General features: G+C 36.8%; 4 protein-coding genes, 2 long non-coding RNA genes and 1 pseudogene across 10 annotated transcripts; 3 read left to right on the plus strand and 4 right to left on the minus strand.

Annotated features, from left to right (window-relative positions):
* The first annotated feature begins 8,707 nt into the window (after positions 1-8,707).
* On the plus strand, positions 8,708-11,372 carry LOC113277205. The gene is made up of 4 exons (XR_003324781.1): positions 8,708-8,871; positions 10,435-10,688; positions 10,779-10,842; positions 11,101-11,372. It is a non-coding gene; the product is annotated as an uncharacterized LOC113277205 (long non-coding RNA).
* Positions 11,373-15,536: 4,164 nt separating this feature from the next.
* On the minus strand, positions 15,537-21,164 carry LOC113280861. The gene is made up of 13 exons (XM_026529434.1): positions 20,995-21,164; positions 20,662-20,780; positions 20,209-20,582; positions 19,989-20,036; positions 19,828-19,911; positions 19,680-19,745; positions 18,859-19,006; positions 17,936-18,081; positions 17,548-17,649; positions 17,064-17,363; positions 16,611-16,685; positions 15,909-15,975; positions 15,537-15,785 (listed from the first exon to the last, which is right to left on the minus strand). The coding sequence occupies exons 2-13, from the start codon at positions 20,738-20,740 to the stop codon at positions 15,754-15,756; spliced, it is 1,521 nt and encodes a 506-aa protein (XP_026385219.1). The 5' UTR covers positions 20,741-20,780; positions 20,995-21,164; the 3' UTR covers positions 15,537-15,753.
* Positions 21,165-25,937: 4,773 nt separating this feature from the next.
* Positions 25,938-26,960, minus strand: LOC113277167 (annotated as a pseudogene).
* Positions 26,961-26,969: 9 nt separating this feature from the next.
* LOC113277206 lies at positions 26,970-28,731 on the minus strand. 3 transcript variants are annotated; one of them, XM_026526360.1, is made up of 3 exons: positions 28,214-28,731; positions 27,726-27,785; positions 26,970-27,627 (listed from the first exon to the last, which is right to left on the minus strand). In XM_026526360.1, exons 2-3 carry the CDS (start codon positions 27,737-27,739, stop codon positions 27,108-27,110), a joined length of 534 nt encoding a protein of 177 aa, XP_026382145.1. In that variant the 5' UTR covers positions 27,740-27,785; positions 28,214-28,731; the 3' UTR covers positions 26,970-27,107. The 3 variants fall into 3 exon arrangements, with proteins under 3 accessions (XP_026382145.1, XP_026382146.1, XP_026382144.1); XM_026526361.1 differs by having other exon boundaries at positions 26,970-27,606; positions 27,726-28,035; XM_026526359.1 differs by having other exon boundaries at positions 27,726-28,035.
* A 578-nt stretch (positions 28,732-29,309) lies between these two features.
* On the plus strand, positions 29,310-35,305 carry LOC113280862. 3 transcript variants are annotated; one of them, XR_003325831.1, is made up of 3 exons: positions 29,310-29,802; positions 29,894-30,230; positions 32,859-32,935. XR_003325831.1 is itself a non-coding variant. In XM_026529435.1 (3 exons), the coding sequence occupies exon 3, from the start codon at positions 33,773-33,775 to the stop codon at positions 34,805-34,807; it is 1,035 nt and encodes a 344-aa protein (XP_026385220.1). In that variant the 5' UTR covers positions 29,310-29,802; positions 29,894-30,230; positions 33,529-33,772; the 3' UTR covers positions 34,808-35,305. The 3 variants fall into 3 exon arrangements, 2 of the variants coding, with proteins under 2 accessions (XP_026385220.1, XP_026385222.1); XM_026529435.1 differs by lacking the exon at positions 32,859-32,935 and adding an exon at positions 33,529-35,305; XM_026529437.1 differs by lacking the exons at positions 29,310-29,802; positions 29,894-30,230 and adding exons at positions 31,248-32,047; positions 33,529-35,305 and having other exon boundaries at positions 32,859-32,975.
* A 5,016-nt stretch (positions 35,306-40,321) lies between these two features.
* Positions 40,322-41,702, plus strand: LOC113280863. Its single transcript, XR_003325832.1, has 3 exons — positions 40,322-40,472; positions 40,791-41,047; positions 41,649-41,702. It is a non-coding gene; the product is annotated as an uncharacterized LOC113280863 (long non-coding RNA).
* A 23,232-nt stretch (positions 41,703-64,934) lies between these two features.
* LOC113277168 (histone H3.2-like) lies at positions 64,935-65,336 on the minus strand. Its single transcript, XM_026526327.1, has one exon. The coding sequence runs from the start codon at positions 65,334-65,336 to the stop codon at positions 64,935-64,937; it is 402 nt and encodes a 133-aa protein (XP_026382112.1).
* Between the last annotated feature and the right edge of the window lie 6,753 nt (positions 65,337-72,089).

Below are 72,089 nucleotides of genomic sequence, written 5' to 3' on the forward strand. Positions count from 1 at the left end.
CAATTAATCGAGTTTGCAAAAGTTCGGTGTTAGGGTTTTTCTGTAAAAGTAGTGCTGTAACAATTATATTTGTTACAAATTCACAGCTTTATACATTTTCACTCTTTTAATCAACTTTTGAGCAACAAACATGTATTTTGAGCAAGTGATTAATATGAGGAGCTAAACCCCTTACCTAAGGCGACGGAGGAAGCCGTTTTTCCAATTATTATGTGGTAATTTATATTTTTAATGATTTTTGCAATTTCTTTTATGATTATTTACCTTGAATTAAAATTGTTTTATGGATTAATAATTGAGCAGTTGTGATTTTTTTTGATAGAGCATGGGTGCTTGATGTTCTATGTTTCGGATATACAATTTTCACTTTGAAAATCTAGCTTTGTAACATATTAAAATCACTTTAAAACGAAAAGAATTGCATGAATATTAATTATTTTTAATCACTGATAATTGGTTAATGGTGAAATCCTGAGTCTCAGTTCTTTTTATAATCTTGGTAACAACTTCTTAAGTTTTCTGTTGAGTTTGAATCTAAAATCGAATCTTCACGAGTCTCAGTGAACGACATCTTTCTTACCACTTTACAACAATTTTTAAAAAATACATCAATTTTTGGCGCCGCCGACGCGGACGTGTTTTTAGGTTAGGTTTTAAATTTATTTTTTAGGTTTTATTTTTTTCGTTTTTTCTACATTTTCTTGGGTATGTATCTTTTGGTTACAAGTTTTGGATCTCGAATCGAAAAGAAAGTTGAGCCAAAGATTTTGGTGATTAATTAAAGACTTGGATTCAAATATAAAGAGAAAAGAAACGAGGAAGAGAAAAACAATTTTGTTTTTATTTTTATTTTTTAGGGTTTTTCGAAAACTGTATTAGGTTTATTATTTTGCAATTTTTCTTTTGTTTTTGGACTCTTTGGATTTTTGGATTTTATTTTTATTATTATTATATGGAAGGGTTCTTTTAAATATAAACTGTTTGCAAAGAAGGAGGACGATTACGATATTGTCTATGCACCTTGGATTCATACACTGACATTGGAGTCAGTGTCCCGAGTCTACTACAACCGATTCATCCCCCGTCTAGAACGGCAGGTAAGATTCTAAACACTCGCGAATCCTCTGACAACGAGTTACTGGATTCATTTGTATGCATATATGTTGAGGACTGAATACGGACATTTATTTTTCTAGTAAAGGGCAATGCCTGGCCATACAAGATAAGGGTTCAGATTTCATCATCGTTCTCTTCTTTCCCGACTTAGGAAAACGTAACCTATGCGAACCTAAGCCTTAAAATTTTGACTAGAACGAGACTAATAAGTTAACTAACGTATCTGAAAGTCGTTCAAAAGGCTCGAATTGGGTATTTTGTTAGCCTATCTCAAAGTTCAGGAAGATTACTGGAAGTCGATTAGAGCCGTCTTGTAACCCAGTGAAGTGTTTGCCACATAGGTGGGGGTATCAAAGCTCCTCAGAGCTTCTCTCACTTATCTTCGACTTACTTTATTCGTATCTTCCTACGAGTTTTGCTAAAATTTTACCTAGTTGCCTCTTGGAAGAGTAGAAGATGGTCTAGAAACAATCTAAGTTGGGCCATCATGCTTTTTGTTTGCTAGAAATCAATAGGTTTGATTTGGTCGGCCTTGATTGTGATTACTTACCCTTCCAATTTAGGAAATTCTTTTGTATGCATGAATGTAGAAGAGACCCTCTAGGTCAATTTATTAGTTCTAAGAATCTCGATTATCTTAATTTAGAAAGTCCGATTTTTGAAAAATCCAGTTTTGATTGTCCGTCTTTTACTAAGGAGAGAATGAGAAAGGGAAACTTTGAAAGCTTTGTTGAATCCGACTAGGACTACTCGTCCCTCGTGTATCAGGATAGCTGAAACGGAAGCAAATTATGAACTTAGACCTGGGACCCTACAGATGCTCCCAATCTTTTTAGGGAAGGAAAATGAAAACCCTTATTTCCATGTTTGGGATTTTGAGGCAATTTGTAGTACCCTAAAATTTAGAAACCTTGATGATAATACTTTGAAACTTAGGTTATTCCCTTTTTCCCTAAAATAGCATCTTAGCTCTGTTCTACACTAACTGGGTGAAATAACACAAAAAAGGGATCAACAAACATAAAAATGAAACCCAACTGTAAATCTACCAAAATACACAAACAAAATACATGACTAATCGATTTAATCAAAAATACACACAACCGTAACTATCAATCTGCCAAAATACAAAAAAAAAAAAGAGAAAAAAAAGACATCATTAAACGATTTAAGAAAAATACACAAAACCCGAACTTTCAATCTAACAAACCCTAATAATAATAGCATCAATTGATTTAAATAAAGAAAAACCAAGCCCTAATCATCGTCCATACCTAGCTTCCTCTAGTTTCACTTGGCGGAGAGTTTAATGGCGGGGAGAGATTTTCTTCTTCAGATTTGTCTGAAGCAAGAGAGATAGAGAACGAGCGGATGTAAATGAAATGAAATGTATTTTTCTGAAGGATAAAACGAGTCTGCACACGCGAAATTCGCATACCCGAAAAAAAATATTTGCAGGTGTTTCCTACCACAGCGTAACTGGCATGCATGGAAAAAACAGTTGAGAATAGCAACTGAGACACGGCGGTTGCGAAATTCGCAACAGCGAAGGATGTTGCAAATATTTAGCAACAGAATTTCGCAACCGAAAATTAGAAGCAACTATATTTCTGTTGTGAATCTGAGTTGCTAAACCCCATATTTGGTGTAGTGTCGTCATCAAATTTAGGATTCTTAAACTCACCTTCTTCTCCATAGGGAGCTGACTGTTCTAGCTCACCATTATTGATCCCATTTGTTGAATACCCCGAACCATAAAAACCACCTACAAATCTAGATCTTTTACCATCAAATTCAGTGAATTTTTGTTTCCAGATCTTTTACCATTAAATCCAATTCAGTAAACAACTTCTTTTTCCGAAACCCCCAAGTTCCTTTCATGTTAAAATATGGGCATCCAACTCAAAATTAATTGGAAATGCGTGGAGAGGCCCTAAGGGTTACAAATCACATGATCATAAATAACCCACACAATGTGGGATTAATAATATCAACACGCCCCCTCACGTGTAGCCTCGTTGGATCTAACATGTGGACAATAAGTTGGATGACGTGGAGCAAAGACGCGGTCAATGAGAGACTCGTCGCAAATAGCCTACTCTGATACCATGTTAGAATATGGGCATCTAACTTAAAACCAATTGGCCAATTGGCAATGAGTGGACAAGTCTTTAGGATTGTAAACCCCGGGATCTTAGATTTCCCAGACAATGTGGAGATAATAATCTCAATACGCCCCTTCACGTGTATCCTTGTTGGTTGGGTCTAACACGTGGACATGGACAATAAATCGGGTGACGCGGAGTAAAGATGCGGTCAAATGATTCATTAAAAATAGCCTACCCAGATACCATGTTAGAATATGTTATAAACTGCAGGATCTTAGATTGCCCAAACAATGTGGGACTAATAATCTCAACACGCCCTCTCACGTGTAGCCTCTTTGGGTCTAACAAGTGGACAATTAAAACATGGTATCAGAGCAGGATATTTGTGTCGAGTCATTTCACCGCATCTTTACTCTGCGTCACCCGATATAATATCCACGGTATCAGAGAAGGATATTTGTGTCGAGTCATTTCACCGCACCTTTACTCCGCGTCACCTGATATATTATCCACGTGTTAGACCTACACGTGAGGGGGCGTGTTGAGATTATTAGTCCTAGTCCCACATTGTATGGGTTATCTGAGATCCCGTGGTTTATAATTATATGGGACACTCCACTCATGGACAATTGGTTTTGAGTAGGATGCCCATATTCTAACATGGTATCAGAACATGCTATTTGTGTCAAGTCATTTGACCGCACCTTTACTCCGCGTCACCCGATTTATTGTCCATGTCCACGTGTTAGACACAACCAACGAGGTTACACGTGAGGAGGAGTGTTGAGATTATTAGTCCCACATTATCTACGCAATCTAAGATCATGTGCAGCTTACAGTCTAAAGGTCTCTCCACTCATTTCCAATTGGTTTTGAATTGGATGCCCATATTCTAACATAATATCAGAGCAGGCTATCTGCGACGAGTCATTAGACCGCGCCTTTACTCCGTGTCACCCGATTTAATATTCCAAGTGTTAGACCCAACGAGACTATACGTGAGGGCACGTGTTGAAATTATAAATCCCACATTTTTTGGGAAATCTAAGATCACGCGGTTTATAATCGTTAAGGCCAATCCACTCGCTGCCAATTGATTTTGAGTTGGATGCCATGTTGTAACATTTCATCTTTAAACTTTTGCTTCTCATTCAAATTAGTTAACATTGTTAAGCTCGGTTTTATTGGTCATTTTCCTGATTAAAATAAATTCGGATTCAAGATCGACCTACAATTGATTGAAGAAATTCGCTTTCTTTTATTTTCAGAAATCGAACAGAACCACAACCAAAATACCTGTGAGAACAACCCATTAGTTTCTGCTTTATTTTATCAATTTCATCTTTACCAGGTGTTATGCTCGATCCTAGATGTTTTGCAGAGAAAAAAAATTGTGAAAGCAACTGAGAGACGGATCGTTAGAACCTGACTATGAATTGGTTCGTCAGAATAAACAGAGAAAACTATTCTTGATGTGAAATAGAGAAGAACTGGGTGGGATTTTAGGGGTAGGCTAGGTTGTGTAGGTTTAAGAAACATGTAGTACCCGGGTCGAAAATACTAAAATTGATGGTGGGAAAAAACCAGAGCTTCCAATGGTCTAAGGTTGGGTTTGGTAATGCTTTTATTTTTCCAAAAACACTTTCAAAACCTATATATGTCAATTTGAAATTGTTGTTTGGTAAAAAAAAATCAAAGTTCTTTTTACCACAAGCACTTCCCAAATTCCTTAATTTTCAAAAGTTGGGGATGAGGAGTTTTTAAAAGCTACAAAAGCATAAGCTTTGGTCCCACCAAAATTTAATGCTTGATTTATCCTTTTTGTCCCTATTTTATTCTGTAAATGATAAAAATTACCCTTAAATATATATATAATAATTTTTTTATTTTTTATATTTTATTCTTTAAATATTATTATATTTTGTTTTTAAATTATTTTATGATACCATGTCAAAAATAAAATAAAAGAAAATATTAAATAAATAATTAATTTTAGTTTGATTTTTTATTTGATATATATATATATAATTTTTCATGTGAAACTAAAGAACAAGACGTAGCATCAATGTCAAGCATTCCTGAAGATATCTATCCTGAGATTCTCGCAAGGCTATCAATTAAATCCACGTATGTATGTAAGTGTGTTAGCAAATCTAGGTTTCAAATAATTTCTAATCCTAATTTTGTTCGGATGCACCTTATATTATTAAAAAAGTGGTTAAGTTAAATAATTTTTTAGCAATTAAAATAATAGTACCAATTAATAAATCTAATATTTAATAGTAAAAAAAAGTATTCTTATACTCAATAAAATTAAATAAATCTATTTTCAGAGATATGTCTATTTTTGTCATTTGCCACAACAACAATATTTTACCAAACGCACTTTGATTGCTTATTTATTCAACTTTAACTTTAATTAATATTTTACCAAACGTCTAACTGCTTTTTCTCACAACACAACACAACAACGCATATTAGAAAAGTGCTTTATAGAAATAACAACAATACCAAACTAAGCCTAAATATTCACAAGTGGGGCCAGAAACTCTAGGAAGAGAGCTTTATTCAGCTTTTAACCACAACAAAGGAAATTCACCTGAAATCATATTAATAATTAATTAATATTTTACCAAACGTCTAACTGCTTTTTTCTCATAGCACATCGCACATCAGAAAAATGCTTTTATAAAAACAACAACAATACCAAACTAAACCTAGATATTCATAAGTGGGACCAGAAATTCTAAGAAAAGAGATTTATTCAGCTTTTAACCACAGTAAAAAAAATTCACTTGAAATCATATTATTAATTAGGTGTACGTCCTTGCTTGGCAGGGCTGATATTTATACCGAACGCAAGCAAATTAAGTATGATGCCTCTTTAAGTATTTTATATCTAGAATCGAGAGGTGATTCGTTAATTAATTCTTATTTCAAAAAAAATTGCTTTGCATTTCCAATTTCAAAAAAATTGCATCGAATTTAAGTATGAGGCCTCTTTATTATCTTAGTCTTTAGTGTCTTTTCCATCTCGGACTGTTGCTCATGGGAGAATTCTTGAATCCAAAAATAGTTGACATTCAAATCTAAGCTATCTTTCTTTGTTGGTACTTTTTCTACTAAACTGGAGCACACAAGATGAAAATATAGAAAGTCAAAATAATATCATGAGCTGCAGGGATAAAGAGAGAAGACTATGGCCAAGCAACTAAATGTGCATATATTAACCTTAAAACCATAATGGTATTAAAGAAAAGAGTAAATAGAAGGACACGCTAATCGGCTAGCAAGTGTATAAAAGCATCTGGAAGTGAATCTGGTTGTATGTTAACTGTCTTCTCTTCTCTTCACCTAAAGCTCCGCAGACCTGCGCACCTTAGATAATTCCGTTGCATGGATTAAAGGAATACTTCAAATAGCTCAGAAGTCTCCTAATTGGTTAGTCATAATTCTATTATAGAGTAGATGGCTGGAATCACATTTCCTGCGGTAGTATGTTAACTGTCTAGCATCAATTGCAGTATTAGTTCCCTTTGTCATATGGTTTTCATCAGCATCTTATGTAAATTTAATTACTAAAACTCAACTTCCCATGTTTCTTCAATAGTGATCAGATTTTGGAGGCACGGTGTTTCATAAATAAAATCAAAATAGATTTAGTACTGATATATGAGCACCTTCTGACAATGGCATTATAAATGGTTATTATAGGTAACTGATATAATGAATGAACATTGTGAATTCACAAAGTCATGAACTACTTACTTCACATCGATAAAACTTACATACGATTGGATTGAGAAAACTTGTATACATGGAGTTTGAGTACTTCGTTGCTTAGCGTGGTACCTCTTGTTCGGTCAGCTCATGTTATATAAGCTGCAGAGCTAGCCCACATTGATTCACAGAACCTTAACATCATGTTTTCAGTTCTGGCGAGAACCATTTTTTCCATCAAAAATTTGACAGATTTTATACGAAGTGACAGTAAGGTATGAATACAATTGTGTATACTTTATAATTCATAGATGATATAGTTAAATACTTAACTATAGTATTTTTCATTTCAGATTAAGCCCATTAATTTATTAGCTCAATATCATCTATGGAAAAATGGTAAAGGTAGTTAACCATCATTCAATTAAAAACAAAGGTAACTCACCATTGTTCCATGCATTCATCGAGATAATATTTCTGTTACGCTCGACTTTGCATGGTCCAGGTTCCATCATTGTTCTTTTTCCCCATGATGAACAATCTAGTTCTACATATCAAATGATACATATAAAAAATTCAATCAGTAATGATCAGAATTTTCAAAAATTATTTAAGCTTATTAAGTACTTTTATCATCAAGTAACCCTCACGCGTGCTTATTTAGCAGCAAAAACCACGTATATATGTACCATCTTAGATAGATATCGATATTTGTCGTGTATGAACTTGCGTTGACCTCTACTGCAAGTCTGCAAACCATGGTGGTAATAGAGGTTCAACGGAAAGATGAATACATGAGATGCGAATGTTTAAGAATGTCCCCATGATCCACCCCCTGTATATTGAGCCGAATAGAGCCCATGTTCAAATTATTGAGAATTCTAAACAGTAACAATATAATATTAAGCCTAAACAGTAACAATATAAGATGGATGGATAATTGTCATTCATGTCTGATAAGGGTTGATTCGATTAATTCAACTTCATAAGCAATGGAGGTTATCAGAGTTTAGGTTTTAGTGTATAATAGCGCAAGTAAAAACCCTCATCTGCAAAAAATCGAAAATCAACACAAATCGAATTGGAGAATACAATAAAAAACCCGCTAGATATATCCATTGTATTGTTACCTGAAATTTTTATATTTCCTCTTTGATTCTTTTTCCCACGTCTCTGCACATCAATGTATTGTTACCTACAATATCAAACAACCAAGAGAACATGAATGGAGCGAGGAATTTCATGTAGGAAGGGTTAATAGATAAAAATATATATTTAGAAGAGTTTATTAAGAGATTTTGATTTTAATTTATAAAAAATTTGAAGGATAACTAATGAATTAAGCAAAAATATAGAGGCGTGGACCACCCTAAACTCTACATAGCTCCGTCCCAATAAGAAAAAATAAATATCGCAAGTACTATATCAGAAGAAAAAGAAGTGGGGATGAAAATACAAAAAGATATTGTGGTGTGAAATAACGAATGATTCTGGATATAAATAAAACCACCTTAAATCATATTATTATTAATTAATTAATTTCACAAACACAAGAGATAAAAAAAAGGAAACAACCCTAGTTTTTTTTTTTGTGAAAGACTAAGTAGCCCCTCCGGGTTTTTCTGTCTCCTGCCTATTTTTCGTTAATATACAACACATGAGGGGTAAAATATAAGCAAAATATCAGGGGTAAAATAGAAACTTCTGCTTTCTGGTCTATAAATCTTCATCACCGTATCGAACAACAAAACTCATCCCAAAATCTAACCTAACTTTGCATCGATTTCATGCTACTTCGATCTTTTCATCAAACAGCTTACTTTATCACCTTTAACTATTTGTAGAAGTTGCAGAGATTTGAAGTTTATTCGAGTTGTTCTGCTACCTTGATGCTCATATATTCTAGATTGTTGGGAAACTAATACAGGTACTGCTTTCTTGATTGATTTATTGTCTTTTGCTACATTATGGTTTATTGTTCTTTACATTAGTCAGACTTTAGTTGTTTCAATCGCATGAAATGGAATTTTGAATGGGTTTGGATTTAATGGTTTTTTTATGAAATACAACTGTGTAAAATGCAACCTATTTTTATGACTTCAACTAACTTGCGAAAACCCCAGTGAGAAACTTCAAACTAAAACTATTAACTATTTAGGGGTAGAAAGTTCATTGAAACTGAACTGGTTGATAATATTGGAAGATGAAGTTGCAAAAGTGCAAGCCTATTTGGGGTTACTGTTCAATTGAAATTGAACTTTGCAGGCCTCTAAAGATGATCTAGCATCATTGGATAAAGTCCAGTTGGATGAACAACTTCTACAGGAGATTTTATTATCATTATGTTTTCCCGTGTATCGGTTTATGAACTAAATAAGTCACAGAAGTGTTACACAATCCTGAATTTCTGAAACAATTTAAGGGAAACTCCCTTTTTGTGGCAGAAACAGACAATTAGAAGAAATGAGTGTCAATTTTTATTTTTATTTTGAAGTGTCAATTTGTGTTTGACAAATGCCTGAATAAAATAAAGCTACTTGCAATTGTATGATTTCTGCATGTAACACATTATGACGGATGAATATGAAGGTTGTGAATTGAATGTCTTTAATTTCATCTATGCCGTATGCATTACTGATACTAGATTTTTGTGGTAATGTTGTTGCTGATGATGTTTATTGTGTTAGTACAAAGGTTGTAACGGCTGATGTTACCCGAGCTGATGGAAATTAGCATTAGGTAGACTTGGAGGACTTTGTGAACAGGTGTGATTGAGTATCAGTTTCTATAGTCTTCTTAAGTTTTTATCCTCCAGTTCTTAGGTTGTAACCTTGCTATTTTTTCACAGATTTGATATGATTTTGAGAGAGAGTAGTAGTACATTGGGAATGTCATAATTTTGATGAAACACTGATATGAGTATTATTTATTTTCGGACTAATGTCTATCTATATAGATTGTGTCAAAGTACAACTGTTTTTTCAACTCGTTTCACATTGCTTTCAAAAGTAGGTATCCACATATGCTTATATCATAGATTGTGTATATAAGTTACTTTAGTTGTCGCATTTTCTGTCGCAGTAATTATGTAAGCAGTATTTCCTTAAGTAGGCCTATGTGGAAGCATTCAATGCAGTGGGATTGACAAGAGTCAAAGTTTTTGAGTTTCGGTATCCATTTTAGCACATTTCCTTGAGTACTTTTCTTACGATAACATGCCTCCCCCCAAATGCTAAGAGCCTGCATATGTTAGTAGCTATGAAGACCATGTTCGCTGGCATGCATGATGATCTCTGATGTTAGATACTGATTCTGGATCAGTATTTGTTTTTGTTTGCTTCTGAGGTTGTCTTTTGTCAAAATGTTTTATCTTTGGGGTTTGCTGAATATTTTTCACTTATAAATAGTGTAGTTTAAACTTTTAATTCAAGACAGATTCTTCATAGATTAAAGAAATTAATGGATTATGCTTTGTTATAACAAAATGCAGGCTTTTCCTCCACTTCTTTGTCACCCTGCACTCATCTTCACCATGGCTGAATACGTAGTCCTTGTCCGTATGAAAGATGTATCAACGACAAACATTCGAGGACTAAATCTTGGAAGTTTGTTCGGCCGTCAATATTATCGTTCTTATCGTGGTTTCTACGTTCCTCCTACTTCTTTGAATCCTTAGGGATGATTTTGCTCATGTGTTCTTCGGAAAATTGGCCGATGCTAGAAAAGCCGAATCCTATTATTCTAGTAAGTGAGATTTCTGTAAAGCTTCATCAATATCTATAAAAAAGGATTTATTAATTAATTTATTTAATTTTCTTATCATGTTGTTTGCAGGAAATCCAGCTGAATCCTACACTGTCAAGGTTTTAGACTTCTCCGCATCTGGCGTATGGACAGGGTAAGAAGTATTTCTATTTGACTTTTCTTATTTCTGTGATGATAAAAGCAATATATATATATAATTTTGTTTTTTTGATAAAAAGAATGAATATATACAAAACTAAGCAGAATAGTATATACTTGTTTTTACAAAATCTACTTTATCTAACCAAGCTTTCTTATTGGTCAAAACTAGAGATATTCCTAAGGGTTTAAATCACTGCATATTTATTTCTGTGAAAATTGGTTTTAAGATTATTTTGTATTTTTTATATAGACCTCCCATTGTTGTTCCTCCTGCTCGAAGCGCACCTAGCCCTGTATCTCTTGTTCCCCATGCTCCAAGCGCACCTAGCCCTGTATCTCTTGTTCCCCATGCTCCAAGCGCTCCCACCTCCGGATCCTCGGTTGAAGTTGAAGGTACTGCTTCCTTTGCCTCTCTCACCTCTCTCTTTTGGGATTACACTTATTAGAAGTCGAAGAGAAAGTGTGCAGAAGAAACCACAAAGGGCAACTTAGTCAAAGTAATGTGAAAGAGAATTTAATTAACATATGATTTCTGTTTTCTTTTTCCTTCTTTTTTCTATTTACTGCAGTTAATTATGAATTTCACCTTTTACGGCGTCTGAAATATGATTGTTTACATTTTTTTTTTTGTTTGATCAGTGATTGTTTACATCTTCAAATCGGTTGTTTAGTTAAATTCTTGCATTTTAATGTGCTCTTATTAGATTTAACGTTATTAAAGATTTTTGTTACGGGGAAAAGGGGAAAAGTTAGTATTATTAGATCTATGTAGGGGGGAATAATAACTGAATTTGACTGCCATATATATTACCAATTTACACTCTGATCAAACCCATATCACGATCATGTAATAGTCGACGAAAAAACACAGTATTCTTCTCATGTTCTTTGATGACTTAAATTCTATTTTATGTTACCAACAAATCGTATGACGCTCTAGCTCTTTCCTGGTGCACTCTAATATTTTAATCAACCTAAAGTCTGCAAACCAGTAGAGTCTCGACTATAATCTTTAGTTTCTCTGATTGTTAGTTTGTAATTCCTGAAAATGAGACTTGAGTAATGAATATGGTGAACCAATCTCAGACTTGTATTAGGTCTGTATTCCACAAATCCAGAATACTTTGTATAAGGTTTGACCCATCTTTTATTCAGTTTTTGAATCAATTTAGTTATTTGCATTATTCCATCCTTTATCCAGCCGGTATCTTCTTCACTTATGTTGGTTTTAGTAATAAGAAAAAAATGATAGGGTTTAATCAAAAAATTGGTTTAAAGATAAACACGCTTAGGATTAGTTTAGGACTGAGGACCAAAAGGTAAATTTCGGTGTTTTGTTAAGGGGAAAGACAATTTTTTACTCCTCCCCTTCAATGAGACAAAGTCATAACAAATATACCGTGGTCAGACATTTTTAACTTCCCCCTAAACAAACCAGCTTTCCCTATAACTAGTACAACCGTTGCCACGGTGGGAGGCTCAATCTAATAATCTGAAGATGGAGTTTGTCTGCGATTATTGTCACCCCGTTTCAGAAAAAGTGATATTTTTGTCTTGTTTCAGAAAAAGTGATACTTTCCTTAAGGCATAGTTGAAATAACTCATGCTCTCCCACTCTAGACATCCGTGTCTTCTTGATGAGAACCATATCTTCTGTTGTTACTTCACTAGGAATTAAGTATTGCACAACCGATAATAATGGCGACTCATTTCCCTCGTCAAATTACGAAGGTTCAAAAAGCTTAAGATTCTCAGCATTTTCCTGTAGATGGGGCAAAGCGATTTGCTGGTTTTTACGGAATGGAGGAGACGACCGTACGGAGGAGACTCTTTGAACCGAGTGAAATGTTCAACCTCACACAGATGCACTGCAAGAAGGGAGTGCTTTGAATTCGAGAGATCAATCTGTAGTACTCCGGCCTAAACCAAGACAATAGTCGCTACAGAGTAAATGCGGTCACAAGAGAGGATGTGATGATCTGTAGGAGGGAAGCTGGGAAATGTGTGGAATCAATGGTAATCAAAGATTGTATGTGTGTTGTATGTTCTGAATAAAATAAGTTCTGAATGATTAAAATTATTCGATTCAGAGTAGTTGCTCAATTAATGAGTTGTTGATCTCGTGTTGTCTGTGAGACGTGAGATTTTTGTTCTTTCAATCATGATTCAGAGACTTATTTATATTGCTGGAATTGCAGACACCATGATCCCATAAAGTGTGACAGTTGATGGAATCAAAGAGTGGGGGAAATGGAAATCGTGTTTGAAACCAGTTGCTCATCGTGCGGAGACTTGATTGATTTTCCATCCACTACTTTGTTAATTCCTTCAACTGATTGCACGACTTGCTTACATTCAAACGTGTGTTCATACCGTAGACCGCCAGACCAAAAACCTAGTTGATATCCCCCCAAGTGACCCGATTGATGTCTCGTGAACATGGAGTCTGCAGGGCAGACGTGTATTTAGTTAGTCAGTTGCTGACTTCATGGGACGATGAGTCCATGTATTTGCTGAATTGAACATGATTCTGCAAAATGTTATGAGACTCATGAATTTTACGTGTCCGTTGAGACAGAGGTATAATTCTCACGTTGAGGTGAGCGAGTATTTCTCATTCGATGAATTGTTGAATATTGATAGTTGGACCAATATTTCTTGATTTGAGCAAATGTTGCTCATCTGATGAATTATTGGTAGCGTGACCAAATAAATATTAATTAAGATACTGGTAGTTTAACCGAGCATAATTAATAAATATTGATCATGATATCGTCGCAAAATTATTAGTGTTCGAATATGGAATTATGATCCTTGGACTCAGAAACCCTAATTTGATCAATTGATGATACGTTGATGGTTAATTGAAAATTTACCATGGAATGAAAGAGGTACTGGCTACATGGGACCGTGTATCAACCAGCTCCCCCCCAGCTGAGAGATTTGACTCGCGAGCCGACTGCGGAGGTCATTACGACCTTTCACCTTTACCAGTAGCTCTTTCAACCAGATTACTAGGAAATTAACATTAAGCGCAGATTGCACAACAACCTCCCACCCACACAATGCAGCCGCGTCAACAAGATCGTCCCCTACGCGCGTGAGATGGTCCGTGATCTCCAGCAGGTTCCTGGTCATGTAACACAAAATATGAACGGCCAAAAGACCCTCCTTTGCCATATGACCACCCCCACGCTCAACGATGTCTTTATAAGTTGCACCAAAAACAGAAGGGACCCAAAAATCATGGACAAGGGTGTGGGTAGCGGGATCCGCTCCAACCTCTTCAGCGCTCACTACCAAAGGGAAGAGAAATCGCGCGTCCTCAGACTCGCCTGGAGGAACAGGAGCGCCCCGTTCAGAAGGAGGGAGGACGTTAGCTGATGGTTTTTCAAGTGTTATAGTGATAGTGGTAAGAAGGGATTCTTTTCAGACTTGTGAAGGAAATTGATTTTTAGATTTAAATAAATATTGCAAATAAAACAAATTTAATTCAAAGAGTGATGTCAAGATTTTAAATGGACCAAGACTCCGGATTTACTATTACTTCAACTCGATTGGTTACAAAGATATTTCAGAAATTATTATTAAGCTCTTTTTTCCAGTAAATCACTTATTATTCTATACACCTCGTAAAAGGGTTGATGCTCTTACAATAACTCAACAAACTAACAAGAATTTGGTTATTACAAGATACAAGGATCTTATTGATAATTCGGAAATTTCAGGTAAGAGTTCTAATTATATCTCTTATTTTGATGACAGGAATTTCTATGATCATTTTTCATGTTCAAAAAGGAAGAACAAAAGCAACGCAATTCTTATGGTGATAATACAACTCACCCTTGTGCAAACTAAGCACGAGTCTTGGAACCTTATCCATAAAATCTTGTTGGATAAGAATTGTTGTGTCCCAGGTGCATTATTTGTCGCAAGCGGTACTTGTAAATGATAAGCTATAGTCCTTTTCAATAAAGCAATCTTCCTTGACAAGCTCAAGCGGAGAGAAAAAGAAGAAAATGAAGTGGTCCATCTATGGATAGACGAGCAAAAACATAACATTTGTTTTTTCACTTATGAAAACAAGTTTTTTTTGTTTTTTTTGACATACCCAAATAAGGAACTTGCTTATCTTTTAAAAACGAGTATCATATTCTCAATGCTCAACCAGCGGACGGCCTTTATATCAGCACTCAATATCAAACGTCATTTAATATCACCAGACTAAAAATTTAGTCTTCTCCCATTGCCCTTGACCTGTGAAATAGCATTTTTCTCAAGGTGTTTGGTCTGGTATTTTGTCAGCTCCATCTAGACGCTCTAAGTGATATATTATGGTCCTCATGAATGTTGAATGTCGATAGCTACAGATGCGATCATGTTACCTTCAATTTTCCTTACTTGATACAACTAAATTGTAATCTGGATTACTTGACATGATATAGTTGCAACATATACAAAAAATGAGTTGGGGTCCATACACCGTGGAGAGATCCAAGACCATGGGTCAATTTGGTACCGGTGGATATGAATAGTCTCTCCCTAATTTTATCCTTGGCCTGTTATGTATAATGTTTGTCCTTGGCCCGGGATGTATATGAATAGTCTCTCCCTAACTTTGTGCTTTAGCTACTCACCCCTTGAGCAAACACAAGGGACCATGAGCAGTAAAATGAAGAAACAAGATAACCTTACAGACAGTTGTACTGAAAAGAGTATCATTAACGTCAATACACTAAGTTTCCAACAAAACATGTATATCATCATCACAGGCTACAGATTCTGAAAATACAAGGGCCTAGCCGATCCTCTATCTTTGGTTCGAAACACAGGCAGAAGCATACAAAATTAATTGAGATTATGAAAACCTGCTCTGCTCAAAATCCCCCTGGTCTGTCTCTCTTTAGCTATGGAGAATCGTCTGCCATACAGGTCCTGTTAAATTACACAAATTTATCATCACAGGCTACAGATTCTCATCTTTGGTTCGAGCCAATCCTTTATCTTTGGTTCGAAACACAGGCAGAAGTATACAAAATTAATGGAGAGTGTGAAAACCTGTTCCGTTCAAAAGCTCCTTGGTCTGTCTGTCTTTAGCCACGGAGAAACGTCTGTCATACAGGTCCTGTTAATTTACACAAATTTATGTAAGCTAATCGCCCAACTGTAGGACATGAAGTTATTGAAACAACACTTTCTATAGCACAAACACCAAAAAAAATCTACATCAATAAATTCTGTAGTGGCTTATACAAGAAGTTCAAGAAAGAAACATCAACTAGAGATCAGGCTCGGTAATTCGAGACTTAGTCACACACCACCAGAGTAGATAAAGAAGCCCCACCATAACATTCCTAAATTACAATGCTGTCATTTGTCTACATGAAAAAATGCAGGTAATTACATTGTTATATAATTAAAAAGATTGATACCTAACAATATAAATTTTATGCATTTTCTTGGTACAAGGCTTATTTTGTACTTGGCCCGGCGCTTTAGTAATCCTAACTCGTAAAGGTCCCACTCACCACAAGGGACCATGTCAGATCCAGTGAGAAGTAAAATGAAGAAACGAGATAACCTTACAAACAGTTGTACTAAAGAGAATATCATTCAAGTCAATACACCGATTTCCCAACGAAACATGTATCATCACAGGCTACACTGTAGATTCTGAAAATACAAGGACCTAGGGAATACTCTTATCTTTTGTTTGAATCACATGCAGAAGTATACAAAATAAATGGATAGTGTGAAAACCTGCTCAATGCTCAAAAGCGCCTTTGTCCGTCCCTCTTTAGCCATAGAGACTCCAATTCGTCTGCCATACACGACCTGTTATTTTACACAAATTGATGTAAGCTAATCACCCAACCGTAGGACATGAAGCTATCGAACAACACTTTCTATAGCTCAATGCTCACACACCACCGGAGGTGATAAAGAAGCCCCATTATGGCATTCCTATAGTTAGAATGCTGTTATTTGTCTACATGAAAAAAAATGCAGGTATTTACATTGTTATGATTAAAATAATAGGTACCTGCAAAAGATATCTATATGCACATCAGCAGTGAATACGACAAAATTCGGGTGAAATAAACTACAGAGGATAGGAGGCATGGGTGCAAAACAATTCCAAGATCTTCAATTTAGCAAGACTAAAACAATAACTAAACAAACAATTGGAAGAGGTTGTTATATAATACGTACAGCGCCATTTAAGGATGAAAGTGCGTTCTTGAAATCCTCGGTTGAGCCGTAAGTGACAAATCCGAAACCCCTCGACCTACCAGTCTTCGTGTCATGCATAACTCTAGCCTCCAATACTTTTCCCTGCTTACTGAATAAAGACCCAAGTGCAGTATCGTCAACATTGAATGGAAGGTTACGCACGTATAACCTTTTATAGGTATCAGAACAACCTCCACCACCTCGAGATCCTCCAAACTCAAATCTTTCCTCAAGTGGAGGTGGTCCATAGTTCACTCTGATAGTTCTATCACCAATTATCTGTCATCATCAATTCTCATTTTAGAAACCAAGTAACTTCAACAACAAGGAAAGAAACTATTTCACTCCATTAAGAATTCACCAAACAACATTATGAATATCAACCACAAATTCAAGCAACTCACAAACATGAAACGAAGGATACCATACAACTCAAAATTACAAAGCGAGAGAAAGAGCTTACCAAGCCATTCAATTTCTGTGTTGCAGCTTGAGCTTCCTCAGCAGAGGACATGGTAACAAACCCAAACCCACTGCTTCTCAGAGTTAAATTGTCATAGAAAAACTGGTCACAAGAAGTCAATCAGCATGATCAAATTTTAAAACAGAAACTCAACAAACGAGGATGAATAATCAAATTATGGGGTGGGGCTGACAATTTACTCTAGCCCACGAACCCTTTCTAATCAAGGAGGATAAGATGGGGGGAAATTGCAAAAAAGAAAGAATGAAAATAAACGCAGAAGTGTTGTTAAAACCCTTGAAAACCCCAGACCTTATCTCAAATTTCAAACACAAAAATCTTCAAGAAAATAAATAGAAAAGAAATGAAATTTTAAGAGAAAACCCACCCTAACAATCTGAACATTTCCAACTGTTTGAAGCAATGCAACAACTTCAGAAACATCGATAGTGAATGGAAGGTTATCAACAAAAAGTCTCGAATCCCAAGATAAATTCTGCTCAACAGCTTCTTGTTCGCCAAATTCTGAGGTAACTGCAACCGAAGGTACAACAAACGGGAGCTCTTGATTACTTTCTCAACAAAGTTCTTGTCAGTGATAACTGATAAGTAACCTACTAAAAAATTTTATCTTTAAGAAAGATTTTTACTTATTAGTACACCTTCTTTGCACCTCAACATGGGACCCAAGATGAAAAAAATCTGGTTTTATCAGGTAGGCCTTCAAAAGATCGTGAAAATATCGATTCAAGGCCCATCTCTAAAATTGGGATGCCCTAATATTTAGATGTGCACAGGTATTAGGGTTCTGGTGAGGCAGTGGACGTATCTCCAATAGCACAATATACATACCAGTCAAAGAATGAGGAACAGTCTTTTAACTAGCAAGCGGAATAGTCAAAGAATCAGAATGAGGAACACTGGCTGCATAACCATGATTCTAAAGCCTATTTCCACAATGTAAATACGTCAATGTGGGTTCAGTTCACTGGTCCTATATAAAATATTTCAGAACTGCAGATAAGAGGGTTCTTGTTGTTTGACAACTCCGTGTCTGGATTATGTTATGTCGGACTCAACAGTCATTTTGATCTGATTAGACAACGATATGGCTAAGAATCACATGTAAATTGTGCATGAATTAACACTACCATTCCATAAAAACTGCTTAATCATGTGCGGCTAAGAAAGAATTTAATTAAACAACACATATGAAGATGCAAACAATCATAATGCATATAACTTACAGACGAAGCTAAATATTTAGACTAAACAATCTATTTTGAACAACTTAAAGACGGAGAGCAATACCTACGACGGGCTCCTCTAGGTTTTCAAAGCAGAGTCTCAAAGCCTCGATGTAATGGCTGACTATTTCAAGCAATTTCAGACAGCTGCTAATCCGTTCTCGATGCATTGTAATGTTCAGAGAAATAACTTGTAATACGCCTTGGATATCCTTCAAAACAAGAGCACGATTTTTTGTTAATTCAAATGAAAAAGATTCACAAATGGGGGGGATTTTAGCTCAACCCTGCTAAATCATCTTTGATCTAGCAGCACCATGGCCAATCAATTACCACTTTTCCAAGTCTTTACCTTCCCAAATATCAAGGGTAAACAATTGAGCGTATTATTAAGTTTTCACATGCCAAATATATCCTACTTTCTTCACGCCAGGGGAAAATCTCATTTTCTGTGAAATACCTAGGACACCGTGTGAGATATGAAATCCATCTCTCAGAAACATAATCCCATCAAAAGTGAGACGTGCATTTTTGTGGTATATGATGGTTCTTGTTCATACTCAAATTTCAGTCATAAATACATGATCAAGAAAGGTATGGAAGCAGATGAACTTATTTATTTTGAAGAAGTGGACCAACATAGTAATAAGAAGAAGAAAAAGAAAAAGAGATGCAGATTAGTATTAAGAAAAGAACATCGTATACATATCAACAAAGAAACTGATCCAATTCTATTCCCAGTAAACAGAATGAAAATAACAAAAGTAGAATAAAGGAATCCAGAAACACATAGCTAGGAAATGAGCAGACAGTATCTTAGTGCCAAAAGGTACGAGTATGTGAAAATACAACAAAAGATTTGGCACAAAGGTGTGCATATATTACCTTGAGCTGGCAATCGCGGCGCTCTGGTTGAGCAGGTTCTAGCGGAACCATGGTTGCTGTTAGGCTCTTCATTTCCAGACATATTGCATACGGTTACAATATATTATGAAAAAAGAAATCAAAGTTTGAATTCAAGCAAATATCCTACCTTGGGCAGTTGAGCAGGTTCTGGTGGATCATCAAAAGTTTTTGGTAACTTGTTCTTCAATTTTTCTGTCAGATCCACCGGTACCTGAAGAAAAACACCAACATTTGTCTAGAGACAAGAAGTTCCCGGATATTAAAAGACTAAATTTTATGATTTTTTACCTTGAGTATTTGAGCAAGTTGTTCTGCATTGAAGCTAACCAGTAGTGCCTGTAGAAAACGCCGAAGTCAGGATTAAAAACACTACACTAATGCATACATACAACTCTGAATACTTATTCCTTTAATATTCAAATTCCCTAAAAATACTGTCAGTTCAATGGACAACTAGTTCTTATCTCTGTCAAAACGTATATCTATTAGAATGTTATAAGAGAACAACCTGGAGTACTCGAGCTTGTGGATTATAACTAGCTACCACCTCCCTGCGCTTTTTTTGGTCCAAGAAAGTCGTAATCATCTTCTTCTGACAAGCAGAAAGACCTGAGAAAATGGGCATTTTGGGAATGCCTGGAACCTTCTTAGCCAACTCTATGCACAGAAACCCTTGTTCTTGTGATAAATGTTTTCTTTCCGTATATGAAACTTCTATCTCATGGTTCAGTTTGGAAGACAACTCGGTCATTGAAGTCAATTCCTTTTGAAATTCTTGGCGGTTTTCATCTGTTATTTTCAAGGAATAAATCTGAGATAGTGCGGATCTAATTGAATCAGCATCTGGGTGTCTTGTGTGCTCCTGAAGAAGTGGATGAACCTCTAGCGAGTTTGAAAGACGAAAGTATAAGTAAAATGCAAAAAGGGCTGCATTAAAATTTAAAAAAAAAAAAAAAGCTACCATGTGGGTAAACATCTTCATATCCCGTAGTTCTATAGTAGGCTATCCTGGAAGAAGAATCACGTGAGCTAGAAGCCATAATTTCTCTCGCTTAAGAAGGTTCTTCCGCTCCTGACAACCTAACCAGAAATAAAAAAACATAAAACCCTAATTCAATTAACCATGTCAAAACCTAAATCACACCAAATTTTCAACCTTCTCATCTTCATTACCGTCTACTATTTCAGTCTGAGTCAACGGATTATAAAATCAGAACCAAAAAAAAAAAATCTAAAGTAATAAGAAGCTAAAAACTATGAAAAAATAATAATAATCAGTATATCCAGAACTAACCTTGATTTTCAGCTCGAGTATTAATCGCGGTAAACCGAAGACAGAAGCAATGAAGAAGAAGAAGAAGAAGAAGAAGAAGAAGAAGAAGAAGATGGAGGAGGTGATTTAGAGGTCGAAATCGATATGAATTAAAACAAGGGAAGGAAAAAGTTACAGTTTAATTTCTGAAACCGAAACCTCATGTTATATGTGTTCAACGGACCGCGGTTTTGTGTACCAGGTAGGCATAGCATTGGGCCTTAAGGGCAACGAAATGACTCCATCCGGTCCATAAAAATATGTGGACCCACGATATCTGTGGAGTGAAAAACCTATATTATTAGGGGTGAGTAACGGACGGACGGATACGGATTAGGGGTTTCCCGCAACCAAACCATCAAAATTGTGGATTTGGAAAATTGAAACGTGACCAGCCCAATCATCCGCGGATTTGTCCTCTGCGAATCAGCGGATTTTGCTGACCGATTGCGGATTAACCGCGGATTTAATCACAAAAATAATCAAAAAATAACTAAGTATAGAAAGTTAGAAAGTAGATTTTCAAATACAGAGTAAAGATGATTTTAACACAAAAGAGTACTAATTCAGTAATTCAAAAGCAACAATAGACATAAGATAGTTAACAGTTAACACAAAAGAGTACTAATTCAAATGCAGCAAGTCTGGTGCCAAGTCATCTGAATCTCTGATGCCAAAAACTGCAAAAAAAAAAAAAACAAAAAAAAAAGTCCTTGGATTTGAATACTAGTTTATTCAATCCATGATAGATATGTCTGGAATTTCCTGCAAGATTTCTGCCGCATCTGTAAAATGAAGAGGAGTTATAGATAATCAGTAAACACTAAACAATTGTAAGTTATAGCTACATTGAAATTACAAATATTGAGAATCATAGTTCAGAGGTTTGCTGGATACCAGCACCTTTCTCCTAAATACTGATAATGCAAATGGAGGACAGAACTTGGTTGTAGAGTGTGATTTATATAATTAGATGTAGAAACAAAGGGGTCGATACATTATACAGATTACGCACCAGAAATACCAAATCTTCATCTGTCTATGTTACAAACAAGGATACACCAATGTAATTCATGTTACAAACAAGGATACACCAATCTTAAATACTGAAAACTCACATATGAAGTTAGTATAACATAATCACATCTGATTAACCCTAACTACTGCATCCACATAACAATAAGCTCAGTATCTCAACAACTAAACATTTGCAGACCAAATTTAAAAAGAAAAAAGCAACAAACAAAGAGACTAAAAGAAAGATGCAAAAACAAAGGAAGCAAGGTTTGAGATTTACCTAAGTCAATTTTTTCAACCGCTTCTATCAGCTCCTCAAGATTGATTGGTTTATCTAGAAGCCAATTTTGAGCACATATTAGTGCTTGGACTGTTTTTGGCAGCATGGAACTTCGAAAATCACGACCACTCGTGGAGAAAGTTGATTCTGAAGCTAGTGTTGATACTTGCATAACAAGCACGTCTCGAGCTATCATGGACAAAATCTTATACTTGGAAGAGTTAACCTTCCACCAATTCAGGATATCGAATTATGGATTAAAATCCTCTCTTTTCTCTGAGAAATACATATCCAGCTCTGTTTTTCCCTCCACTGTTTCTTGATGTTTTTCAAACTCAACAAATCTTTTGATCGGGTTCTGAGGTTCTAGTGAATGAGAAGTTTGTACTTCAGTTGTTGGTCTTGAATCTGTATCATCCCCTCTATATAACAATGCATACTCCTCAAACATATTTGTTGAAATAAGTTTAATTGTAGTCATCATATCATGGACCTCGTGGTCAACTGTAACATGATTCTCCTTCAGTAAATTTCTGAAAGCAAATCTAAGATAGGTTTCCTTGCATCGTCGGTCAAGCAACACATCAATCTATAACATTTTGTTGATTTTATCCACTGCCTAATACTTTTCATATTTAAGAACCATCCAATCAACTATGACAGGCAATAATATATTACCATTCTTAAACCATTCTTGCAACACGGCATTAATACAAATTACTTCGTCGAGGAATAAATTAGACGTGACATAGGTTGATCCAGAAAATTTCAATGTAGCATGATAGAAAGTTTTTAGCAATCTAACAAATGCACGAGCTGTTTCCCAATCAGAAGCAACGGGCCATACCTTAGGAATTGTTGGTCCTGCTAGTACGTTTGTTTTACCTCTGGTTGGTGGTCGAGGGGGATTAAGAAATTTATCCGCATACCCTAATTCTTCAAATTGGTAGAAGGCCTCCTTATATTTTTCAACTGCACTCAACATATGGTAAGTAGAATTCCATCTAGTCTCGCAATCCAAGCTAAGAATTTTGGTGATGTTAATCTTTCGTTGCTTAGCGCATTCTCTAAACTTCTTCGATATTTCTCTTGATCCTCTAACGAACATAGCGGCCTTGCGTATCCTAGAAATAGATTCATTATACAAATCCATACCGTCTTTAACCAATAAGGCAAGGATATGTGTTGCACATCTAAGATGCATGTGCTCTCCTCCTAAAATTGCAGCCTTCCAACCCACAACTCTCTTGGACAAATAAGCAACTGTGTCATTGTTAGAACTAACATTATCAACCGTCAAAGTGAATACCCTTTCAATCCCCCACTGTAAAAGACAAGTTGCAACTATTTTACCCAGTTCCATACCAGTATGATCCTCCACTGGACAAAAGTTCAATATCTTCTTCTTTAACACCCATTTTTCATCAATATAATTTCAACACCATGTAGCTCATGTTTGTAACTGAAGTCCACGTAGCAATGGTGAGACATAATCTTCTACCATACTTCTCAAATTCAGCTTTCAATTTGTGGTACTCACTTAAATACATCTTCATGCAATCTCTAGCTTCAGTAAAACGACAAGGAACTTCAAACCTAGGTTCTAGTTGATGCCAAAATTCTAAGAAGCCTTCACGATGTACAAACATAAAAGGTAATTCATCTTTGATGACCATTCTGGCGAGGGCTGCTCTGCATGCATCTTGGTCAAACAAGTGAGTCACAACGGAAGGAGTCTCACCATCATCACTTACTTGAAAGGCTAACTGATGTTGTCCAGGTGAAGTGTAGTTAGGACACCTTCTTTGCTTTATATGGTTGTTCATGTTTGTTGTTCCATGAGAGTTAAAACCCCCTATATCGTCTTTACCCCATGAAAACTTCCTTTAACAATGCTTGCACTGAACTTTAGGTGGCTTAAGATCAATACGCTTATCAAAATATTGCCAGCAGTCTGATTGCTTCTTACCAGAAGCTTTAGGAGGCTTTGAAACTTCAACCAGATATGATGGTGTAGCTGTAGATATGCTCTCGACGGTTGCTGGGGTAACTGTAGCCATGCTCTCATCAGGATCGTTAACAGGATTAGAAGGTCCCTTAGTACTTGAAGCCATCTACAAACAAATTTAATACATTAGCTAAATGAACACAACAAGGAAATATTCTAAGAGATTAAGTCCATTGATCTGTATATATATAAAAGCTACTAGAAAATTAGCTAATTATTAGTTAGCTAGACATAAATTTAGCACAATAACAACAATAAATTGTCATACCCAAACAGTTGTAGCACTGACAACACAAGCTTCACCACCCATCCAAGGATTTTAAATATTGTTCTCCTGAAGATTCTTCTCTCGAATCCGTGAATCTGCCTTGTTTCATAAATAACATACATGGATTAGACAATCCACGCCCATAACTGGCTTAATAATCTTATAAAATCCTAAATATCTTCATGGAAGTTGTAGTCTTTACCGACCAAATCACCCAAGATATCTAAACTGGAAGAAAAAAACTAATTTTAAAAAACCCTAAATCAAACATACTCAAAAAAAATTGTCATCTAAGAAAATTCCAAACTAACTAAAGCGAAATCAACATCACCAGAACATATAATGATCATTGAAAGTCACAAGAAATGAAAATGAGAGAATAACTGCTTACAGTTACAGATGCTGATGCTGCTCAGAGAAGAAGAATGATAGAACAACTAATTTGGTAGCATGAGAGACTTTAGATCAGAAGGATATTAGGTTTCACTGAAAGAAGAATAATGAGAGAACAACTAATTTGCTCAGAGAAGAAGAAGAATCGAAGGTCGCCATGAAAAACTGGGGCTATTAGGTCTCTTCCTCTCGAAAAAAAACCTGATGCTATTAGGTTTCACTGAACGATAACGATGCTTATATACGTAAAACTCACACTTCCCATACTATCCTCTATAATTTTAAATACCCTAACTACCCTACGGTGCGAGTAATCCGCGGTTTTCCAAGTCCAACTGCAACCGCATGCGGATTTGAGAATTCACCAGTGTTCGGTCTATACCTCTTGCGGATTGGGTTTCACCCGCAATTTTGAGGACGGATACGGATGAAATCCGCGGTTACGGTTTTTCTGCTCAGCCCTATATATTATAGAAAAAACGAAATGACTTTCCATCCGGTTCGGCAACCCCTCATTGGAGTTGGGATGAAGTTTTTTTTCCAAAATAATCTACTAGGGTTATTATTCTTGGGGGAAGTTGGGGGAGATTTTTTTATTTTTATTTTGAGAGTTGGGGGTGGTTTAGTTTTTAGCCGTTAGATGTGGGGGAGTTCGAAGAAGTCTCACGAAATTTCTGTTGTTTAGTAGGAAACTAGAGAAAAACAGAAATAAACAGGTTATTAATTTAAAAACAGTTCTCATGCCTCATCTACAGCCAGAATTCAAAGGAAATAGCAAGTGCATTAATCAGAACAGTGTTTGTATTGAGTAGATGAACACACTAAAACCAGTCCCAGACCTTGTTATTAAAACATGATGTTTTTTTTTTGTCCTGTATCTTTATGTTAGCTATACGCTCGTATAAATTCGTAGTAAATCCAATCAAAATGAATACCTGAAGCGACAATAGAGCTTAAAATCAATATTCAGGCATAAACTGAGGTATTTTTCCTTCTTCGGCATTAACAGCTTGTTGTTCAGTGACCCTTAACCAAATACAAAAAGCAGTGAAACTAAGAACCAGACTCAAGAATCCACTTCCTAAACCAATACCAACGATAGCCATTACTGATAAACCTTTAGTCATCAATGGTGGTAATGGATATCCATAAACATCTTTATTACCCATAAATGAAGTTGCATTAAACTTTGGTAAATTCCCACTTCTATTCCCTAATGAAGCTGGAATTGGAACTGATAATTTATTATTCAAAACATCAAATGAAATCAATCTCAATAAACCCCATAATTGCTGTGGAATTCAACCCGTTAACAGATTATTATGCAGATATATGATATTAAGATATGCACAGGACACTAGCTGAGGTGGGATAATACCAGTGAGTCGATTAGCAGAGATATTAAGAACAACAAGATTAACGAAGAACTGAAAATCATCAGGCTAACAAAAACAAACATATGTTATCATACGGCCATTTATGTCTACACCTACAAATTCTATCCAATTGTTTTTGTTTTTCTTTCCTAGATATACCTAGCAATTGCTCTGTAATTCTCGTGAATCTACCTTTTAATATATAACAATGCGGGAGCACTAAAAAAAAAACATAGATTAACATGCATTCAGCATCTTGTTCAGGAGTATAATGAAAGATGTATAAAGGGGGTACTGTACTGTACTCATATGTCAAAACAAAACAAAATAAAGTTGCATTATCAACCCTAACTTTAGCTACTTGTTCAGGAGTATGATCATTTTCAATTCGAAGATAAGCCCTTACATGATCAGGAGTCATCTCTCTGAGCTTGTTTAAATGCTTATTATCTATAGGCCATTTCCTGAAAAAAAATAAAACAAGTAAGAATTATAAAGAGACACATTAAAGTATGTTACATTAGATCAACGGATACAACATTAAGAAAGTATTAGTGAACAAAGGCTTTCCATAATAAAGTACCACAAATTAAGAATCACATTCATAAAGCCTAGTTAAGAAAACCAAATCTATTAATTATTAATAAGTGAATCCATAAACATTCGATTCTAATCATAAAATGAAACGACCATTTCAACGAAGGTTCAGATGACATAAACATTAGCCTAGTACTCTAAGACCTCTCACAAACTCTAAGACCCGAGAGTCTTCAGCCATTCCTTTTGATTTGTAGGATCTAGTGACATAAAAACTTGTCTCCATCCAGCATCTTGAAACTTCTCTAACGCCCCCATTAAACTTCGAACACTCACGCTATCAAGAGATTGCAAATACTTAGTACAATTCGGAATCGAATAAGGGTCATTATCCAAATCAATAACATGTTTAGCTCTTGTCGCATCAGCAATAAAAAACAAAGCTTCACTTAGTCCAGTAGTACTTGTAGCTCTCTTAGTTTGACCATAATCAACTGTTGTTTGAGCTTTTCTCTTTTCTCTTTCATTAGCCTTCGCAGTTGATCTTTCACTTGCTTCTTCCACCCCAACAACGGATGACCCCTTCCTCGAGGACTTAACTGCAGTATCAATATCTACGCTCTGAGCCGAAGCATATGCATTAGAATCGCTTGCAGTTGAATCGCCAAAGATGGTACACAACTCTTCATAAATAGGGCAGCCATTTGTCTTGTACCTTTTTTTTATATGGGTTTGCCTACGTCAAAGCATTACAAATTATCCACTTCCCATAATAATTCACAAATTAAAAAACAACCTACAATAATAACAAAGAGGGTGATGTCTTAAATTTACCCCGATATATGCATCCCATACTCCTTCGTCGTCAACTATAATCTTCTTATTTTCCAGATCCTATTCAAAGCCACCAAGGGATATTAGCTTCTTCATGTCATTGTGTCTGACCCTCAACACATTATACCTATTTTTAATCTGATCCATAGTTAAATTCTGATCATTTTTTCTGTTGAATTCATCTTTTACATCAATCCAAGCTTCTTTCAGAAATGATTTTGGCTTCTTGCCACCAAGTATTTGAACGATCAAAAGTTCACATAGGCATTTTCCCATATTAATAGTCCATTTGGCAGTCTCGTTCGACATTCTAATCAACCCAATTGTTAAACAGATGTATTAGTATAAAAAGATGTTAGTACAAAACCAGTGGGGCAATTTTACAAACAATTAGTGGGATTTCCAAAATCAAGAGCAGAGAAAAACCCTTGACAAACCAAATTGAAATTAACAAATAAAAAATTGAAAACCCACTAAAGAAAACTTACCTGATTTTTATTTTGATACGAAGTTCTTCAAATTTGGGGAAGATGAAGTCACCACCTTAATTTGGGTTTGAACAAAACTGTGAAAGAAGAGGGAGACCGAGCGAGATAAGTTGCTGATGAAAAAATAACAGGGTTGGGTAGAAGATTGACGAACTTAGAAAGGAGAGCAATCAGATCTAGGGTTTTTCTTCTCTTCTTCCTCTCTCCCAGATTTGAAGAAGATGAAGGTTTCAACAGAAAGAAGTTGATGATGAAAAATATGTAAGAAGGTTTCAATACGAAAGAAGATGATGAACAAGGAAGGGAGATCGATCTAGGGTTTTTCTTCTCTTCTTCCTCTCTTTCAGATTTGAAGAAGATGAATGTTTCAACATAAAGAAGTTTATGAAGGTTTCAATACGAAAGAAGTTGATGAGATCGATCGAGATAAGTTGCTGATGAACAAGGGAGGGAGATCGATCGCGATTTTTTCTTCTCTGGTTCCTCTCTCTCACACATTGTTTTTGTCGAAAAAAGGAAAAAAATAAACCGAGATAAAATGATAATCAATTATTTCAAAAACAAGTTTTAGGTGTTTATGGAAATAATTAGTTTTCTAGATTATGTTTAAAATAATTGATTAATATAATTGTTACCAAACACCCTAAAAATTGATTATGGCTCCCAGAATTGAATATGAGCTCATAATCACTTATTATAATCATTTCCAAACAACACCATAGGTCCATAAGATTGACATGTATGAGGAGGACAAACCGACGGTCTTAAGGGTGACCGTCTCAGCTACGATGTGGTTATGTCACGTCTATTTTATACGTGGCCCCTCCTCATTTTCTGACACTTATTTAACTAAAAATTCGCCCCTCCAAATCCTCTCCGTAACTATTTCACTTTTTGAGAAAAAGTAGGAAGTTATGGAAAGAAAAAAACAACAGTTAGGTAATAAAATTGTTTTCCAAACTTTTTCTTATTTTATGGACGTGTCATCAAATATGTGGCCCGACCACATCGTAACCGCACCGGTCCAGCCAGTTGCTTACATATATAAACCTAAACAGTTTCTTCGCATTTTAACACATCATCCACTTCCCGCTGTTTTCCGCCTCCGTGAGTTCCAATGTACAGACAGCACCACCTCCAACCCGCCGGCGTGCCGCCTCCATCTCTACCACTACCGCAACCACCGCCACAATATACTCAACCTTGATTTCCCAATCCGCAGAATCCCAATTTCTATTTTCAAAACCTTGATTTCCCAAACCGCAGAATCCCAATTTCTATTTTCAAAACCCTAATATCCCAAACCTTGTTTCCCAATCCGCCCAAATCCACCTTACCCACTCCTTCAACAACATCCCAACAACACCTCTACTACAACTACATCTTCAAAACCCAAAGAAACTCTAGTAAGAATTGAAAGTGCTGTAGTTAAGGTTCATTATAATCTTCTCACAACTGGAGAAACTGTCTCGGCATGGCTTGTTTCTCAATCTGCACTTTTGGTTTTAAAAATAGATTCATGGGGTTCGCTAGGGTTTAAAATGCAGCAAGTACCATCTTTACCTCGCCTCATGGTTATCGAAGGAAAGGTAGGATTTTTCCTTTATGTATTCCTTTTCAGAAATTCCTTTATTATTTTGTAATTTGTATGCTAATTTATGTGTATTTTGGATTGTCTAGATTAATGCATTTATCCACTGTTCGTTGGGTCTCGGAGAATTACATCATTGCATGATTTAAGTCTTGCAATATGTAAGAATGAGAGCATTGAAAGGTTTGAAGATTTAAGGTTGGGATCTTTATTGGGGCATCCACTTGTAGTACAATATTTTTCTGTTCCTTTGGATACAAAAGAAGTTCACAAGATAACAAGCGAGGCGATAATCTCTTACCTTGCTGAGTACATACATTCGAAAAACTGGAGATTTATACAAGCTGAAAAGTTTTTGGAGTTTTTAGCAGCTAAAGAATCAGTAGACGTTAAGGAAAAGCTTGGCGTTCGGATTCAGACCTTGAAGTACGTAAATTGTTTTTCCATTTTTGTTGTTATTAAGTTCTATTATTACAAGGGGATTTAGCTTTTAAATTAGAATAATTGGTTGCAACAACTGCTTAATTCAGATTTTAGATTAGTATACTAGAAACCTTCAATAAGCGCATTCTTCTCAGCTCTGTAGTGCAAAGGTCTCCGAAATATGCAGGATGCCTTGGCTAAATTCTTATAGCGAGTAAACTCATGGAGATGAAAAATCCTATATTTGGTATGCGTGAAAGAATCAAGTAGGTAATCCTAAAAATTAATCTGTCACTAGCTGCGCTTGGTACCTTAGGTGCTATAGGTTTTGTATGCGGTGGTGGTGTTGATTGCATAAAGATATGACACAATGCTTGACTCTGTGGCTTAATGTTTTTGTTTATATGTGATATGGTGCTTCCGTGTTCTTCATTGATTATGTTTCTGCTTTCTGACACAGAATAGCACTAAACTAAGTTGAGTCTTACTAACGCTAGGAAAGTTTGGATTTTATTATTTTGTCCTTTTAAATGTTAGAATGAATTTGATGAAACTGTTGGAATTGGTTTGGAGCATATGGTATCTTGTGTGTATGTTGAAGAAAAATGTATTGTAATTATGGTGTTAGATGCCAAGTAATGTAACATGTCGGGCGGAGATTTTTTTTTTCTGCACAACCTGTCCCAAGCCAGGATAAAGGAGGGTTCGTGATTGGCATGGCGAGCCAACGGTAAAATACACAGCCATTCCCCTATGAAAATAGGGTCGTGATAGGCGTGGCGAGCCAGCGATATACCAAAAGAGGGCGTGGGTAGTACCAAGATGGGTGGCCGCTTGGGAAGTCCTCATGTACCTTTGCTTGGTTGAAAACAGGCCATTTCCTTAGGAAAGGGTGAGAGCAGTACCAAGATGAGTGACCGCTTGGGAAGTCCTCGTGTTTCCTTTCTATCCTACCCCAACTTGTTTGGGACTAGAGGCTTAGAAGAAAAAGAAGTACGTGGAGATGGTTTCTCTTCCCTACTTCTGTGCCTGTTCTGTTATGTCTAACATGTAGTAGATGTCTTCTCTATCCAATGTTATAGGCTGCATATAACTTCGATCCAAGATTCCAAGAGAGCGGAGGAGTTGACATTGAAGAATTATGTTCAGGCACTAGAGCAGAAGTCCAATCTGCAAAACAGGAAAGAGGAAACAGTAATTGCAAAAGCTCCATGTTTATATTCACAGAAAAAGGAGCTGGACAGCGTATCACAGAAAAAGGTTCAGCACTATAGCACAGCGTTTCAAGTCGTTTTCTTCAATTCAAGCCGATTTAGACGGTAAGCATATTAGGTTTCTTTCATCAGACTCAGAGGCTGAAAGTGATGAAAATGCTGCTGCTACTGAGGTTGGTAACAAGGATGAGAAGTCCCTAACCTGTAATCATGGGATTTCATCTCAAGATAGACAAAGTTTTGGAAAAAGTGCATCTGCATATGAAGAAATGGCACGACTTGGATTGGAAGTTGAACTAGACGAGCCTTTATCTGCCAGTGACACATCAAGGTGCATCATGAATAACAAATCAATGGGTAAGAAAAGGAAAAGTAGATTCCTGATTAGTGGTTCCAACCCTCTATCTTCCAAAATTTCTAAAAGGTCCAAGCTGAATTTGGAGGGTGTTGAAGACAACGTGTTTCAAGAGAATGATGCTAAAACTTAACTGATAGACAATAGTGGTTCCGAGGTCGAGCTTTCCGACCTTATGCTTAATGATAAAATGATGGATACATTCATAAACCACCTGGAAGGATCCATGTCGGGTGCATTCCGTTACTGAGGTATGTTATATTCTTCTGGGCATGTATATCTTGGCCAGTTTTACATGCTACACAGTCCTAAGAAATATGGATACAGTTACTGATCTGTATCGGTTGTTACTTTAATTGATCAATTGGATCCTGTGTTACCTTGTGTTTCATCTGTTAGATTGTGCTTTTCTTTTTCTCTTTTCTCGGAATGCATTTGTCTGTTTCCTATAATTGTTCATTTCTTTATATTATATATAATAATGTTCATTGTTCAGAGTCTTTTGTGCATCTATATCCTTGGGTAGTTAGGGAATTTCGAGAAAGTGTACGTTTTTGAAAAATAGGCAGGCATCAATCATGAATTCATTTATAGTGGACGTGGGGTCTTAAGGCCATTTGGCGTCTTGTAATTTTGGTTTTACCCTAAAAAGTCCCATATGCAAGTTTAACAATTTGCTGTTTCGAGAAGGCTATCGTTATTTTGAGGAAATGGCGAGTGTTTAGACATTTATTTCTAGGATTTGATTGAAGTTAGGTAGTTAACTTGTGAATACAGAGTCTTAGCTACTGTTGTAGTCCAAATTTCTTTTCAAATCATATAAAGTTGTGATGCAGGTAGATTCTGATGTTGTCTCTTTCATTGCAGTTGGTTTTTATGGTTGCAATGTTTTGGACTTCTTGTAGCTTTAAATGCAAATTTATGACAGCAACTTCCTTCTTGCTTTTGTGATAATGAGTCGAATTCTACATTTTTGAGGGTTTAACTTCTGTAGATAATGATTACATTTATAGTTCTCTCAAGCATTTGAAGCTTCATACTGACATTTTTTGTGTGTTGTAGGTTTTTGAGAGGATGATAGATTTCTACGACGAACCAGGTCGCATAGGAAAGAAATCAAAAATGAAATTTTTATTGAGGCAAGAGAAGAAATGAATTCAATGTTCTCATCATAACCAGGTTATTCCTAATTAATCATTTTAATCAAATATATAAACTAGCTGAAGAGCTTAGGTACAGGTTTAGTTACATCAATAGCTTGCTGAAACTGTCTGATTGAACTCATACCAAACCCAGATTTAACTACCTATACACATTATCTGGATCCTGATGTTGGTGGAATTTTCCTTAAAATATATATCATTTTACCTGTTGAACCAGTTAAATAAAGTTGAGCTTTCAGTTTCATTTACCCCTAACCTAAGATGTTCTCCTATGCAAACTAAGGACAATCAGAACCTGTTTGGCTTAACCAATAGTGGTTTGTCGTGGGCAGATTATTACTGTTAGATCACTATAACCGTCCTATGTGACTTTTCCTTGAGGGAGGGAAGGAATCTATCTGTACTCTGCATTGCTTACATGTCTTTATTTTGTTTTTCTACTTTAGTCTTGCTTTCTTAAATGTTTGATGTTTTGTTTTTTGGCGTTTCTCTATTTTCTAAGAACCTTATGCGATTTGCATGAACTGCTAGCATCATTTCTTACTCATTTTCCTGTATTAAATCTCCAGGTGTATCTACTGGTGATATTTTAAAGAAAATTGAGTCATATTTTGAAAATGACTCTGGTACTAGAGAAGGCCATTCCACACCGCAGAAGCAACTAAATTTGTTGAGATCTGTTGTGAGAAGTGGTTAACACAACAAATTTCTGTCAAGGAATTTGAATCTTTGGGTTATGGTGACTTCATAAAATTCTTGGAAGATAATTCCTCCAGTCTACCTAATGAATTATATGAAAGTTTATCTGGACACATGAGTGGGAATTCCCTTCTAGAGGTATCCATGCTTGGGAAGCAATTGATGATGTTGCTATCTCAAGCAGCAAGTAGCTTGTGGGGGAATGATGCAGTGACCTCAAATGACATCTCTTTGTTACCGAAGAGGCAATTTCTTACAATCGATTTCCAAGTGGGTGGCAACAATCCCTCAAAAGATTTCTCTAAATACTTAATGGAACAAGAGAAAAGCCAATTCTCCAGCTGTGTTTTGTTTTCCGCAGCTTTATCGCGATCTTGGCATAAAGTGAAGACGAGATTTTTACGAACTCAAGGAAACACTAAGTTGAATACTGACTCAGGGCACATCTCTGGGGCACGTGTATCTGTTTCGGCCAAGGATGCAGTTGATTGCTTGATCAGACCACCAATGTTATCAGATCTACTATTGTGGTCTCATTGGGACCTTTTGTTTGCTCCTTCGCTTGGTCCTCTTGTGGATTGGTTGGTAAGTGAAGCCAACACCAAAGAGTTGCCGTGTTTAGTGACAACAGACGGGAAGATAATCCAAATAGATCCCACGGTGACTGTAAATGATTTTTTGGTAGCTGCACTCCAAGGTTCTTCCTTCCAAACAGCTGTCAAATTGCTGTCTTTGCTTTCTTTGTCTGGAGGGGAAAAGCAAGTTCCCTTGTCCCTTCTTAAGTGCCACGTGCACCAAGCAATTCAAGTCATCCTAAAAAATTCAGTGGACTCTCTGGAAACTGGAAATGATTGGGATGTTGAATTAGGTGGCCAAGATAAAGGGATTCCTGTGGCATCAAGGTTCATTTTGGAGTGCCTTGGTTACCTTCCGTCAGAATTTTGGAGTTTTGCTGCTGAGTTATTTCTTTCAGGGTTCACAAGGGAAGGCCCTGCAGCGATATTACTCCAGTGCACCCTACTCGGTCAACGAATGATGCTTCATGAACTTGGGTTTTCTCTTGACATTGAGGAATGGATTGAAGATTATCATGTGTTTATATCTAGTGCTGCTGATGGTTTTCCCTTTCACTTAGGATCTCAAACATAGAAGTGTCGAACGCTGGATCTAGCATTGCTGCTGATGTACCAAATGGATCAGCGTATCGACCTAATTCTGATGGAAAAGTAGCAGTCATTGTTGAGACAGATGGATCTACTAAATTTGTAGTGAATGCGGTACTAGGGTGGATCTCAACGAAGTGCCCAGCAAAGAGATCAATGATAGCTGTGCAAGAGTTCCATCAAAACATGAAGGAGACGAAGAGGCCACACTTGTTGTTGAATCTATTAGGCGTAATTTATTTGATCTAGTTCCAACTCATGCTATGTTAGGGAGAGCTCTCCACTGTATTTCGCAAAAACTATATTCACGGGATTCACATTTTCTTCTGGAGCTGGTGATTTCATTTTCGTATGCTTTAATCAAATTGGTTTCTTATCCACTTATACCTTGCTATTTGTATTTGAAAGTTGGTATCTTGTATCTGGAGAATTGTCTATGATGAATCACATACTATTATGGCAAGATGACAAAGAGTGAATATCTACTTAGTAAACAGATTAGGTGTTGTTCGATGCATAACCAGACTATGTGAACTAGTAGTCCCATGTCTTACTTGCTCATGCTCTCTTTTCACCTTGAATTCCTCTTTGTGGGGTTCTGACAACAATATCCTCCATTCAATTTATTGACCTTTCTTTCAATCCCATTGGCTCTCTTCTTCCTCTTGCTCATTTGATTGACTATCCATGCACTTCTAGACAATGTCTTTTAAGAGGTTTTTAACATTATCTACTTTATCTTCAGGTTCAAAATGCAGATGATAATGTTTACTCTGAAAGCGTGGAACCAACACTGGTTTTCATTCTTCAGGCAACTCGCATTGTTGTTCTGAACAATGAGCAGGGGTTTTCTATTAAAAAAATGAGAGCACTTTGCAATGTTGGGAGTTCAACCAAAAAACGGGCAGGTGCTGGATATATAGGAGAGAAAGGAATAGGCTTCAAACCAGTTTTTCGGGTAAGCTAAGTTGATCGGTCTTCTTCTTTTTTTTTGTTGCTCTTTCTGGTTTCTTTTACGCCCCGCCCCCCCAAACCCCTCTTATGGTTTCCAGTTTTTATTTGTTGGACTAGATACGGTTCTCACAGACAGTTTATACTCAGTATCTGAAGTGAACCATTGCAAAAGTAAAATAACAAACAAAATTTAAACAAACAAAAAAATGAGGTTATTTTATGAGTACTTGAATTCTTTAAATCGTTAACTTGTTAATTTTTTTAGATAGTGTTCTACTAAAAATATAAGTAGGTCTTGGAATCGGAGAGGAAATAGGTCTAAGAGTTTGCCTGTTGCTCAATTTTTATTAAAAAAGCTTGACTGAGAGTAAGGTATTTCAGGCCAGTGCTGTACTTTCTCAATTGCACATTTTCTCATGTTTAATTGCTTATTACTATTTTGTTGAATTAGTTCTGTTTTCATTCTCCAGGTTTCAGATGCTCCAGAGATACATTCCAACGAGTTTCATGTCAAGTTGGATATTAGTGAGAGTCAGATTGGTTCTATTTTACCAAAAAATGTTTCTCCTTGTGACATCGACTTATACGGAAGACTAGTGCCTAATAATGTTGATCAAAACAATGTTAGCAGCAGCTCGTGGAAGACCTGCATTATACTATCCTTTAAGTCAGAGCTAAAACAAGGAACAAGCATTAGTTCTATCGTATCTATGTTTAGCGATCTCCATCCATCCTTATTATTATTTCTTCATCGCCTTCGGTGCATCAAATTTAAGAACATGCTCACTAATGAGTACGTTATCTTAAGACGACAAACATTAGAAGACGGAATAGTAAAGATTTCTCATGGAAAAGAAAAGTTAAGTTTTTTTGTAGCATCTCAGAAGCTGAATGGTAGTGTCTTACGACAGGATGTGCAAACTACAGAAATCACAGTAGCCTTCCCTCTAGACGAGTCAGCTGATGGACAATATAAACCACATTTGGAGCAACAACCTGTCTTTGCTTTTCTTCCTCTAAGAACTTACGGTTTGAAGTTTATTCTTCAAGGTGACTTTGTTCTTCCTTCATCTAGAGAAGATTTGGTCACAGACAGCGCTTGGAACCAATGGTTGTTGTCGGAGTTTCCAAGTCTATTTGTTGATGCGCACAGATCCTTTTGTGCCCTTCCCTGCTTTCAAGAGAGTCCGGGAAAAGCTGTGGCTGCTTACATGAGTTTTATTCCATTTGTTGGGGAAGTTGATAGATTCTTTTCACATGTTCCCCGCATGATTATATCCAAATTGCGTATTTCAAATTGTATGCTACTTGAAGGACATGATGAGAAGGATTGGGTTCCTCCCTGCAGGGCCCTTAGAGGTTGGGATGAACAGGCTCGTAGACTTTTGCCTGTGAGTTTACTAAATCAACATCTTGGACTTGGTTACTTGGATAAAGACATAGTTTTGTCTGATACTCTAGCAAAGGCTTTGGGCGTCCAAGACTACGGACCAAATATCCTAATTGCCATTATCTCATCCATATGCCTAGCACAAGATCACGGCGAGATTAAATCGTTAGGATTGGGTTGGTTATCTTCCTTTCTTAATGCTCTCTATTCATTGTTGGGGGATAATTCTTTTGGCTCATGTATTTCCTCAAATGGAGTAGTAGAATCATCGGATCATATTAAGAGACTTAGACAAGTACGATTCATTCCACTTTCAGATGGTACATACAGTTCAGTTGCTGAAGATACAATTTGGTTACCATCAGATTCCTTCTGTGGCCTCGATGGGTTGGACGGTCCCGATGTTTTCCCATGTATATATGCCAAACTTCGGATGGTAAGTTCTGACCTGATTTCTTTGACAACTGCAAATAACAATGGTGAAGAAGCGTCACTGGTCGAGAATCGCACAAGGATGCTTAATAAAATTGGTGTCCAAAGATTATCTGCACATGATGTTATTATGGTGCACATATTACCCGGAATTTCTGATGATAGAGTGGCAAGTAGGAACAAGATTTTGATGGCAGAATACCTATCCTTTGTGATGCTCCACCTTCAGTCTAGTTGCTCAAGGTGCTGTAATGAAAGGGCACACATAATCTCCGAGTTAAAGAGCAAAGCTTTTTTATCAACAAGTTATGGTTATAAAAGACTTGTAGAGGTACCTATACACTTCAGCCAATAGTTCGGGAATCCAATTGATGTGAATAAATTAATTGATACAGCAAACTTCAAATGGCATGAATTAGACGTCATTTACTTGAAACATGTAAGTACCAGTAAAGCTTCCATATTTAGTTTGGTGAAGTGGAGAATTTCTTCAGGAATTAGGTGTTACAGATTTTGTGCAAATAACTCAAGTCGAGAAGAAGGTAGCTGATGTACCCTCTTACTGAGACTTTGATGCATGTAACTGACCTCATAGATGCTGATTCGGTAATTAAAGACTGGGAGTCCCCTGAGCTGGTCCATCTAGTATATGCTTTATCCTCACAGAACAGCAATGTAAAATGTGAATATCTTCTGGAAGTTCTTGATGAAATGTGGGATAATTATTTTGGATTGAAAGCGAACAGTTGCTGCACTTCAAAACAGAATGAGAGGTATAACCTATTCGAGTCAACATTCATAAAAAGCATCATGGATATTCCCTGGGTAGTATCTAGTATGGATCAGGAGCTTCACTATCCCAAAGATCTATTCCATGATTGTGACACAGTCCGGTCTATACTGGGAGCTTCTGTGCCATATGTTCGACCTCAGGTTAGTTTGTTCGCGTTAAATTCTATTTGATGATCTCTGTTAAAGTTTTCCTTTTTGAAACTTGGTAGTTATTCTTAATTGCCTCACACTCTGGGTTTTTCTTCATTCCTTTGACTCATTACGTAATATGTTTTACCTTTTGATGCTAAGACATTTGCGTGCGACTTCTTCCTCTCCCATGTTATAGTGATCACATGAATCGGTGTGAAGTTGATACCTGTCACTTTTCCAGTAGTTCTAGTGCTGGTTGAAATCAGTTTCATATGCACCTTTTATCTACTTTGTAAACTTAGGTTTCACGTACATCATTGATGCATCTAGCCTGTTTTCCTGATCCTCTTTGAAGAAGAGTTTCAGATTCTCTGTTTTCGTTTCATTTAATTTAAGGTATTTGTGAGTTGAGGCTAAGCAACATATGCAAGCCCTGCATGTGTCTGCATGTCTCATGCTGTCATTTCATTGAGTTTGTACCAAAAAGAGATACATGTACCAACAATTCTAGGCCTTATCTTGATTTATATGATGTGGACTTCAGCCTTAAAATTATTAATCACCTTCAGGGTGTCTACATAAGCGCTTCAGGCTTCAGGCAGGTGTACTAAGCTCCACTGCACTGTTTTGTATTTGACATGAATATGATCCAAGAGATGATATGTTGTATACTCTGATGAGATTGTTCTTACAGATTTTACCCTTGAAATATTTCTGTGAATGCTTTGTTGAAAACAAAATTTAAGATGAACTGGGTCGAATTGATGAAGTTTTCAAAAGTTCAAGCCAAAGAGAAAAAATAGCGATGCAGCTGAATTTTTGCTGATGTCGGTCTGCATAATAGTATATGGTTCAACTGGATTCAGTGCTATCTGGTCTAATATTCTCGTTCAACAGGTGAAAAGCAGAAAATTCGTGAGTGACATGGGTTTTAAGACTCAAGTCACCCTTGATGATGCGCTGGAAGTTCTTGAAATCTGGAGGAGATGTGCGTCACCTTTCAAAACCAGGTATTATACAACTTGTAATATACAAACATGACTGGGTAGATTGCATCAATTTTCAGTCAGAATAAACTTATATTCTTTTTATCGGAATTTGTTTCAGTCAGAATAAACTTCTAGCCTCGTTCTGTTTTTGTCAGCATTTCACGAATGTCCAAGTTTTATTCATTCATTTGGAATGGAATGGATAGCTCAAAGTCAGAATTTGCAGCAGCATTCGGCATGGGACCTTCTATATTTGTTCCACTTGAAAATGTATCTAGGAATGATGATGTGGTGCATGGCATGCTTTTGTCTCAATATGTCGTGTATTGGCATGATCCAACTAATTCTGTGGACCTAGCAAGAAAACTGCTTCTTCAGTCTGGCTCAATGAATACTTTTAATTGTCACTTAAGCAACACATTGGCCCAGGTGTATCATGGGCTTCACGACTTTTTTGTGTATGGATGTAGGGTTTCTCAGATCCCTCCTTTTAGAAGTTACATTCAGATTTTGACGAAGTTATCAGACGTTGCATTGCCTTCACAAGCTGCTAATGCGGTAAGTATTCTTTTTAAAAACAGTTTACTGTTCTGATTTCAGTCTTCAGATCAATCTGACAGTTTGGTTTTTCCATTTATTAATAGGTTTACAAGGTTATTTCAAATTGGGCTGATGATCTAAAATCTGGCTTGTTAAGTCCAGAAGATGTTCTTTACCTGAAAGAGTTTCTTCTGAAATTAGAAAGTACTGTTCTTCCAACTGTACCAGATAAATGGGTTTCACTCCACCCGGCATTTGGTATCGTCTGCTGGTGTGATAACGAGGAACTAAAAGGGCAATTTGAACACACTGATAATATCAGTTTCTTGTACTTCGGTGAGCTTAGTGTTGATGAGAAAGAGATGCTCTCAGAAAAAATTTCTGGGCTTATGCAAAGTATTGGAGTTCCCTCTCTTTCGGAGGTAATAATACTTTTCCTGATAATTTTAAAGATAAGTTACATTTTGCTGATTAGGACCTCAGTTAGGACCTGCCATCTATAAGTCTGTTCCTGAAATGTATTCCCTAAATGTCGGGACGCCTATTGCTGTTGGGTTCGTAGACTGCAGAATTTCAATCAGCTGAGCAAGTGAATTTTAGTTTTTCTTCATATAAGTTCTTATGCATGGTTAGTCTCCATCTCAGCCTGTGTGACTGCAGTTGGTGCATATATCCTAGATAGTCGGTATTGTTATTATATTGATACTAAGTTTCCATTTTAACACATTTCCTTTGCTTAGGTCATAACCCGGGAAGCAATATTTTATGGTGTGGAAGATAACAAGGATAAAGCTTTATTGCTGGACTGGGTTCTTCCTTTTGCACAGCATTATATCTGCAACATGCACCCTGATAAATACTCTCTTCTCAAGCAATCGGGCTTGGAAAACATGAGTCACCTACAAGTGGTTGTGTTGATAAGCTATTTTATAAATATACCTTAAAGGGTAGCAACAGTGCGTCAAGTGGACGTTCAGAGTGCAGTTGTCTTATTCAGGTATGTCGCCTTTTACACCCCTTGAGTTATTTGTTTTTGCTGCTACCTATAACCTGTTGCCGTGGATTATTAGGAACTTATAGTTAGTTGTGTACATGATTTCCGCAATTCACCTGTTTAATACCGGGAAGCTGGTTGGCTGTTTATTGTTGTTTGTTTGGGTTCCTTTGCATTGTCTGTTTGATACTCTTACTTGTGCGAGCTTGTCCGTGAATAGAGCAGAACCAGAATTTTTCGATAATCTGTATAATCTTAAACGCAGTTCATGGGTTCAAGTCTTGTTGGCCGTCTCCAGGGAGACTGCTCACTTTATTAATTAATTGCACTATCCCTTTCAATATTCGGGTATTCTGTTAAGTGGTATGACCCTGCTTTGTCATATGGCAAGTCCTTTATCCTCAGCAATATCTGGCTGTCTGACCGTTTTGTGATATAAGTAGCTGTTGAATGGGAGTTTCATAGGGACAGATTTAAGTGGTGTCGTGGCATGTGCTAGATATGGAAAAAACTGTTGCTAATTTGAGAAATATTTAAGACTTAAATAGTCACTTCCTTTCTTAATCCTTCAAGATTCACATATTCGTACATCTTATTTTTGCAGGGTAATATCTTATATGTGACCCGAGATTCAGATACCCACTCAGTATTCCTGGAGCTTTCTCGCCTATTTTACAATGGAATCCCTGAACTGCACCTTGCTAATTTCCTCCACATGATCACAACCATGGATGAATTAGGTTCCACTAAAGAGCAAACTGAGTTATTCGTTTTAAAATTGTCAGAAGATCCCAAAACTTCCTGACGGTGAACCCATTTGGTGTCTTCATCACCATCCTCTCTGCAAAAAGTCATAGAGGATTCTCCACCAAGTTGTTCCTCAGCTTCTGTCAACAAATAAAGTCAGTCGAAGTCCAAAAGAAAACTAGGATATAATACTAGTTGTCCAGCAGATTGGAAGACTGCGCACGATTTTAACAATTCTGACACCAGTGGGCTCATAACAAGAACCGAATATGTTCCTCTACCAATTGAAAGTTCTCAAAAGGAAGACAAACCTGAAGGCGTGGTCTCATTTTTACAAGATCACGGGATTCCTTTCGGATATAGCGTTGATTGGAACAGCCAATCAGTAGCTAGCCTGACAGTAGGTTTGCAAGAGTCTGTGAGTAAAGGTCTGCCCCGTTCTGGTACTGGAAGGTGTGCTTATACTGCAGGAGTGTTGAACCAGTCTGTCACTGTTAATATTCCTCAGAACCCAGATTTTTTCCCATCAGCATTGAATGAGAGAGATCAGCTATTTATGGCACACCAAATCCAACTAATGCTCAGCGAACTGGGAGACGTGGAGAGATGGCAGCTTTTGACTACTTTACCAACTTGGTTGGCGAGGGAAGTGTTAATTGGGTGAATAAGGAAGCTGAGACTGGATACCCTATGATATTGTTCTTGGTAAAAATGGGGAGAGCAAAGAGTATATAGAAGTTAAAGCAACAACTTCTGCAGCAAAGGACTGGTTCTCAATTTCACCAAGGGAATGGCAATTTGCAGTTGAACAAGGGGACTCTTTCAGTGTTGTGCATGTTGTTTTGTCACATTCAGAGGTCGAAATAATATCATATTTCAGGAATCCGCCCAAGCAATGCCGGCAAGGCATCACTCAGTTAGCTCTTTTGTTCACGAAAGATCCAAAAAATGTGTTATACCAGAAAACGAGAGATAAAAGAGGAAATAGAAAATGAGATAACCTTCTAGTATAACAGGTGAATCATTCCTTTTGATTAAGTATGACAATAGTTGTAAAGATTTTGCTAATTTTTGTTGGCAAAGTGGATTGAAATTCAGTTGAAATTTTAGTTTTAGAATAGAATCTAATCAGATGTACAAAATTTTGAAAAATTGCATTTACACAGACTCTCCTTCAGGTAAGATTTTTTAAGCACTCCTGGCAAAAATGCGTTGAATATCTTCTAGTCTTAAAAGCGTTAGCATGAGCAAATGCGTTGCCCATTGAGTTGCACCCCACAAAGTTTTGGCCCTCATCATGTTCCTTGTCCATAACTAAATGTGCATCTTGCTTGCGCCATAAAAGACCCTAATCCAGCCAGCGTTGAATTCTTTATGTAACATCCCAGTTTCATTTAGGTCTAAGATCTTTGCATCAAGTTATAGGGTTTTAAGTTGCCTGAATTGCCTCAATACCAATCACTTGAACTGCCAAGGGATTGAAGCAACAGGTCAAGCAAAAGTCTGAAACATCTGAACCTGTAAACTGAATCCTGGAATCTAGAATTATAACTAGTTCAGCATAAACATAAAATCATAGAATCAATCAACTACAACTACTTTGCCGTACTCAGCACCATATATTTCCCTTATCATGGAGGCCGCAATGGGTTGCAGATCATCCACAGCCCCACCATCTAATAAACAACTTTCCATAGATTACACTATTAATTATAGACTAGTTACATAATTTTTCAAACTGCAAGGTGTCCAGCAAAAGATGCTCATCTGCCGTAAAATTTACAATAAGCACAAAATTTTAGCTAGAGAGTGAACATAATATGGTACCTACTGATCTCAACTTTCACGTAACTTGACTGCTTCATTGCATTTTAATACAACCATCGAGGGAAGTTCAAAAGTTCAGCTCATGAAGCACTATTCCTAGAACAGGTTCATGCTGAAATTTGTTTTTCTTAGTCTGCTTTTCTTGAATAGCTTCTTGCTCAGATGAAATTTCCGCTTCAGCTTTCCCTATCTCAATATTTACCTCTGAAAGTTCAGTTTCCAGTTCTTCTTTTCTTGTCAGGAGGCCAACATATTTCCCCTGCTTTGCATCCAATACTTGTTCATGACTCTCAATATCTTTATCTACACTGAATGAAGACTTCCAAGGTTCTTAAGTCGACTAAATCCTTTGCGAAGCCACTTAATATTAAATTGTGAAATCTCAGCTTCTCTGATGAAGCCTTCCCATCTCTCCATCATAGCTACACTCAGTTCCGCACCACACACAGTTTCCATAACCGAGATGATCTTCAATAAACTGGTAACACATTTGAGTAACATAGCATCATCGAAGTTGGTGACTTTTCTAGTTGCCATGAGCCCATACTTATCATAGATCTTCTTGTACAAAGTTTTATACTCTTCTGGAATCTTCAAGTTGCCCACAAATTCAAATCCTTCGATTCTCTCTTGAGCGGAAGCGCTTGTACACCCTGTGAGGGAAGGAGTGACATCTACAATAGTGGATACAACAGTTAACAAGGTGGGAGTCAGGAAGATAGAAGAGGATGCATCCCTTGTAGCGTCCATAGGTTCCTTAACAAGCTCAACCACTTCAAGTGGTTCAATTCCCATAGTTTCCTCTTCAGAGCAAGAGGACTAATTTCCTATGTGTATGTCCTGGCCATTCAAGTTGTGCACACTGGTGTCGGGTGTGTCATTCTCATTCTCTTCTGGGATCTTGAAGATGTCCATAGATTGAAATCCTTCCACTCTCTCTTGAACCGAAGAGCTTATAGACACGTTGAGGGAAGGAATAACATCTACAGAAGTCGGATTAGTTAACAAGGTTGAATCAGGAGTTCGGGACTTAGAAAAGGACGTATCCGCTGTAGCATCCACGGGTTGCTCAACCACTTGAAGCGATTCAACTCCTGTAGTGTGCGCTTCAGAACAAGATAATAGATTCTCCATCTGTACACCATTGCCATGTAAGTCCTTGACACTGGTGCAGAGTACATCATTCTCATTCTCTTTTGCCCCGGATTCTTGGTCCGGGAGGATGGGGATGGCAGGGATCATAGATTCTGATGAAGGCAGATGTTCAGGTTCATAGTTACAATTTCCATTTTCTTCTTCAAAGGGGCGAGCTCTTCTATACTTATCTTTCTCTTTTTAGACTGATGGGCAACCTGTAAAATGTGGAACAAGAATCAGATGTCCAAAAACTTGGAAGGGCATAACTACTAAAATTGAAAAGGGTGAGAAACACGGAGAGAAAGGAGAAACGACTACAGTATGTGCAGGACAACATATACATAGGAAGATATATAAAGTATATGTTACCAGAACCTCTGCATCTCTGTCTAGAAACGACTCCGAATCTCCATTTCCATCTCTATCCCTGACAACCTTCTCGCCAATCCTATCTGAACTGATTTGACGTATTTCAATTGGTGTAACCAGGCTCTGTTCACCTTCATCCAAAAGGTCGATGAATGATCCAGCAAGCTGCAAATAGAATAATAAACAAACTTTAAAGGTATTTTAATATGGCAGGTTAAGGCTACGTCTTAAGTAAAGGTATCTGTGGTAATCTTTTATCTTTTAACACGCAACCACGAATTATGCCTGCCAAAGTTTACCCTTGTACAAAGTTATCATTTAGCAAACCTGAGTTTCTTGGAATCTAGCAATTCGAGTTCGGCATTCCAAAACTGCCATGTAACACTAACATCTAACTGCTAAGGTTTGTTCAATATTCCTACAGAAACATGGAAGATTTGATGGACCAAAGAGGCAAAGAGTGAATGGATCATCATAATACAAGTTAATCAATGCTACAAAAATCCATGATGATAACTCTGTTACAACGCATAACAGGTGCAGATTGTGCGACTATAAGGACTCGAGTCAATACCAACACCAAGTGTCTAATACATACACCAAGAACCGTATAGTAACAAACCTATGCATTGTCAGCAATTATTGCCCCAAATTATGATCTAACGAAACTCTGAACAGGAAAATTTATCAAAGCAGCAACTAATTCAGCCCTAACTTGATAAAACTGAACCATAACAAGACCATATCATACTAGAAAACAGTAAATAAAAATAAAACATGCAAAATCTGAGTTCGGAAAAATGACAATGCTATTTTTAATCTTTGTACAGGTGGTGAATCAAGTCTCAGATATTGCTATCCGCATTTATCAGTAGCCCCTGGGTATGTAACATGCAACATACTTGAAATTCAAATGATCATATGCTCGAAATTAGGTGAATCAAACACACAGAAATACAAAACTAAGTGTATTGTCTATCTCACATCATTAGCTAGCATCAAACTTGAGCCTCTTACTTAACATTTTCAAACAAAATTTCAATTTATATCCAGAAATCCCTGATGTAACCTAAGTTTACACATGCTTAGGACAATTACAATAGTACTTACATCTTTTTTAAGAGATGATATGCCCTCGTTCTGGATCTTTCCAGCCAGCACCCTAGTATTCCACCTTAAAATGCGAGGCTTGCTATTCCCTGGTTCACCCTCATTTTTGCTGATGAAGTGTGCAACTTCAGCAAACCAATACTGATCAAATAACAGGATAAGCAATCAATGTCAGTTGTTAATCAGTCATATATTTGGGAATGTCCCCCTCATAAACATTCCGCACAATTAACAAATATATTCAGAATCACTTACCAATATGTAGACGGAACAACCCCTTACTGCTCTATATGGTTTTTTGGTATCTCTTAATGCTTCCATCAAGTTTGAATGGATCAAGTCAGGCCAAGACACTTGATCCATTGCAAAAACATAATCGAGAAACCTACTTGGTAGTGGACTTTCAGTCTTATCAGCAAAGAAAACCGTAACGCAGAGATATAAAACAAGTAGCTTTACGAAATCATCAGGCTTACTTATATCGCCTGCCGCTGCATAAAGTGAATCTCTCCCTATAGATATGTGCTGTAAAACACTAATTGTGCTTCATGAATTTGTGGGTGTCTAAATTCTGCTCCCCCTTTGATCCTCTGTAACCCAAATATGACTGCAAGGTTTTCTGCTGTAGACTGAAATTCCTTACCTTGGTCATCAAATTTGAAAACTTTTTTTACTGGATCAAAAGTATTTAAGATAACCTTCATAGGCTTATGTCTTATTTTCATATCATCCTGACCAGTCTTGCTTCATAAAATGGTTGATAGAAATTCCAGAATGGACAGTTTTTCATGGCTTGCAAATGTTTTGGAAATTTATTAATTCCTGATCTAACACTCTCTGAGATCTTTACTAATTGGTCTAAAGTTGACCTAAAAGTTGCCATTGATGCAAACTAAAAAACTCAAAAATGTTATCTGAAGATCTAACTGCTAACAAGAGAAAACTGGATGGTTGTTGAGTGAAATCTTCTGGGGGTTGTAAGGTTTAAGAGATGTGAAAGAGACGTTTGTCCCAGCAGTGATGATTGGTGACTATATGCCATTGCGTTTTCTGTTTATAGTCAGAAACCAAAGACAAGGTTAAAGTAAAAAAAAAAGAGATATGCATAGCAAACAGGAGTGAAGACAAATTAACCAAAATATCGTTAAATAGTAGTAGAAATTGAGCTGGAGATATTTCGACAACTCAAAAACAAATATCAAACTCAAAGCACAACACCCCCACAAAACCCAAACATGTAATAGGTATCAAGTGAGCAATACAAATACCAATTGTGGGTTTACTTAGTATTGCTTCTTCATACTAACTCATTGTCAGGCAAAGAACATAGAATGTGTCCTGACTCAATCCCATCAACAATTACCACTACACAGCCCAATAAACCAAAACTTAAATTGAAAGAAAATCACAAATTTGAAATATCTTGTTAAACTATTCTACACTTACCGACGACCGATGAAACTTACGAGTATACCACCTTAAACAATGAGACCGTACAAGAGGCATCTAACACTAATCATAACCAAACAATTACTGAACCATGAATAAACAGACATTCAATCATGTAGTAAGAAAATGGTAAGTTCTTAAAAACATATAAAATCTCCCAATGCTAAGTAATAAAACCTCATGCCCCTAAATCATAATCATGCCCTAAAGACCACAATTACTAAACAAAAAAGAAAAACCTCAATTATTTGAAACATTTATCTTTAAAAGAATACCCTTTACGTTGTAGAAGTTTACCTTTGATTGTAGGTCTAGCACTTGCTCCTTTTCTTAGTTCTAGGGTTTTAGGGTGAGAGAGAGGGTTTTTTTGCTGTTGATTTTCACATGAAAACACTTTCTACTTCAAAGAGTAAACGGAGAAGAGGGATTGAGATAGAGAGAGAAGAGTAGTGGTGAGTTTTGATTGTAGATTAAGCTCTGTTTCAAAACAAAAACAGAGAGAAAGAAAATAGAAAAATAAGAAATGTTGCAATGTGAAAGAACTGCATAGCACAGACATAGAGGAGAGCAGATCGAAACGGATTGATAGTTATTCTCTTTAACCACAGGGTTTAGACCTGTTGTATCTTCAGGGTTCAGAGTCAGCTGAAAAACGATTCTTACACTAAAACCCCTACTCTGACATGATGTACTAATTTTTGTTTCATTACAAAAAAAAAAAAAATAGTTGTTAACAGAGGTACCCATTCTTCTGGGGAGTATAAAGTTCTGTTAACCTTTGATCCACATACCCCTTAAGTTCTGTTAGGAACGTCGGAATATTTTTTGTTTGTTTTGGTAAGAAATTAAAAGCTCTTTGAGGTTGTACTTGTCATGACTAATAAAGAAGGTAATAATAAATAGAAAAATAAGGAAAGAAGCATATGCAATAAGTAAGATATAAAACCTGGTCAAATTAGAGTATAATCAGATTAATAGGGTATACATAATTTTAAGTGAACACTTTTTAAGAATTAAAGGGATGTTTTAATGGGTAAAGTTACAAAATTACCTTTTTCTATTATAATTCGTAGTACTTGAATCGGTTTTTTCGACTCATTTTCATTTCCTCTTCTCCCTTACCATACCGACTTCTCCCACCACACCTTCATCAAAAACTCGTCGATTCCAAAATTTCTTTGTCGATTAATCTTCAAACATGACAGAAGGCTACAAACACATAGAAAACCTAATTGAGATAACCTTGGAATTGGAAACTTAGTTTGATACAAAGGGAATAAAAAAACCGTTGAAGAAATCATTGACGCTGCTGAGGCCTATTCCTATGCACATGCCAAAAGAAATATGTTTGACATACCAGGTGGCATGGCATACGAGTTGCGCCACTATGGGAAAACAAGGAGCGACAGAGTTTCTATTGACCATTGTTATCCAGAATGCTGGCGATACTCTGAGTATCGATGGGCGCATTATAAATAGTATCGTTGGCGATATTAAGATTATCGACCAGAAGTTATTTTGCAACTGCTATTTCCGCCCTGCTGGTTCCAATATATACGCCCTTGTACTTCTCCAAGTTACTCACACCTACTTCACCAATTTTTCTATCTCTATTCTCAATTTTAAATTTCATCAATGGAGAGATCCAATAAAGAGAAGAGTGTTATTATGAATTGATTTAGATTACAGCAAAATGCATCAACGTAGGTTGCAACAACTTGATGATGAGGAAGACGAAGATGATAAACTAATTGGCACTTTGATGCTTGTACATACATGTCAAATACCTAGAGTTCCATAGCTACAAGAAGTGTTATCAAGAAGGTATATGTATCGAGGGAGAGAATAATACCATCAGAATTTGATGCACGATTATTTTCTTCCTAATTGTGTGTACTCTGGTTAAAATTTTCAAGGTCGATTATGTATGCCTCGTCATCTGGTGAAAAATATTATTGAAGAGCTTTGTCGAGTAGAACCTCAATTTAATTATTAGTTTGATGCACTGAATATTAAAGGTCATAGTCCTGAACAAAAAGTTACATTGGTTTTGAGGATTCTAGGTTATGGCAGACCAGCGAATGCGAACGATAAGTACCTTCATATGGGTAAAACAACTTCATTCACTTACCTTTTATTATTTTGTGGAGTAATGATTAATCATTTTGGTCCAACATATTTACGAAAACTAACCGAGGAGGATGTTAAACAAATATTGATGAAGATTGAGTAACAGGGATTCTCATGAATGCTATGTAGTCTTGATTGTATGCATCAAGTATGGAAAGAATGTCTTGTTTATTAGGTCGGTCACTATAAGGGTCATTATCTTAAACCAAATGTTATCCTTGAAGCTGCCGCTTCTTATGATTATTGGATATGGCACGATTTTTTCGGTCTTTCCGATTCACAAAATGATATTAGTGTTTTGCACATATCACCCTTGTTTGAAGATCTAGAGTATGAAATTTGTCCCCAAGTCCGTTTCACGATCAACAGACATCAGTACATTGATGGGTATTATCTTGCTGATGGTATCTACCAAAATGGTCTACCTTGGTTCAATGCTACCATCATCCTCCTGCATGTGCATTTGGGTTCATACCACCATTTTAATATCGCACAAATGGCATCGAAGAAGGATGTGGAACGTGCTTTTGGAATTTTGAAGAGGCAATTAGCTATCATTTGTGACCCATATCGTGGGTTGAGTCCTCGTGAAATGCACAAGACTATGCTCTCACTTGCATAATTATTCATAACATGGTCATTTAGGAGATCCATCGTGATTCAAAGTGGACTAACTATGAAGATGAAGATTTGAGGCCGGAGATTCAACCAAAAATGGCGGTATAAAATCAAGTCCTTATCCATGAATCAGAAATTAACTTCCATATCACAACCCATAATTCACAACAACCTATTTCGGAACACTTGTCATTTCCCCCCACCCAAAACATTTCTCAGTTTTAATGTCATTGCGATCTCGAGAATCAACGTAGACACAAAAACACTAATCATAACCAAACAATTACTGAACCATGAATAAACAGACATTCAACCAACTGTCTGTTAAAAAAAATTAAAAAAAATTCAATCATGTAGTAAGAAAATGGAAAGTTCTTAAAAACATATAAAATCTCCCAATGCTAAGTAATAAATCCTCATGCCCCTAAATCATAATCATGGCCTAAAGACCACAATTACTGAACAAAAAGAAAAACCCCCAATTATTTGAGACATTTATCTTTAAAAGAATATCCTTTACATCGGATCAAATCTACCTAAACAGTAGAAGTTTACCTTTGTTGTAGGTCTAGCACTTGCTCCTTTTCTTAGTTCTAGGGTTTCACAGTGAGAGAGAGGGTTTTTTTGCTGTTGATTTTCACATGAAAACACTTTGTTCTTCAAAGGGTCAACGGAGAAGAGGTATTGAGTTAGAGAGAAGAGTAGTGGTGAGTTTTGATTGTAGATTAAGCTCTGTTTCAAAACAAAAACAAAGAGAAAGAAAATAGAAAAATAAGAAATGTTGCAATGTGAAATAACTGCATAACACAGACATAGAGGAGAGCAGATAATTATTCTCTTTAACCACAGGGTTTTGACCTGTTGTGTTAATCTATTAAATTATATTAATAATTCAAAATTATAATATGATGACAGAGTACAAAGTAAGTACATAAAAAAAAAACAAATACTACTACTCAAAACATGAGCAAATAGAAAATTAAGGATCGTCAATAAATAAAATATAAAACCTGGCCAAATTCGGGTATAACAAGATTAATCGGGGTATACCTGATTTTAAGTGGACACTTTTTAAGAATTGAGGGGGTGTCCTAATGGGTGAAGTTACAAGACTACACTTTCCCATTGTAATTCTTAGTATCCTAATCAGTTTTTTCAATTCATTTTTATTTCATATTCTCCTCTTCTCTCTTCTCCTTTACCATACCGACTTCTCCCACCACACCTTCATCAAAGACTCGTCGATTCGAAAACTCCATTGTCTATTAATCTTCAAACATGGTCGAAGGCTGCAAACATATAGAAAATTTAATCGAGATGACCTTGGAATTTGAAGCTTAGTTCAATACAAACGGAATAAAAAAAAAGTGTTGAATAAATCACTGACGCTGCTGAGGCCTATCCTATGCACATGCCAAAAGAAACATGTTTGACACACCAGGTGGCATGGCAAACGAGTTGCACCACTATGGGAAAACACAGAGTGGCAGAGTTTCTATCGACCGTTGTTATCCAGAATGCTGGCGATACTCTGAGTATTGATGGCGTCATAGATCCCACTGCGCGTTATAAATAGGATCGCTAGAGATTTTAAGATTATTGACCAGAAATTATTTTGTGACGGCTATTTCCTCCCTACTGGTTCCTATATATACGCCCTTGTACTTATCCAAGTTACTCAGACCTGCTTCAACAATTTCTCTATCTCTATTCTCAATTTTAAATTTCATAATCATCAATGGCGAGATCCAATGAAGAGAGGAGTGTTATCATGAACTGGTTTAGATTACATCAGGAAATGCATCGACGTAAGTTGTAAAAACTTGATGACGAGGAAGATGAAGATGATAAACTAATTGATACTTTGATGCTTGTACATACATGCCAAATACCTAGAGTTTCAGAGATACAAGTACTATAAAGAAGGTATACGTATCGAGGGAGGGAATTTTACCATCAGAAGTTGATGCACGGTTATTTTCTTCCTAATTGTGTGTACTCTGGTTAAAATTTTCAAGGTCAATTCCGTATGCCTCGTCATTTGGTGAAAAAGATTATTGAAAGCTTTGTCGAGTAGAACCTGAATTTGATTATTAATTTGATGCACTGAATATTAAAGGTCATAGTCCTGAACAAAAAGTTACCTCGATTTTGAGGATTCTAGGTTATGGCAGACCAGCTGATGCAAACGATGAGTACCTTCGTATGAGTAAAACAACTTCATTTACTTACCTTTCATTGTTTTGTGGAGTAATGATTAATCATTTTGGTCCAACATATTTACGAAAACTAACCGAGGAGGATGTTAAACAAATATTGATGAAGAATGAGGAAAGGGGATTCCCAGGAATGCTAGGTAGTCTTGAATGTATGCATCAGGTATGGCAAGGATGCCCTGTTTATTGGGTCGGTCAATATAAGGGTCATTATCTTAATTCAATTGTTATCCTTGAAACTGCCGCTTCTTATGATTGTTGGATATGGCACGTTTTTTCGGTCTTCCCGATTCACAAAATGCTACTAGTGTTTTGCACAAGTCGCCTCTGTTTGAAGATATGGAGTATGGATTTATCCCCAAGTCTGTTTCACGATCAACGACCATAAGTACACTGATGGGTATTATCTTGCGGATGGTATCTACAAAAAAATTTCCACCTTGGTTCAATGCTACCTCAGCCTCCAGCCAGTGCATTTGGTCGTTCATACCGCCAATTTAACACCGCCTAAATGGCATCAAGGAAGGATGTGGAACGCGCTTTTGGAATTTTGAAGAGGAAGTAAGTTATCATTTGTGTCATATGTCGTGGGTTGAGTCCTCCTGAAATGCACAAGATATGCTTGATGAGTGCCAAATATTGTATATTTTTATCCCTTTTTGTTGGCATTTTAACTCATCTTTTGTGCATTAATTCTACATTCTATCCCATATTCTGTATTTTCATTGTTTTCAAGAATAAATATTTTTCTTAATTAATTTTGCATTTTTAGGTAATAAATAAAGTTCGGATGAGTCGCGGAGCGAAAAAGAGCAGAAAAGTGGTGAAAAGCCGGAAGAAATTACGCAAGGAAGCCGCGAAGAATGTTATGCACAAGACCAAGAGGCTAGGAATGGGCTTGAAGAGGAAGAATTGTCCTTAAAGAAGATATGTGCTTGGCATACCCAAGGCCCAAAACCCTTACACAAACCCATTTCCACTATCCAAGCCCGTCTCGGATTTCAGCCGTCAGATTGGATCATCTCAGCATCCTACGGTCGCTCCCTTGCTGTCCATCAAAGCTTGATACATCCGCTTCACACCACAGAACCTAACTCCATCTTGCACCGTTCATTTTGATGTATTATACATCTAACGGTGGCTACATGCTCCGTTCTATATAGCCGTTAGATCGATATACCATCTTCACATCCCACGGCTTCGTAGCGCTCCACATCAAATTTGATACACCCGCCTCACACCGAAACAACCCTAGGATATAAAAGTGAAAAAGAAACCCTAATGTATCATTCCTCCTCCCTTTTTCTCTTTCTTTTCCCACTCCTCCATCCACAACAGCCGTACCACCACCTTCTCCACCATGTCCGCCACCACCAACTCTCCACCTGCTCAACCACCGAAAACCCACTCCCTCTAACGTGCCTCTCACTGCCTTTCTATGTTTTCCCCTATTCTAGGGTTTTGAAAATAGAGAAAAAGCATTTATAGACATGGCAGAGAATTAGGTGAAGCTAGAGCTCAAATCAAAGCACGAGAATGGAGCAGGTGAACAAGGAGAAGCATGGGTCGAAGTCAGAGGCGATTTCTTCACGTTTGGTAAGAAAACCTCAACCCTAATTTCAACTGTCCAACTTAGAATTTGGGGATTTTTCGAGGAAAAACCTAATTTATGTTAGGGAAAGCCTAGAGAAGAACAAAGATGGTATGGGTTCGATTGAATTAGGTGAATTAGGTGAAAAATCCTAATTATTTTACTGTTTTCAATTTGGGGATTTTTTGGAAGAACCCTAATTGCATCATTTGGGGGAAAATGTAAATTGGGTATAAATATGAATGTATGGGGTGTGTGATAAGCTATGCTGGAATAGCCAGTGTCACCCAAGAGGACTGGACTAGCCAGTGCCTCAAGGGTCATAATTTCTGTTAATGTTTTAGTTCAATTTGATGCTTTGTTTTATGTTCATGTTCCACTTGCAATTTCAATTACTGTTTATGTTTATCATGTCATCAATTACTGTCAACATGTTCTAGATCATCAGTTGGGGCTTAGATGAAGCCTGAAGACCTTGTTGGGTAGCAAAATCTTAGTGAACACTCTTGTAGGTATAACTGAATTAGGATGTTAGTGTTCTTGGTGATCGAAGTCACCTGTGATTGAGTGTGCTGTAAGAAGACACTCAATGCTAGGGGTGAACTAGAGAATTTAGGGACTTAACCATCCACATTTAACTGAAGTAGGGAAGTAATGAAGTTTAGGGATCAAACATCACCTGTGATTGAGTGTGCCTTAAACAGACACTCAATGCTAGGGGTAATGCTAGTGAATTAAGCTAATTATCTTCCACTAATGCAGCCCTGGACCATAGGCAGGCTTGAACCTTAACCTAGGTCCATTAGGGACAAGATTTTAGTTCACAAGTAACACTGCCTAGATAGGTTAGATGGTGGAATCAAATCCCTAGTGTTCTTTAGTATTTTACCTCATCTTTGTTTACTTCTCTTTCACTGCCTTTGGTTATTTGCTCACTGTCCCTGCCCTTGGCTCACTGCCTTGGTCTTTCTCTTTGCTTCATTTTTATTGCCTCTGTAAATACCATTTTCACTGCCCCTGTAAACACCATCTTATTCATGTTTCATTGCTTTACTCCATTTGTTATGTAACTCACTGTCAAGGGAAACCACAAGCCCAGATCACTTTACTAAGCCCAGTACATTTCTAAAGGATCTAAAGGGTACTCAAAGCACATTGACCACTCAAAATCCCAACAACAAATTAGAACCCAAAATAGCTAGAAACTCCAAACACACCCAGTCTCTGTGGATCGACCCTCATTTGCACACTTGCTACAACGCGCCGTGCACTTGCGGTATCACAATGTAGGCCTTCATTCCATTTCCTTTGCACTGTCCCCGGTCTACCAATGCTCACTTGCATAATTATTAATACCATGGTCATTTAGGAAACTCGTCGTGATTCAGAGTGGACTAACTATGAAGATGAAGATTTGAGGCCGAAGATTCAACCAAAAATAGGTGTCCCTGCAAGGAATTATGCTCAAATGACTAGTTACATTCATAACCAAAATTTGTATGACAGTTTAAGAGATGATCTGAGAGTGAATATTTGGGAAGAGCATGAAAGACAATGATTATTAAGTTATGTAATTTTGTTTAATTATATTAATATAGTTTGCTATAATTATATTTAAGTTAATATGCGAAACTAGGTTATGATGAATATAATGAAGCATGTGGACCATAGACGTCAAATTAGGTCACTGATAATTATGGCATATCATTGTGCTAGCTGAAGCAACAATAATATTTGAACGACTTGGAATGATAAACATGGGTTGATGAGATTGATGGATCAATCATAAACCATTACGTTGATGGGCCAAGAATTTGACAGGAAGTCGTATGAAAATAATTAATGTTGAATGATCAGAGAAGGTTTATCTCGATCAATGTATCATGAGTCAGTCAAATGACTATGAGGGATTATAATATTAATATAATGATCGACTAACGAACCGAATGTTGGATGGACCAACTGAGTATTGATAGCTGGATCAATATAACATATTGCTCAAATATTGATAGTTGAATCAATATTGCTTTGCAGATCAATTGATAGTTGAATCAATAACATATTATTAGTTGACCAAATATTAAATTATTAATTAAATGTTAATTGTTGGATCAACATAAAAATTATTGGTGTTTGAACATGTTAGGAATTATGCTTTGCAGCAGAGCATTAGGTTTAAAACCCTAATTTTGGTAGATGAATAATTTATCAATCGTTGTGCCAATGGATGAGAGGGGACCAGCTATATGTGGTAATGGACCGACCATGTGGTGTCTAGATGCTTGACTGAGCATTCACCAATGTCATTTAACATGAAAAACTTAGGACACTCTTGAGTCTCGGAAACATCTCCAATGAAGCAAACATGTATTTAACCAGAAAATCAAACTTAACATGACAGAAACCTTAACCTTTAAAACTCACTAAGCATAATTGAAGCCTGAACGCTTCAATACTTCCGACAGCCGTATACCTTATGAGAACCTTTTTAGATCGAATAGAGTTCATTTTGGATCTTTAAGATCTATCAGCGTAACGAAGATTAACCATATTTTTTTTATACAACCTACTATCTTTCTGCCTACAACCTCATGAATAGAAAAATTTGACTTAACCAACAAAAATATACTTAAAGAAGGAAATATAAACATTTTACCGTCAAACTCAACAGTTACAACTCTCCATCACATTTGAGATATTTTTTTTATCTCAAACGAATATCATAGATAATTTGGAGCTTCTATATCTTCCTTTATAATGAAGTATACCACAAAGTAACTTAACAAGATGGTTAACATCTCCATATCTAGCGCTATAATGTAGTTGTAGAGAATCTAACATCCCACATTTAACATTCAAGGTGATTAACTCATAACTAAAATGAGTGACACGATGCATAACATAAATACGGTTCGGCATGATTACCTGTGTCCATGGGGGTGAACAATCGTTCTTTTTGAGTTATGAAAATTAAAAACTATTTGGATAATCTATGACTCTCTCTCAAGAATATCACTCAGTCTAGTTTATGTACGTTCCCTCTCTCTCTCTCTTAAAGGGCATTATCAATATTCATATCTTAGCCTGATATTTATAGGTGAAATTCTTATACTACTATACTATAGTGGTTATTGTGTATATCAACATTGTTGTTCTCTTGTCGGAAGTTACGTCCCAAACTTCATGATGTCTTGTTCCCTATATCCTATTTATTATTCGCAACAAAGTGACCGTCTCGACTCGAATCTTGGAGTGTCTTACAAGCTTCACTTGTCGGAACCCACACCATTCTGGTAATCTGATCACTTCACACGTGCTATGTCAGTGGCATCCAATGCTTAGTCTCACCTTTCAAACTTGATTGTGATTTCTTTATTTACTTTCCATGCATCGTGTTTCTAGGTTGATGAGGTAGATATCTCGGTTATTGCATTGGACCCTTTGAAGAAGGCTTGGTGCTTCAAAATTATTTTGTATGGCTTAATTTGACTTCCCAGATGTTGCTATATGTCATTCCCGTATAATTAGTAATGTAAGTCTCTGTCAGATCAAAAAACTCAGCTGAAGTTCTTGATGTTATTTACATACATTTTTTTCTTCTTCGCGTAGTTTTGTTTCTTTTGGTTCTTTAGACGAAGAGGTCAACAAAGGTTTAGTTGATATGTGGATGGAAAGTGAATTTGGGGTACGCACTAGGTAAACCGGTAGGTCGATGGAGTGCACTTTCTTTGCAGGAACATCATTAATCAAAGATCTCAAATTTGAGAATGTATTGTGAATATTCCTATGTTAATGCAAATTTCATGAATTAAGTTATGCTTTTTTGGGTTCTCGAAAATCCTCGGGACGGACAATAGTTTTTGCTTCGTTTATTCGGTCGAAAAACATGTAGACAAAGCAAATTCTTATTAATAGTGACTCAAGGCACTATTTCCACATATTGTACCAGGCCGTTAGTCTTTAGCTGCTGGGATGTTGTCTGGATTACTAATAAAAACCTCTTAAAACATGTACTAACTGCCTAAAAAAAAGAGATATGAAATAAGTATGAGCATTGTGTGCACCTAAATAGTACTCATTCAACCAAAATTTATTCTTTTGCTTCACAAAAGAATAAATCAATTCCACTACAAAAACTAATCTCGGAAATCGTAATTAAATAGATTTTGTTTCACAAAAAAATAAACTTTTTTCGCTTCTAGAAGTCATTTTGGAATTGTATCGCAGAACTAACTTCTGATTGCTTGATTTTTGAAATCCGAAAAGTCTCAAAGTACCTGGACTCAGAACTAGCTAATATAATGCAAATTCTTGAACAACAGGCTGATGAAAAAACATGATTTTTGTTAGAGGGAAAACAAAAAGTGATCCGAAGATAGCAAAAATCGATGTTGACTCACTGATTAGACCGATTTATATAAAAAATTTCAAGTCAAACAAGTTTACCCTTCCGTCATAACTTAACCTATCTAAATTAACCTAAGGTGTAGCTATTGAAAAGGAAATTCAAGGAAACAAAACCGAACTTAAATATTTAAGTCATTATGATCATCAACAATCAAAAATATCGTTAAACCCTAAAACTCGAGTTATTGTTTTTAGTCGGTAATCATACATATTTCGGCATTTATTCCATCGAAAATCGTCCACATGACCATAATGGTAAGAAATACACATATTTTGAACATTTGGAAGATAATGGCTTGTCTAGATGAAAACTAGTGTGTAACGGATTTTGATTCAGAGGAAAAAAAGATAATAAAATATGAGGTTGTTATCTTTTATGTTCGTATCATTTGAATCATGTTTCTTTTTATATGGTTCCATTATCTGCAGACCTTGTTCAAGAGCTCTAGAGTTTACACAACTGTGAACATAGAAAAAATCCCCGGATAGTAAGCATCTTGATCACTATTAGGCACATCATGGTGATATATAGATTTACACATATAGGGATGAAGGTGGAAGAAGAAGAACTGAAGAAAGAAAACATGATTTTCGAGCTAACTTTGATTTTTGTAAGGATGTGACGGGAGTGTGTGATGGGTAAATTTGTCCGAGTTAAAATTTATCCTACGAATCGATCTAGTCAATGAGTCCACTACAATTTTTACCCTCCTTGAATCATGTTTCGCTCTCACTCTAACAAAAATATCAAAAACATTAGTGTATCAGATTAAACTCTCAAAAATTCTTAACATGCCATCCATATAATTAAACAAAAACAAGAAAAAAATACCCCTCTCCCAGATTCGAATGGTAGGGATTAAAAAATGATTTCCTCCTAATTCTAAGGAGGGCGGACCCACCCACGCGAGGAGTTTGTCCTTACCTTGTTTTAACGCGTGGTATATACAGAAATACTGTAGTAGTACCCCACAAAATCCACCCAATTATGTACGTGTAAATTATTGGTCAAAGTCTTTCATCAGATTTTTAGGTTCTGTAACCCGATGCTTCATTTTTTGAGCAGTGTGCGAGCGGCGGATGCGAGACGTGCATGGGACGTTGACACGATGCGTGTTCGACGCACCAATTTGCGAGTCCTACGTGCGTCTGGGTTGGACGCATCGATGATGCATGTCCGACGCATTTTTTTCATTCTCATATAAATTTTTTCCTGTATTTTTACTATTATTAACCAAATGAAAAAAGACAAACATTTAGATCAATAATTTAGCTCATTTAGGTCTTGATTATGGTTCTATGACTGGAAATGACATTACATATACCCTTAGTTGGACATGTGTTGATCTAATAATGCATTTCCATTGTGCTATGTGTTTAATAGTGACTGATTATTTGACATTCGACGTGTATAAAATAAATGATATCTTCCTTTCTTTTGAAATTTATACATATGTAACATCATTTTCTAATTTTTAGGATCAAAATACTTTACTTTGTTGTTTAAATACATGATTATAGATATAAATAATATATAAATAAACTATATATATATGTGTCCACGTCCAAATTTTTTGAAAATTTTGTAGTGTTCGCATGAGCGTCGTTTTCGTGTCCGTGTCTGTGCAACCCTGCCCCCAATATTCCCACTAAGAACAACCTCCTCACTTTCAGCTCAAAGTGCCTTCCATAAAACCCTGAGCAGTTTTTTCTTCACCTTTCCGAAGTCCAGAGATCAGGGATTCATACCTCTCATCACCTCCACTCTTGCTGGTACTATCTCTCGCTAACATCTTCCAATGTGCTTTGTCTTTGTTTTGCTCTTTTTTTCTTTGTTGAAAACACACACAACTATGAACTGATAAAATTAATTTTCTTTTTTATGATCTTGTTTTAGATTTTTTAGATTGAAATCAAACAAACACAGGTTATAAAATCATGGGTTCTTTTAGTTTCTCATGTTTTCTCAGTGTATTGTGTGGGTTATTCAATTCCCACTTGTAAGATTGGCTCTATTTGTTTCTTTTTGTGATTGATAATAGTACTGTCAACATTGTGTAATTGTTTCTGAATGCTGAACTCCGTGATATTTTATTTGGTATTTTTTAGGTGCTTGAACAAGTGACTAAAATGGATGTCAAATTTGGTCTCATGCTTCATAGTCACAATGATGTTTATACTTTTAGTAACAATCCATCCTCCTCTACATGTAGAGGCATTAGCCATGTGACACACCCAGTTAGAGCTAATAAGTATTACTCTTCTGTTCTTATCTATGGAATCCAACAACTAACAGAACAATGTTTGAGCTAGAAGTTATTCTTCTTCTTTATTTTGATATCGAGAGGGGAATTTAACCAGATGCCACTGCCTGACCTGTGCGATGAAAATGCTCGAATAAGTTTGTGTGTTTTAGAAGGATCTCTGTGCTTGCTTGGCTTTGATCCTGAGGTTGGTGCCGATGTGTGGGAGATGAAACAAGATGGAGCTGAAAAATCATGGACCAAGCTATTCACCATTGACCTGCAAAAACATACTGGTGGGTTGGTTAAGAATCTAATGCCCTTGTAGTCTTTAAAGGATGGCAATATTATGTTAGGATTAGACATGGATTCTGGTTTTCATATTGTTTAGTACGACATAAAACACGATACGACTAGAATTCTTAACGTCCAAGAATTTCAAAAGGCTGGCTCTTTTCATACTTCTGTGTTTGGGGAAAGCCAAGTTTCACTCAATACTGGAACTTATCTCGGAGAAGTATACCTGGCAAACTCAGATACATAAGATGACGACCACGGCTGGTGATGACGATTGTGGAGTCAGTTACTTGACAATAGTGCTGGTGATGGTGATGAAGGTCTCCAACACAAGAAGCAAGAAAATGTGAGTCTTACATATGCACTTATTTTTCTATGGAAGATTAGTTGCTGTCCTAGTGAACATAGTCAGTTAAGTGATCATCTAACTATCATCTACTGGACTGGAGTGTTTTTCCAGTTAGAATATTTTAGCTGGTGCTTCTTCCTTAATTTCTTAGTTATTTGGTTTGGACCTTTTGGTGCTTTGGAAGTTCTTAATTCTGTAATGTGGTCAGAATGTGAATATTGCGACACTTGTGGTATGTGCTTCCGTGCGTAACATTTATACTCTTGGCAACTATGTGCATGATGAACATCCTTCCTGGAAGTTGTTCTTCATGCTCAGTTGTGTAATCTTTGTATTAGAGCAGTTTTTGTAACTTCATTTGCTTTCTTATTTTGCCCTCTTGGTCTATTTTCTTGCGTATCTCGTGTCTGGGTGTGAAGCAGAAGAATCTTGTTTCTGTATTTTACTTGGATGCATGCCATTTTAGGAATATAATCCAGATGCTGCTTAATTAGATGTTCTTTTATCCGGGAAGGTGGGTGTCTGAGGATTAGGTGTTGAATAAAGGGTTTCAGCTGATAATGGGAAGCCATCTCGTATGTGCTAAAAGTTTCATGGCAACTGTTATTTGGTCGGATTCACAATTGCTTATCCGGTGTCTGACCTGTAGCTGGAACCCAATGGAAATTATCTAATGTTTTGCCTGTGCCATTCGGCAACATTGTGAAATCTCCAATATCTGAATCCAGCACTTCTGAAAGAAATATAAACCAACCAGCTGAGGAAATTGCAAATCATGCATGGAACTGATTTACTCACCCAGCCCTAAGACTCTAACATGCTCTGTACTATCAATCAAACTCGACATTGTACTAGACCCAAAATAATGAAAATGTAACTCAAACACTGTCAGGAATTTGGCTAAAAGAAATCAAGTCATTTCTCAGAACTTGCTTGACAAAATATGAACTATATATTCTTACATTAAAGCAAGAACTAATTGAGCTCAATTCAAAACAAGAAATCCTCAAAATCGACTTACAATTACTAATAAGAAACAATATGATCACGTAATGGTTTAAGGTCCAAGGAACACCACCAAAGAATTTCTCGCTGAATACGTACCCGTGTTGCCATAAGAACCATTACTAGATATCATCATCATCGAAATCATCTTCAAATTCATTGAAAAAACCAGATCTATCTCTTTTCACAGCTTCTTCTAATGCGCCTGGATTATCTGCTGCTGCTTCGCCTTCAGTTGGAAGCGTTTCCTGTTGATTAATTCCAGCATAGTGCTGAACTATAAGATTGCAACCAAATTCTACTTGTTCTGTCAATTCTTTGATTTCTTCATTATGCAAATCTATTATATCAGGTATCCTTTCTACCCTCTCAACAAATAGAGAAGGTGCAAGAGCATTTTCACCGATGTCGAAACATCCATACAGAACCTTATAATCTTCTTCCAATTCTTTCTTCTTATCAATACTATTCTTCAACGCATGTAATTTTGCATTAACATTGGCACTCAAATCTTTAAAGTCAGAAGAAGAAATACGTTGAATCAGAGAATTTTCATCACCACCCAATTCATAACATTCTTGCAGAGCTTCTATATCTTTTTTCCAAAGCCTTCACTTCATCTTTGCAATCCCTTAACAATTTTAACTTTGGTTCAAGATGAGCTCTCAGCAGCTTTCCGAGAAAATCAGATTGTTTCTTCTTCTCTGGGTTTGAATCATGATCATGTTGACGAGCAGAAGAAGAACTACTCCCCTTTTCAGTAATACTAACACGTTCTTGTTTTCTACTGCTGCTACTGCTATCATCTTCTTTCTTATCTGCTGGTTCTTCTTCATCAGCTTCTCGAGAAAATAACTCAGCTAGTGTTGTACTACGCGCTTCTTGATTTTCACCTTCTTTATCATCTGCTGGATCTTCTTGATCATGGGTTTGAGAAAACAACTCAGCTAGTGTTGTCCTACTACTTGTTCCTTGTTCATCACTTTCAGATTTTCCACCACCACCATCAACAACATTTTTTCCTCTCCTATCTTCCATTATCACAGTTTCTTGAAACTCTATCGAAGCTGCTTCTTTGGTTTAGTTTTGGACGATTTTCTTTGAGGATTCTGGTTAATTTCAATGTAGATTTTTGAAACTAACTTACTGGGTTTTGATTAGTTTTCTTGGTTGAAGGTTTCTTAGGATGGAATTTCTCTGATTTAGAGAGAAGCAGAGTGATTTGATGATTTCATATCCTACTGCTCTCATGTTTATATAGGGAGGGAATTTGTTGAAGACGATTAACTAGCAACACTTCTGACACATGAGATTTGAATATGTCAAAGGCACTTGGGGTTTAAGATATGGGGCACGCCTTGCCTAGCCTCAGGCTTGTGTCTTTGTTATGGCTCTTTTCATCCCTTTTTTTTACACATAACTGGAGTCCTAATGATACCACTAGCACTCCTTATAGCCTCAGATGATATGCATACATTATGATTGCAGCTTCCAAATCAGACTTTATGGTACCAAAAACCATGTAAAGTCTCCTCCAGGTTGCATATCAAAATTATACAGAAAGATGCAACTACTATACCTGCACATACCTTGGATTACTGCCCAGAACTGTAAGAGAGGCATAGAGCTAGCATTTGACCACTCTGCAGGGGACACAGTTCGTTCCAGTTGAGGTCTTGCCTTGGAAGCTCACTCCATCGATGAGACATCTGAAATGGAGGACCTTTGCGAATAAGACTGGTGATGATAACCCGTTCGTGTTGGTGGTCCATCAAATCCTCTCCTCACTGATGGTGCTTGATACTGGCATAAACACCATTGCTCACAATCTGCCAAACCAATGACTATGAGAAATGAAACACATTATGCTTGCAAACCAAATTTCTAGTCAAATGAATGATTCAGATAAAAGGTCTAGTAACCCAAAAAAGGCAAAAGGTATGGTAATTGTATTGGATTACCTATAATGCTGTAAATTGGTTTGAGAAGTGAAAAGCAGCACATCCACTCCAGGAATGAACTTTTGTCTTGCACATTACATAAGCACGAGCTTTACATGAGCAATGAGAAGCGAGGAGAGGGTTTGAACTGCCAAGAGATTGCAGCAACATCTAGCAGAAATGGGCAGGTTGTGGTGTGATAAGTACAAGCAATGAAGATCGGGTTCGAAAGACATTATATATGTATGATTTTGGGATTCAATCCAATTGGAAATGGGGAGTTAATTCAATAGAAATTGGGGGATTCACGAAAAGGATGAAATCAGACTGCAATACTGTGAATATATTCCATTAGATCAATCAATCAAAGCACAGAGAGTTCCAACATCCCAAAACAAAAAGACAGATCCTAAATCCATAATCCCCCAACACATTTACTCAGAATCTGGAGATTATCATCCTCTGATTCTCCTGGCAAGTTGAATATCTTTAGGCATAATAGTAACCCTCTTAGCATGAATAGCACAGAGATGAGTATCTTCAAACAAACCAACAAGATAGGCTTCAGCTGCTTCTTGTAAAGCTGCAACTGCTGAACTCTGAAACCTTAAACCGGTCTTGAAATCTTGATCTATTTCACGAACTAATCTTTGAAATGGGGGTTTGCGGATCAACAGTTCAGTACTCTTCTGGTATTTCCTGATTTCACGAAGAGCAACAGTTCCTGGCCTGAATCTGTGTGGTTTCTTCACTCCTCCGGTCGCTGGTGCTGATTTACGAGCTGCTTTTGTTGCCACTTGCTTCCTTGGGGCTTTTCCTCCGGTGGATTCCCAAGCTGTTTGCTTAGTACGAGCCATTTTCTAAAAATTATTGTTGCAGTTGCAGAGATCTGGTGAATTGAGGTTTGGGAGAGAATTGTAAAATTGATCTGTGAGGATTTGAGGATTCGGGATGGGGATTTATAGAGGAGACGAGTAATGAAATTTGGGCGAGATTGTGAATTCATACAGATTCTGATTTTAAAGAGCCACCAGAAATATGTTACCCTCGCTAGTTTGCTCATCGCTAGGCCTAGGCTACAACAATATTTGTTGGTCGTAGGATGATAAGTCAACCATTACTAATGTATATTTTCATACTAGGTTTTATGCATTGTTTAAGGAAAGTTGAATCATGGGGGATGGAGAAGACACCTCTCCACATGCCTTGATTTTCCATCCTCCAATTGCCTCCAGCTATCATAGGGCCAGTCGCGTTCTTTGCGTCTTCTTTCTCATTTTCTGGCCGTTTATATGATGACTCAATACCAGAAGCCACATATGATAAAATGGGTGACAGTTGATTTCCTTCATCCAATGATACATCTAAGCTATTAGCATCACCTTCCTTTGCCTCGGGTGGAGCTTGAAACCGCTGCAAGTTACAAACCATGCCTGCAGACGATTACAGGTTTCAAATACCTTTACTTGAAACCTGGCAATAAAAACTAACACCATCGAATGGCAATAAAAAGCGCTCCTGTGTTCTGATCCTGGGGCACTATCCTCATGCAACGTTCTAGAGGGAGATCTGAAACTTCCATCTCCAAAGCATCATTTGGACTAGCAAAGATTTCGGACCGCTCGGTGACGTGATCAGGAACTACATTAAAGACACTTTCTGTTTTCTCCTCCATATTCTCCATCTCAAAGTCACTGCCAGGAGGAACCACCCTTTTACCTAAACCTGAAGGAACTGATGTTTCGTCATCAAAGCTTTGACCAGATGGAAACATGCTTGGCGCAATGGCAGTTCTACGGCCCTCCAAGACATCTTTGTAAGAAGCTAACCATGCACCCTTATCATAGACCTGCCATACAAATGTCAATTGAATGAAAAAAGCTCATACAGAGAAGTATCAGTTACACAGCTACTCAATTATCAGATAATCAATCTTCCAACTCTTAATTCCTGGGCGATGGACCAATTGAGGGAACTCGGTAGAAACATCAAGAAGTTCAACAGATCCCCCGCACCTCCTCAGAATCTGAAGAAAATCAGATGGAGATGCGTAAGGTGGAGAAAATGAGCTAAGCGAATATACAGTAAGGTGGCAGGGAAAAACCGCCTCTATTAAGCAAAGCAATGAACTTAAGCACTTCACAACACATCTAGATAGTAATTTCCTTATAAATAGCTTAGCCGATACCTCAGAAACCACAGCCTCATTCTCTACTGGATTCATTGTGTACACCATTCTTCCACCCAATTTAAGCAAAGCAATACCTGCAATGAACTGCGTGAATAAGCTTGGGGAATGATGGAGATAATGCACTTTCCAGATTCCAAATGCACATGATTATGATTTGATGTAAAGTAAATATGCACATCATCACAAGCATCTGGTTGTGTTTACACTTTCGACGCAATGTGATCATAAGCGAGTCTGATGAAATTGGAATAGCTGAGATGCACCTTGATATGAAGTTATGGTACAATTTATGCCGAAGACAAAAATCTGTCGAGAGATAAACATGTAAAACACCCATAAAGCATTAGCCTATATATGGTGCCATAGAGCTATTCCTTCCTTGTAACTTCTCTTTGTGGTTGGATGATTCCAGATAATCAAAAATAACTAAAAACACTATAAATAGAGTGACAACTAAAGAGGAGAATAACACGAGGATACACACCATTTTAATTTCACACATTGTGTGAGGTCACACAGTTCAACATTGTTAAACAATTAACAGCCTTGCTGAAAGAAAGAGAAAAATTACTAGTGTTGCAGCTTCGTCAAGACTCGATATTAGGAGAGTTATATTTATGGGCTCGAGACTCTTGGATTGAGACCCATCTTCACAGTCTCAGTTTGAGACCCAAGACCACAGTCTCAGTTCACAGTTATCACCACTGTTATGGACAGTCCAATGATTCCACTGTGATGGACAGTCCGATGATTCAACTGTTATGGACTAGCTCGAGCCCAAAGTGAGGCTTTGATTAATATGAAAATGAAAATGTTACAAGAGGCTGGTGTAGCAACTTTTGCTTACACTAGTTGTTTACAAAGAGGCACTTTGGCTCTTACTCTAATTCTAGCTCTCACTCTATACTAACTCTTTGTTTACTCACTTGAGTTTTTGATGGTTTGCAAGTGAACCATTGTTACCTATTTATAGGCTTGTACACCAACCACTTACTTCTCTAAATAGTGCTATCTAGACTCTTCTTTACCCTCTCAACTTAGATATTACAAGAAAATTCTAGAGAAACGAATTCTCTAGATAACACTTGATGTAAAGAAGGCCTAGAAAATTCTAGCATGTATTGGGTTTTATTTAGTGTAGATGATTATTGGGCTTTTTACTTATTGGGCTTTCTAGAATAGTCACAAATTAACTTATGTTTTTAACATCTTTAACCCGTGTGATAATTTGCCCTTTGTTGGCCTCCTCCGCTAAAGATCTGTTATTAAAAAACTTCTCATTACCCCTAGTTTGAATAATATGCACCACAACCATATACAAAGATCTTTTGTTGCTTCCAAAGATCAAGCAAGTAATCTTTCTCCAGCACAATCTTAGCATTGAACTCATCCAAAATCTCCAGGTCGATGAAAGAGTCCCATTCCATTTGTCTCTGGATTTCCTTTGCAACCTTTTGCCAACGGAAAACTCCTTCTACTCGTATAAATCCTTCATAATATAGTTTATAAGCTGCTTTCCTAGGCAGTTGTGGCGCAAAATCTGATCTGGATGGAATATTTTGTATAGGCTTGCTAATCAGATTGTTCTCCTTCAAAATCTTGTTGATTTCCTTGCATAGAATTGCCCGATAATATCCACTATCACCACTTGGAATACAAAGAGTCCATTTTTTTACTTCTTCTCGACAGTAAATTCATCTCTTGTTTTTCTTTTTTTTTTTCTTTTTTTGATACTAAAAACCATCCGACATATCAGATACCAACCAATGACTCAAGGACTTTTGCCAAAATTGTTTCTGGTAAAATTCAACTGCTACTTTGTGGTGACAAATTTACTCTTAATGACTGAACTTGCATCACCTGAACCTGAGCTTCACTGGTGGTTTAACCCGGTTTGCCCATCGATCGTCATTGCTTGCTTATAAATTATCTCAAAGTCAGTGAGATTTGATTCAACTCCACTTCGGTTAACAAAACAAAATAACGCAAGTAGAGCGGAGGACTGTAGTGTGTTAACAGATAATCCAAATTGTCGCTTTTACTAGTTTTGCAAAAATATCTCACTACAAAAATCATGGGCAGTTGTGATGCATCTGTCACAAAAAAAGTTGCTGCCATCGCTCCTGCTGGACCTATTGTGACGGGTTTGATTGTCACCAGGAAATATGCCGGCGCGAGTAATCTATCATTTTTGACTGGTCAATGTTTTCTCTACAAAAAATCAATCACTTTTTCTCTCCTCTCAAATCCCTTCTCCAGAAACCCCTCTCTGAAACCGGTTTTACTCATTGAGTGTTTGTATCTGGTTTCTTCGATTTATTACACAGAGAATACAAATCCTCAATGATCGAGATTAGTTACTACACAAGCTTCCGATTGGAACCATCTTTGGATTTCTTGATACTCTGATTTTTTTCTGATTGAACTATCTCCTTCTCCATTGTCTTTTTTACGGTGGTGTTGGTCTTCAAAATTATGTTAATCAAATCAATTTCGTAAGTCACGAAAACCCTTTTAATTGCTAGTGTTATCGAAGGAACTAATTTGAAGAAACGATTTGGTGCCTCTTCCTCAGCACGTACAATTCAATTTAATACTCAGCTATAAAACATAAAATTAGGATCTTCCAAAGTGTCTGCATGGAGAAAAATAAGGGGTGGGGTTTGATTTTGTTTCACTCGGTGTATAAATGTCGGTGAATCCATCGTTCTCGTAAGATTTTTACATCTTAATCCACATTTTAAGATACAAAAACATGAATAATCAGGTTGGTGGTGGTTGAGGGCTAAATGGCTAATGACCGCCAAAAAATGGGTCCCAAATTTGGAAGACGGTCGCGATGGAGGCCTTGTGAAACTTGTTTGGTTTTTGGCCATCTAGACAAGCACTGTCCAAAGAAAAGGATGACAAGAAGGACCTCTAAACAGGTCAAGGGTTGTGCCTATTCATCCAGTGATAACTGCAGGTGATGCGAGTAAAGATAATGGAAGTATTGGTTTGTGCTCTGATGCAACCAGTAAGGTAGATAAGGAAGCTACTGGTGGTTCAGGGGCCACAATAACATGTAGTGGAGGTTTAACTGGATTGGGATCAGGTGATAGTGTTATTAGCAGTGAGAGTGCAGGGATAAGCAATGCGAGGGAGCAGAATGCTACTGCTTCACAGACTGCTAATGTTGCACCAGGTAGCCAAGGACAAAAATGTTGATGGTCAGGTTTTTGCACGGGTAATGAAGAACAGGAACAAAGACGTCGATAGCATTAACAAAGCCCCAAATTCTGCTGAGGTTGGCAATGGGAATGAGAATCAGTCCGCAAATTGTATTCATTCAAACTAATATTCTTCTCTCAAAAAACCTTTTTCAAAAATCTTTGTACAATTATGAATTATCATTGTAAAGTTCATGAACCTTTTCGTGATGACCTTGTTGCACCAACATGCTGATCATGGTGTTACAAGTGTTTGAAGTTGGTTTACATTTCCGATTCTTAATCAGGTAAAAGACAGAAAGTGCTTTATCAACCATCTTAGCTCTTCCTAATATCCTTAGGATAAGAGATACTCTCTCCGTCCCACTAATAAGTGATTTAATTATTTTTAGATTTTGTCCTCCTCCATGGTTGTTGTTGTTTCAAGTTATGATGATCATTTTCAAACATTTTAACAATTTCCTTATCTACACAGCAAAAACAATTATAAAGAAAATTAAAGCACCGACAATAACAAAAGAGTGTATCCAGTAAAGAAGGAGAGATATATGAGTGTTACATGTTTGCTTATTTCTCTGAAATAGATTAGTAGTGGTAGAAATCCCTCTACTCCATTTTAAAACCAACATTTCTCTTGTTTACAGAAAGAAAGAAAGAAAGATTGATTGATAACCTTTCTGGGCTGATAAAAATAAATCAAATCTCAAAAAGTAAAAAAGAGGGAAGAAAATCAAATTTCTAGGTTTACTAGTGTTTGAGAATGTTGGAGAGGAAGATGGGTATGATTTAGCAAATCGCACAAACACTGCAACTTCGCTAAGAAATAAGTATAGTACTGGGCTGGGCCACGGCAAGTACATGAACTGTTACCCAAGCTTGATCATAGTCCAGAGAAAGAACGATTTTTTGGGCACTAGCCCATTTTGGTGGGGGACTACCCATTGGGATGGATATTTGAAGTAAAATCTAGCCCCCTCTTATCTTTGTTTTTTCATAATTTCCAAAAAACCCTTTCTAATTAAATCAATGTTAGTGTTAGAGTAATGATTAGTGAGTTATTAATAGGACAGTTTTGTTAGAATCAGAATTATTGAGAGAGATGAAGAAGAAGAAGAACAAAAGATGAAGAAAAATAGGATTGAACCTAAAAAAAATTATTTTGAGTTTTCTAAATAGGGTTGAACAAAATATAAAGATATGGGTACTCAGGTATGGCTCAAACTTAGTTAATGTAGCTTGAATTGTGCAAAATTGGCCGAAATGAAAATTTCAGGAACGAATTTCGGTTACCAAATATGGATTGTGACGTAACCAAACTGGTATTTATAAACAGTTCGGTTACCAAATATGGATTGCGACATAACCGAACTCGTATTTATTAACAGTTCGGTTACTTATTGTAGCAGATGCAGGTAACCGAACTCTATTTTAATGGAGGTTTTCAGAGTTCGGTTATGTTTTTCCGGAACACGTTGCCGAACTATTTGCTGAGAGTATACAATTAATAGTTCGGTTTAAGTCGTGTGTGTGTATTAATTCAGTTGCCGAACTCTGAACTTCGGCAATGTCGCAAACTATTTATACTGAACAGATAACCGAACTCTGAACTTCTACTACTTGCATCTATTTAAAGAGAGTTCGGTAACCTGTGAAAATAACCAGGTAACCGAACACAATGTTTGGCAACCAACTAAAATATTGCGATCTCACCGAACCATACAGTTCGGTGACCAAGTAAATTTTAGAGGTTGCCGAAATCTTCTCTGAGGACTCAGAGAATATTTCAGCAACCAACTAAAAACTGAGAGCTCGCCGAACTATAAGGTTCGGTGACCAAGTAAAATTTAGAGGTTGCCGAAATCCTCTCTGAGGCCTCAAAGAAGATTCCGGCAACCAACTAAAAACTGAGAGCTCACCGAACTACATTGTTCGGTGACCAATTAAACTTTGGATGTTTCCGAAACACAATTTTGGTTATCTGACTAAAAATATCACGTTGCCGAAATATATATTGTAGCCAAAATTTTAGGTTCAAAAACAAATGTACCAACTTGAAAACACAAACAATCTAAAACAAATATAAAAGTGTTTTTTGAATCTAGAACCATATGAAACCAGTTACGACCACCACACCTAACCCTTTTACATCCTTGTTTACCACGAGTTTTAGGTTGAATTTCCTCATCACTTGGGGTTTCATCTCCTCGACC

This window comes from Papaver somniferum, chromosome 5 (assembly GCF_003573695.1).
Source record: "Papaver somniferum cultivar HN1 chromosome 5, ASM357369v1, whole genome shotgun sequence".
In the NCBI taxonomy this organism is placed as follows: Eukaryota; Viridiplantae; Streptophyta; class Magnoliopsida; order Ranunculales; family Papaveraceae; genus Papaver; species Papaver somniferum.

Coding starts and splice junctions, on each gene's coding strand:
- LOC113280862 (XM_026529435.1), top strand. CDS start 33,773: ATGAGTGGGAATTCCCTTCTAGAGGTATCCATGCTTGGGAAGCAATTG.
- LOC113277168 (XM_026526327.1), bottom strand. CDS start 65,336: ATGGCTCGTACTAAGCAAACAGCTTGGGAATCCACCGGAGGAAAAGCC.
- LOC113280861 (XM_026529434.1), bottom strand. CDS start 20,740: ATGGCTTCTAGCTCACGTGATTCTTCTTCCAGGATAGCCTACTATAGA. Junction 19,912..19,988: donor AACTTGCTCAAATACTCAAG/GTAAAAAATCAT, acceptor GTTTTTCTTCAG/GTACCGGTGGATCTGACAGA. Junction 17,650..17,935: donor GAAATGTTCAGATTGTTAGG/GTGGGTTTTCTC, acceptor TCTTGTGACCAG/TTTTTCTATGACAATTTAAC.